The 72,089-nt window shown below is 38.2% G+C and overlaps 4 protein-coding genes across 4 annotated transcripts in view; 3 read left to right on the top strand and 1 right to left on the bottom strand.

Annotated features, from left to right (window-relative positions):
- Positions 1 to 609, top strand: part of LOC131951486 (uncharacterized) — an 8,757-nt gene extending 8,148 nt beyond the window's left edge. Inside the window, exons 4-5 of the mRNA XM_059313903.1 lie at positions 160 to 361; positions 484 to 609. Coding sequence (XP_059169886.1) covers positions 160 to 361; positions 484 to 609 — 328 coding nt within the window. The remainder of the gene's footprint in view (positions 1 to 159; positions 362 to 483) is intronic.
- A 13,932-nt stretch (positions 610 to 14,541) lies between these two features.
- On the top strand, positions 14,542 to 27,277 carry LOC131951392 (uncharacterized). The gene is made up of 9 exons (XM_059313829.1): positions 14,542 to 14,579; positions 15,227 to 15,386; positions 17,083 to 17,174; positions 17,754 to 17,955; positions 18,081 to 18,194; positions 24,005 to 24,016; positions 24,432 to 24,508; positions 25,800 to 26,016; positions 27,042 to 27,277. Exons 2-9 carry the CDS (start codon positions 15,246 to 15,248, stop codon positions 27,162 to 27,164), a joined length of 978 nt encoding a protein of 325 aa, XP_059169812.1. The 5' UTR covers positions 14,542 to 14,579; positions 15,227 to 15,245; the 3' UTR covers positions 27,165 to 27,277.
- A 5,920-nt stretch (positions 27,278 to 33,197) lies between these two features.
- On the top strand, positions 33,198 to 45,575 carry LOC131952366 (uncharacterized). The gene is made up of 4 exons (XM_059315020.1): positions 33,198 to 34,029; positions 36,311 to 36,370; positions 41,401 to 41,423; positions 44,399 to 45,575. Exons 1-4 carry the CDS (start codon positions 33,735 to 33,737, stop codon positions 44,474 to 44,476), a joined length of 456 nt encoding a protein of 151 aa, XP_059171003.1. The 5' UTR covers positions 33,198 to 33,734; the 3' UTR covers positions 44,477 to 45,575.
- Positions 45,576 to 51,279: 5,704 nt separating this feature from the next.
- On the bottom strand, positions 51,280 to 58,151 carry LOC131952574 (diencephalon/mesencephalon homeobox protein 1-A). The gene is made up of 6 exons (XM_059315343.1): positions 58,076 to 58,151; positions 55,245 to 55,363; positions 53,790 to 53,965; positions 53,040 to 53,385; positions 52,570 to 52,704; positions 51,280 to 51,885 (listed from the first exon to the last, which is right to left on the bottom strand). The coding sequence occupies exons 2-6, from the start codon at positions 55,360 to 55,362 to the stop codon at positions 51,362 to 51,364; spliced, it is 1,299 nt and encodes a 432-aa protein (XP_059171326.1). The 5' UTR covers position 55,363; positions 58,076 to 58,151; the 3' UTR covers positions 51,280 to 51,361.
- Positions 58,152 to 72,089: the final 13,938 nt, after the last annotated feature.

The raw sequence follows: 72,089 nt of genomic DNA, 5'->3' as shown, positions 1-72,089 counted from the left end.
ATTTTTACTTTATGTTATATGGCGCAGAATGTGTAACTAAGACAGTGAAATTAGAATTAAAAACCTGGGCGTAGGCCCATTTTATATTCATTCGGTTTAACGTACGTTCTATGAGATTCAGAAAACAAGCAATACATTGTAATAATATAATTGACATAGGTTCATAGTTGAGTTGTGTCCGAGAGCCGACTGCAAAACTGACAAACAAATGCAAATTGCTGTTTGGAAGAACAGCGGAAACATTCGAATTAGTTCTAAAAGAAACTACATATGGGGACAGGAGTTCCAGTTTAATTCAACTACAGTTAAGAACCGATCTGAGGTTAAGATAAAACTCATAATACATGACTCCAAGATTAAGGTAATTGTTTCATAACTCATTTTTAAATTAATACAGATTTTAAAATTATTCTCAATAGCGTTTTCAAACGATTACTGTTAGTTGAACTGGCTTAAGTCTAGTGATAATTTTGTTTTCCCCAGATTTACGTAAACGACGATTTCCTTACAGACTTGAGTCTACGAGGTGTAACCAAAGAAACAATTAAATACGTATCAGTGCGAGAGGGTATTTTTGTGGAATGGATACTATACAGTGTATGTATCTAGTGCAGTTTAAAATTAAACTTTAATATTGAATTCGATATTTAAAGTTAAAAAAATTTAAAATTCGAAATTTATAAATTCACACGTATGCAGTTGCCGAGAACGCAGCTTAGTTCGGTATAATCGTCGATTGTTATGTCGCTATTGTAGGATGCTCTTTAAAACAGAAGTAGGCGCCACAACTGCTAACAGGGGAGACAGCGGTGCTGCAGTCACACGATCGCCGAGTCGCTGGTGGACGCGCCTGATTTGATTTAGTTAGCGATTATAGTAGCCCATTGTATCCGGCTCCCGGTCAAAAACCTCCTGGACATAAACCCCTGGACAAAACCCCCCCGCGACATAACCCCCCCCCCCCCGCCCCGCGACATAAACCCCCTGGATAATAACCCCGACTGAGGTTTATATAAGGAAATAATAACGATAATGAGAACCAAAAAACAAAATTAAATTAAATTAATGTAATTTTGAACGACTAACGATTCTGGTCCCGAGTCAAAAGTAGGATGTTTTTGTTTGGAAGTAAAGACAACGTTAGGTTTTTGGAGGTTAATCAGCACTGCTTTATGGGTGGTACATTCAAAACAGCTCCTGCATTGTTTCACAATTGTACACAGTCCATACATTGGTCAATGGGCGGACTGTTCCATGTGTTTATGCTTTACTTTAATACAAAATACAGGAAACATACACAGCGCTCTTAGACCAACTAACGGTCATGAATACAAACCTGCAACCAATTTCTATTATGATTGGCTTTGAAACGATTGTGATAAAAAGTGTTGAAAGGGTATTTCCAGACTGTGAGATAAAAGGATGCTTTTTCCATCTTAGCCAAAACATATTCAGAAAAATACAGATCTCTGGTCTTCAACAGAAGACCATATGGCAAAATCAAACAACTCATTTGAAGTTGGCCATTATAGAGTATTTGCGAGGCATTGCTCAAAATCTCTCTTTTTAAAGTTATAAATAAACACTATTTTCCTAATGTTTGTTTTGTTTTATAATTATTAATTTTGGTTCTCATCAACTATGGTTTTTCGTTATTTAAACATCATGGGGGGGGGGGGGGGGGGGGTTATCCAGGGGTTTTTTTTGTCCAGGGTTTTTATGTCGGGGGGTTTTTGTCCAGGGGTTTTTGTCCAGGGGGTTTATGTCCGGACACCATTGTATCCGTAGTGTATCAGACTCTTAAATCGAACTTAGGGTCCGTTGTGCCAATGTTGGAGCTTGGGGCAGCAAATCTAACGAAATTCAACTGTATTCCTTAACGTACTACTAATCATTATTTTAAGAATGGTAGTCCCATCCCACATTTTGTGTCAGAATTTTTTTATTGATAAATTGAAGCAGCCAAATTAATATTTTTTACATGGTTAATTCCTTGATTATTCAAAATTGAAAGAAAAAAAATTCTATTCACCAATAATTTAATCCGTCATCAACATACAAAGATACCTCATATAACCTTTATAGTATATATCTATATTCTACTTAAAAATAGAAAAAATGATAATTGAAAAATAAAGAAAAAAATAAAATACTAAGTAAAAAAAAGTCAGTCAATCTGGCACAAACCTTGAGCTAATATTAGATTTAATCATTCCTTTTGTTTTTGTTGCAGATAGCCTCACCTGTAAGTACACTACAGTTGACTGCGAATGAAATATTTGTTTTAATTAATACTGCTACTACACACACACACACACACACACACATATATATATATATATATATATATATATATATATATATATATATATATATATATATATATATATATATATATATAGGTTAGGGCCCTGAAAGCCAAAAACATTTCTGAAGGGGTGGAGGGTGCTGTTTTTCTAGTCCCGTCATGGCAGAATCCCTTTTAAATTGTGATTATGGCGATGACTGACCGGAGTTGGGTTGTATTTTTAAAATTCTGCAATGGCCTAATACATTCATTTGTTTCAAATTAAAAGCTTTTAATTCTTTCCCATTATGAGGGTCGCGTACTTCCTGTTAAAAGATGGCCAGTTGGAGAAAAGATAATCATTAGAGGAACACCAACAAGCACCCCTTTGTAAGTGTTATAACTACTTTGTACATGTAAATTAATGTGCACTTGAATATTTACAGCAGTTAACAGTTTATTTTTGTTACTATCACTTTGTAAAAAGTGAAAAGGGGAAGCAGGCCATTAAGGGGCAAATTAAAAGGAATCCCTTCTCTTAAATATTATTATAATAAGGCGCATTAAAAAATGACATCTATATTACGGAATTAGTTTCAAACTAAATATTATAAAAACGAAAAAATATAAGAATAAAACGAACACGAAAAAGCATTTCAGGTATCAAACTTCCGTGTTTCGTATACCATTGACCGATATGAAGTTACACTTTTCGTAATTTTCCACGGGCATAAATGCGATCAATACGTTATTATTTATTATTTCAGGTCAGAAATATTGCAATGAAATATGTTTATGTACTAAATTAGGCAATTTTAAAATTTAGTCTACTAACGTATATATATATATATATATATATATATATATATATATATATATATATATATATATATATATATATATAGGGTAAAGGTGGGTAAGTAATACCATTCTTGCGAATTTGTTTTTGTTAAGTAAATGACGTCTTAAAGTGGGCTTAAAAACTCCAAACAAACTTGCACATTCATTAAATCCACAAACCCCTTCTCTGTAAATCTGAATAGCTTTTTTCAGGTCTGCTTCAGTCCATGTCGGATCACGTTTTCAAAAAAAAAAAATGCAAAAACCTTTCAATAATGTAAAGTAAGAAGTAACTTCCTTAACAAGATTTGTGAATCAAACTTACAACCCATTGACCAGGTATACTATTAGTTAGCAGCTGTAAAATGTACACAGGTAGGTTAACTAGTACCACCAGTACCCATTAGCCGCCCTAGCTTTGTACGACTGAGCCGACCTCCACTGTAAATAGATTTTTGCTTCCGAGTTTTAATAGGCAAACAAAATCAAGAAATAATGAAGCATAAAGGATTTGTCGGCACCTTAGAACAGAAAAAAACTAGTTACACGTTTCCCTGCTTCATGGTACAGCTAGATAGACATTCTCGATATTACATCGAAGAGTGACAAAACACATAAACTAACTTTGCGTTTCAACTGTACGGTCGTCTCCGCGATTTTTTTTTCTGAGAACACAGATTGCATCATGTAAGATGTATTCAATGTGTTCCCGCGATTTTCTATCGGTCAGGTCAAGCAATGTGGGAGAGGTACGAGTTGCCACCTTTACCATATATAAATTATATATATATATATATATATATATATATATATATATATATATATATATATATATATATATATATATATATATATATATATATATATATATATATATATATATATATATATATATATATATATATATATATATATATATATATATATATATAGGGAAATTAGAGCGGTCGGGCCTAGTGCTGACCCTTCATATAGTTATCGTTGTTATTGTTGTCCGGTGTTGATGCAAGTTAATTATACCACTTCAGTGATCAAAAGACGTGAAAAGTTAAAAAAGAAGTAATTGGGTTAACTGAATCATTCAGTAAAAATATGTTTTTGTTGCTATAAGCTTAAATGGCGGGCTAAATCAACATAAATACTGCTTTCTTTGGAAGCTCCGTACGAATGAGTAGACTGCGATCTTGATATTAACATTGTCAAACGATATCTACGGTGTGATCTTGTTCATTGTTTGACTTCTCTTGAAAGTAATTTCTTCTTGTATTATTTCCGTGTAGCAGTCATTTTCTTCCGTAGGGTCTGTCTCCACCACCAAGGGATGGTATTAAACATACACAAGTCGTGTGGGTTGGTTTTATGATCCTTTCATGTCTAGATGTACAATTCTCTTTTTTTAGTTTTGTCAATCCTTTCATATATGTAATATACACATTTTATCAAATGTATACACGCAAGCTCCGGTGTGTTTTTTGTAGATATGTTTAGAATGTTATACTTAGGTTGAAGCTTAATTATTTCTGATTTAATTTAGGTTTACGGTCGACCTGGCATGTACTGGGGGAGGAAAATCTGATCTTGCAGCGCTCTTTAGAGTTATATTTAATGATGGTAGCCTCAAGAATTATAGAAGTGATGTATTAGAAAGTATCTATGGGAAGTTAGCAACTGTGTATGATTTCCCCTTTCGAATCAATGTTCCTTTCACGATTGTGTGGGTGCTACACCGACCTTTCTTGCAGGTAAGTTTTGACATCGTGTGATTATTTATTTGTTTGTTTATTGTGATATCCAACTGTACAACTGAGATAAATTATGCTGCTTCAGATGACTAACATATACTCAAACGAAATTTGTGTGCTGGTAATCAAGATTTACGCTAATTACTTAAAAGTTGTACAAATGTACTAAGTAGTCTCATCGGCTTTTTACTTTCTCGTATATATGAAGTATAGAGAAAGTCTTGTAATCGTGCACAAAAATCACATTAAATTTGGACAGTTTTCACCGTTTTACTCCTCAGTCCTTCATCACATCCGGGATGTAGAGGACTTATTTTAATGGGACAAAAACTATAAATCCAGATATATCAAAATTTTGGCGTTTTATGCGTAATGGAGTCGGAAAAACTGGATTATCCAATTATGTCCGTATGTCTGTGTGTAAAGACGATAACTTGAGTACCGTTACAGCTAGGTTGATGAAATTTCATATATAAGTATTTTATCAAAATCGTAGATCCGTATCAACTTTTGAGAGATTTCCGATCACCGCAAGTGGCACTTTTTCTACTTTGAATTTTCCAAAAGCCTATAACTTGAGTACTATTTCAGATGGATAAATGAAATTTCACACGTACGTAAAAGATCTAATTCTCTGCCTTCTGTCAAATTTTGAGTAATTTCCGTTGACCGGAAGTAATGATTTTCGCTATTTCCGATTTCTTAAAAAATGCATGTGAATTTATAAAGTACTAATAATATCCCGCACTATTTTGCACATTTTATATTACGCTCACTTGGTGTGCAATTCTTTTTTCTACGAGATTTTATTCTATTTTAAAAAGTTTAAGTATTTAAAATGGATTAAAAGTCATGCCTATATCCCGAGTTGCCATTCCCTGTTGTTTCATGTAAGTATATTCGAGAAAGTTTAGGGGAGATCACTCCCGGTTTATTTCTTTATACGACAGAGTCAACAAAACTTAGAATCAACTATACTTGTAGTCGGCGATACTTAAAATCGACAATATTTAGAATTGATGATTCTTATAATCTAAAATACTTAGACTCGGTGACCTTAAATATTGACGATACTCACAGTTGACTTTACTTAGAATCGACGATACTTAGAGTAGCGATAATCATCACTGGAGAGGAAAAAAATGAATCATGTTTCCAGAGTTTCTTCCAGGCATCTCTTCGGGGGGGGGGGGGGGGGGGGGGAGACGGGGTGTCTGCTACCCCCCCCCCCCCCCCCCCCCACGAAGTAAGTCTACCGCCCCACCCCCAACGAGATGGAATTTATATAGAAAACATATACTTTTACCAGTGTCCGCTCCCCCCAAGAAAATGGTATCCGCCCTGCATTTTTCCAACTTCGACAGTATTTCCACCAAAAACATGTGTAGCTACTATATTTGTATCAACTAATTTTGGGAAAATAAGATGTTGATATTTTCTATTAAGATAACTACTTTAACATTTTTTCAGATTACAGTTACTACAGCTAAGGGTTATAGCAGTGCAGATTACTCCATTTATAACTTTAGTTCATGCTATAACCGAATAGAGCTTCGGGGAAACTTGACAATATCTCAGGTTCATATGACTTAAACATCTATTTCCTCCTGTCAACAAATGAGTTTTCATAGGTGAAATGAAACTATTGCTGTTGCTTCATTTTTTTCTTTCTCGTATATACGAAGTATAGAGAAAGTCTTGTAATCGTGCAAAAAGATTTTAGATATTTACAAATCTCCACGTTTTACACCTCACTGATACGGAAAAAACATAATTTTGCAATCTTGTCCTTATGTCTGTGTGTCGGTCTGTCTGTGTGTGTGTGTGTGTGTGTGTCTTTCTGTCTGTGTGTAAACACGATAATTTGAGTACCGTTAAAGCTAGGTTGATGAAATTTCATATATAAGTATTTTATCAAAATCGTAGATCCGTATCAACTATTGAGCGATTTCCGATAACCGGAAGTGGTGCTTTTTCTACTTTGAATTTTCCAAAAGCCTATAGCTTGAGTACTATTTCAGATAGATAAATGAAATTTCACATGTAAGTAAAAGATCTAATTCTCTACCTTCTTCTAAATTTTGAGTAATTTCCGTTGACCGCAAGTAGTAATTTACGCTATTTCCGATTTCTCAAAAAACGCATGTAAATTTATAAAGTACTAATAATATTGCGCACTATTATGCACATTTCATTTGGCGTTCATCTGGTGTGCAATTCTTTTTTCTACGAGATTTAATTCTATTTTAAAAACTTTAAGTATTTAAAATGAAGTTCCCATCCCCTGTTGTTTTATATAGGAATATCCGAGAAAGTTTAGGGGATATCACTCCCGGTTTATTTTAAGTTTAAATTCATGAATAAAACAAAACAAATCAGGTCGATGCAGTAAGGTCGTAATACCAGAAAGCAATATTTTTTGACAATATCTCTGCTTCTTATTTCTTAAACATCTATTTCTTCATGTGAGCACATGAATTTGCATAAGGGAAAAGAAACAAATGCTGTTGCTTCATTTTTACTTTCTCGTATATACGAAGTATAAAGAAAGTCTTGTAATCGTGCACAAAAATCACACGAAATTTTGACAGTTTTTATCGCTTTACACCTCAGTCCTTCATCACATCCGGAGTATAGAGGCCTTTTTTTAATCCGGAAAAAATTATAAATCCAGATATATAAAAATTTTGGCGTTTTATGCGTAATCGAGTCTGAAAAACTGGGCTTTGTAATTCTGTCCGTATGTCTGTGTGTGAGTGTGTAAACACGATAACTTGAGTACCGTTACAGCTATGTTGATGACATTTCATATATAAGTATTTTATCAAAATCGTAGATCCATATCAACTTTTGAGAGATTTCCGATAATCGGAAGTGGTACTTTTACGGGATGACCCGTATGTTGGGGTAGCGATATCACGCTCATCCAACAACCTGGCGGTGGTCATATGTTGACCAGTGCTGGCCGTAGAAATCTTTGGGTCGTGACGGCCACACCGCTGATTGGATTCCACGCGGTGCATACCTCGTGTCTCTTTAGCTGAGAAAGCCGTCCTGATCGGACGGGACCGAGTGGACGGTCATGTCCGGATCTGCCCTGGGGTCAGGCTCTATTAACAAGGTTTCCACGCTTGTCGGAGAGAGGGGGGGGGGAGCGATTTCAGAATATTAGGAGGGTGAGTAGTTAGGCCAGGCAGTAGGGGCAAATCAGCTCACCAGTTAGGACGTGTAGTTGTACATAGTTTAGATTAGACTAGGTGGCAGGATTTTCGTGTTGTATTTTGGTGGCGGTTACTTGTATTTTTTCGTGTTGTATTTTTGGTGGCGGTTACTTTTAAATGTTGTATCTCTGTTGTAAGAATTAAACTTTAGCTATTATTGACTGGTGTTCATTAGTTTTAATGTGTGTTCTTGTCTACCTCCTCTCCTAGATCGAAAGGTCTAGGTAGATCGGGTCGTAACACATGCTATTAACTAGCCTCAACATTCGCGGTTGAGTCCATTTTTAATGCCAACCTCATGTCATTCTCAAAATTTAAGTAATTTCTTTGTTGTTTTTTTTTTACTGAAGAAGTGTTGAGAATCTATTTTGGCAAAAATATGTAGACACAAGATAAACTAAAACTCGAACGGCTTGTAATTCATTGGGAATGCTGGCAACATCAAGGGAAGCAGAGAATAGGTTACGTGTCAATGCAGATTCTTCTTCTTTCAACTTCGTTTTCAAAAGATTTAAGGTGCCCAGATTCCTCTTCAAATTTGTATTTATCTCACAATCTCACTGCAGAGTTTCTCAAAAAAGGGCAATATTTCCAAGATTTTTTTTTCTTCGCCAGTTTTGCAGCTTTGGCAAAAATGGCCCGCTATTATCAGGAAAAGAAATATTATTCGCTCATTTTCCATGAAGCTTCACATTAAAGTTATGTTGATGTTCGAATATATCTGCCAGGTATGATACTCTCTCTAACTACTCTTTGTCGTTAAAGTATATCAAAAGGTCTTTTTTCGTTTGTACTTCCACGAACTTGATTTCATATTTTCAATTAAAAAACAAGATTCACATTTTCTTTTTACAGTCAACGTGGTGTAGAAAAGCAGAACCTAGTGATCTGTATTCACGTCTTTTCACAGTTCTTTAAACAGACGGGTGTTTTACTACTTTTATTAGCAATGGAGTTTGAAATCTTGCTGGCGAGGGCATACGGTTGAATCTTGCAATAAATAGCCGTTGGTTATGGAGCTAAATCTTTTACATTTTTATGAAAGCCCGAATTTGATCCAAACATATATGGCGCACCATCCGTATAAACCCCACGGCCGTTTTCCCACTTAAATCATCCAGTAAAAAAACTATTTATTTTCTCCATGATATCTACACAAAATCAACTCTTCTTTGCTATCATCTTAATGAATAAATTTTACAAAGACAAGCAACTGCGAGCACAAAAATCACGTCTGTTATTTAATCAGCTTGAAAAGCAAAGAATGGTGAAAGCTTGATTTCATTAAAAATTTGTTCTACACCGCTGAATAGTATAATTAGACAGATATATTTGTTGCATCTTTACTGGACTGGAAACCCCAAGCATTAATTTCACTATCTTCAGCATGCAAGGTTTAAAGAGATTTTCTTCTATTGAGAGGTTATTTGCTTGGCAATTTCTAATGCGACTTCATATGATGCTTGCACTAATGTTGCGTTTCCTTGATGAAAACTTCCTGTTCGATCAAGTCTCTGGCGTTTGCTTCTAGCTTCATGCCGACAAAAGCTCCATATTTTTCTGCTGTGTTACGAACGACTCGTCCCAAAATGATTATAGTTTTGAAGGTTTTATAAACTCATGACTAAGAACAACTTTGCACAGTATGCATTGTTTCCCCTCTGTTCCATTTCCAGTTAATTCAGTAAAACCGAATTTCAGACACTCTTCTAAATATTTAGTTTTTTTTTTTCATTGCCAAGGTTTATTCTAATTAGCGACCAGCTGGCGACACCCCCCCCCCTCCAATGGCAGCCACGACCCACAGTTTGGGGACCCATGTCATAGGGCCTACTGACCACTATTATGTATTTTATCATGAAAAAAAAACCGTTCTAACTTTCAATGCTTTACTCAAGTTGTGTTCACAAGCTTGTAGCACGACCTAACCACTTGTTTTACCAGCTTGTAGCACCACCAAACAACTTGTGTAAAACGTTTATAGCACCACCAAACAACGTGTGTTACAAGCTTGTAGCACCACCAAACAACGTATTTTACCAGCTTGTAGCACCACCAAACTACTTGTGTTACAAGCTAGTAGCACCACCAAACAACGTGTGTTACAAGCTCATAGCACCACCAAACTACTTGTGTTACAAGCTTGTAGCACCACCAAACAACGTGTGTTACAAGCTTGTAGCACCACCAAACCACTTGTGTTACAAGCTTGTAGCACCACCAAACAACGTGTGTTACCAGCTTGTAGCACCACCAAACAACTTGTGTAAAACGTTTATAGCACCACCAAACTACTTGTGTTACAAGCTTGTAGCACCACCCAACAACGTATTTTACCAGCTTGTAGCACCACCAAACTACTTGTGTTACAAGCTTGTAGCACCACCAAACAACGTGTGTTACAAGCGTGTAGCACCACCAAACAACGTATTTTACCAGCTTGTAGCACCACCAAACTACTTGTGTTACAAGCTAGTAGCACCACCAAACTACTTGTGTTACAAGCTTGTAGCACCACCAAACTACTTGTGTTACAAGCTTGTAGCACCACCAAACAACGTGTGTTACAAGCTTATAGCACCACCAAACTACTTGTGTTACAAGCTTGTAGCACCACCAAACAACGTGTGTTACAAGCTTGTAGCACCACCAAACCACTTGTGTTACAAGCTTGTAGCACCACCAAACAACGTGTGTTACAAGCTTGTAGCACCACCAAACAACTTGTGTTACAAGCTAGTAGCACCACCAAACAACTTGTGTTACAAGCTAGTAGCACCATCAAACGACGTGTGTTACAAGCTTGTAGCACCACCAAACCACTTGTGTTCTCAAGCTTGTAGCACCACCAAACCACTTGTGTTCACAAGCTTGTAGCACCACCAAACAACTTGTGTTACAAGCTAGTAGCACCACCACACAACTTGTGTTACAAGCTTGTAGCACCACCAAACAACGTGTATTACAAGCTTGTAGCACCACCAAACCACTTGTGTTACAAGCTAGTAGCACCACCAAACAACGTGTATTACAAGCTTGTAGCACCACCAAACCACTTGTGTTACAAGCTTGTAGCACCACCAAACTACTTGTGTTACAAGCTAGTAGCACCATTAAACTACTTGTGTTACAAGCTTGTAGCACCACCAAACCACTTGTGTTCACAAGCTTGTAGCACCACCAAACAACGTGTGTTACAAGCTTGTAGCACCACCAAACCAAAACACTTGTGTTACAAGCTTGTAGCACCACCAAACAACGTGTGTTACAAGCTAGTAGCACCACCAAACAACTTGTGTTCAAAAACTTGTAGCACCACCAAACTACTTGTGTTACAAGCTTGTAGCACCACCAAACAACGTGTGTTACAAGCTAGTAGCACCACCAAACTATTTGTGTTACAAGCTTGTAGCACCACCAAACCACTTGTGTTACAAGCTTGTAGCACCACCAAACAACGTGTGTTACAAGCTAGTAGCACCACCAAACAACTTGTGTTCAAAAACTTGTAGCACCACCAAACTACTTGTGTTACAAGCTTGTAGCACCACCAAACAACGTGTGTTACAAGCTAGTAGCACCACCAAACTATTTGTGTTACAAGCTTGTAGCACCACCAAACCACTTGTGTTACAAGCTTGTAGCACCATTAAACAACGTGTGTTACAAGCTAGTAGCACCACCAAACTATTTGTGTTACATGCTTGTAGCACCACCAAACCACTTGTGTTACAAGCTTGTAGCACCATTAAACAACGTGTGTTACAAGCTAGTAGCACCACCAAACTACTTGTGTTACAAGCTAGTAGCACCACCAAACAACGTGTGTAACAAGCTTGTAGCACCGCCAAACCAGTTTACACCACCACCAAACCAGTTGTGTTCATATGTTTGTAGCAATACCAAACCACTTGTGTTGACACTTTGTACCAAACCTGCTGTGCAAACAGCTACATGAGACGACGTCGTCTAGAAAAGGAACCAGAGAGCACAGGTTCGGTACCAGGTCTGGTCTCGATAACTTAGACCGCCTAGCATCCGAACTTCCAATAAAAACAAGAAATGCCTACACTCGGGGAGATGGGGGATTTTGGTGGATACATCTAGCGTTTGACAACTAAGGTTAGAAAATAAAAGACGCTTAGATAATAGTTTAGTGTAAACAGGTACAGATACTAGATATACAAAATCTGTATATTTATAAGTATCGGTATGTAAAAATAAAAGTGTACTTATATGACTAACATTCTATTTTCTAGAAGTTTCTTACTATTTACTAGCTAGGTCATTGCATAATTAGACTTGAAAAGACTCACTTATCATCTTATTATTATTATTGAACTTGATAGATTATAAATGCTGAGGTTAAAGCAAACACCTGCCGAGTAGATAGTTTAAATCAATTTTTAGAAATTACCTACTGGTTTTTACAAGGCTCAACTTGTAAATTAGATTTTAAATTTACACAGTAAATTGTGTGGACTGTTACTTAAAGATAATAACACGTTGATTTATAGATGAAAAAATCCAAGGTCAAACTAACATAATACCGACACCGAAAATGTGAAAATCTACGGCACAGCATAGGTCAATCTATCATAACAAGATGAGGCGATCCTTAAGAACATAAATTAAAAGCTACCACTGTATAATTCACCTGAAACATACAAAATGAAGGAATCTCTTCTACTAAAAATAATTCTGTTACTAAACTTGTATAGTATGTGATTTTTATTACACTTGATTTAGCCCCAATTCTAATGTTGATTCATACAATAGTATGTGATTTGATTGTAAGACAAATCTCAGGACAAATGATCACAGGACAAATGATCTCAGGACAAATGATCTCAGACACAACATCTCAGACAAAATACACGGCAAAAAATGTATAGTATTTGAGATGATTTTAGTCAAATTCAACAGTAAAAAGTTTTTTTTTTAATTATCTTAAGGATTTTACTTAACTTTTTACACAAAATAATTGTGAGAAAAAGTTTGTAGTATAGGTTTGTCATTAAATATATTTAAATTGCGATTAGAAATATATTATTCGTAGATTCAAACTATTTCGATAGACAGTGTATGTGAGCTTACCTATCATGAGACTTTGCTACCAAATTTTGTGGACAAAACTAGATCGAGGATTGCTCGTCTATTGGTGGACTGGTTATGAAAATATGCCTAAGCAGCAAGGTGGCCACTCGCTTTTTTGGTGGAGAACAAATTCGCTCACCTAGGACAATAAAATTATGATCCATAGTCCATAGTAACGATATATTTCGGACACAACTTGCTGATCATGTGACTCATACTTACATTAAAGACAGCAGTTACTGCGGTGCTAAGTTATTCATAGTGTGCAGGCAAACTAAGCACTACTTGTGCTGATGACTCCAGAAGGGTATCTACACTTTTAAGAAGTTAGATTTACGTTGGACAACAACCAGCATTGACGATTTAATAGAAACATCTATTTCACATTACGAACTTGTAGACTCAAACTTCCTTTTTGAAAACTATTTCACATGTTTTAAAGTTTAATGTGGTAAAGACTATCATCATTTTATTGTTTTCTGCATTTTTATGTCTAATACTTTCATTTAAAATGATAATTGAAAAATAAAATTGGCCAAGTCTTTTGAGGGTTTGTTTATATAGTTTAATTTATTCATGTAGTATATATCACTATAATTATGTGTTAAAAAAAATAAAACCAAATGACATTCAATTTAAAAATGTTAAATTCGACTTACATATCTTAAATACTATACATTTGTTACGGTGAGATGTTTAGTCAGAGATATTTTGTCTGAGATACTTTGTCCATGATATCTTTTGTCAGTGAGATAATTTTTCCTTGTGATCATTTTTTATGAGATCATTTTCCGTGAAATATTTTATCTGGGATATTTAGTCTGGATCATTTGTCATGAGATGAATTGTCCTGTCACTTGCATTACCCCCAATACTAATGTAGCACATTCACAAAAATATAATCTTGCCTGTTCTACCTCCAGTCCTAATGCCCCATACAATAAAACATAAATCTCCCCTTGTCTGAACAAGTTTATCTTGCTCTACCTCCAGTCCTAATGTCGCCCCTTACAATAAAACATAAGTCTCCCCTTGTCTGGATAAGTTTATCTTGCTCTACCTTCAGTCCTAATGTCGCCCCATACAATAAAACATAAATCTCCCTTTCTCTGAACAAGTTTATCTTGCTCTACCTCCAGTCCTAATGTCGATCCATACAATAAAACATAAATCTCCCCTTGTCTGAACAAGTTTATTACTCCACTCATGTCCACAACAGAAGCCGACACTACAACAATCTGTAAGTAGCACATGTTGTTGACGTGGTTCTGATGACCGGATATAGTTGTCTTTGGTTTAATTTCCTTCTGCCATCTTTGGTCTACGTGTTAAAGAAAAGTGAGTAGAAACACAGTTTAAAAAGCTGTTTTCTGGTTTTTACTAGTGCACTAGGTAAGTTCCCCTGTATATTTTACTAGTTTTATTTAAACTTTAATCCTTCATTAAAGTGCAATACAGAGTTTTTAATATTCAAGTTGCACATACTTTACCTAACAGTGGCATCAGTTGACAGGTTTTTTTTTTTAAAAAAGCACTTTAGTAGAGACGCATTCAAGATTTGTGTCTATGTTATGTAATCAAAGTGGTAATTAAAATATAAAATTACTTAATAAATAGGGTAGGCGTTGTCGAGTCGGTAAAGCTCATGGTTGCTAAACCGAAAAGTCTCGAGTTCGAACCCTTGGGCAGATGAGGCTGGGGACAGCCACTTTTCTAGGAGAGACAACTCCAAAATTAAACAACTGCTGCCTTGTAGTTTGTTCTTGGTTGGATAAAGGCTATGGAAGCAAATCCAAAAAGAAAAACAGGCTGAAATCTGAGTCAATGGCCTCAATGGCGCATAACCAGTTGACACGTAACGCTTAATTGTGATGGAGGCGTGGTCGAGTCGGCAAAAAGTTCATGGTTGATAAATTAAATTCGGACACTGGCAGATAAAACTCGATCACCTTCAACACTAATAATTAAGAACGAAGAAGAAGAAGAAGACTTAATAAATTTCCATGTTAATTAATTAAAAACTCAATCTATGTTTATAGACGTCTGACCTCCATCGCCATGATGATGCTTCAGCTTACGGTCTTTGTATTTCTGTCAAATATACTTTCCTTTGGTTGTGTGGACATTTATCCGATCCAGACCTTCGACAACAGCACATTTAACCACACCAAACGGTCGTTTGCTGATGGTAGAACAAATGTAAGTGTACATCGATCTGGCTTTGTTTATGACTTGGTTATTGTTTAAAGCATTTGGTCAAAATTTTATAGAGCTGAAACTTTTTCCACTTTAAGAGTAAAAATGTAGCTCCAGACAAAAATATAAACTTTATCGGTTTAGGCCACACCAAATTCTACATTTTATAAAACGAATTCGCTTGGAAACGACATAAGACAAAATGAAATGAAAAATCAATATCGAAACAAAAAGAATGACAACAACAGTAGGCATATATATATATATATATATATATATATATATATATATATATATATATATATATATATATATATATATATTTATATATATATATATATATATATATATATATATGTGTGTGTGTGTGTATGTATATATATATACATGTATATATAATACATATTAAATTACACATATTACATACTAGCCGTCCCGGCCAGGCCCTGCTCTGGCTTCTGTGAAAAACCTTTCTGTTAAAGACCATTACCTGTGTGTTTAGTAATCATCATAAACCCGGCATTGCCCACCCAAACCACAACCAACCAAAACAACAAAACGCAAACATAACGCTAACACAATTACAAATACAAACGAAAACAAAAACCTAACAACAAACCCAACCACAACCACAAACACCAATACAAACACAAAGAAAAAACAAACAAAAAAGCAAACGAAAACAAAAACCTAACAACAAACCCAATCACAAACACCAATACCAACAAAAAAAAAACAAAAAAAACGAAAAAGCAAACGAAAACAAACCAAATCCAAACGCAAAACCAACCAAAAACACAAATACAAACACAAACAAAAAAACACAAACAAAAACAAAAAAAGAAAGAACAAAAACGAACCAAATCAAAACGCAACCACTAACGCAAACCCTAAACACAAAGAAAACACTAACGCGAACATAAACGCCCGGGGCGGAATCACCTGTTTTAGCTTAATGAACGACTATAGTACCCCAACTTATTCATAGTCTTTTGCACTCACTTAAACGAACGCGCCTGTTTCAATTTAATGAACAATTTTAATACCCCAAGCTTATCCGTAAAATACCTACAACATTTGCACTTGATCAATCCCCGCTAATTATGTAATTATTTTTTTTTCCCAACACCAAAACAAAGTAATAAAAAGTAAATTCTTTTCCACTAAATGCAGTGGTTTTATAAAGGGAAGTAATTGTGTTTTCCTAATTTATCAAAGGGAAGTAAGTGCTATAGGGTCTAGGACTAAATAAAGACATACTTAGAATTTTTGTAAAAGATGATATTTTTTTAAAACTTGTGTTTAATGAACATGCCGACAATTGTTATTATAATTTGAAAAATGAAAATTATTTCCCAACACTTTCAATAGTAATGTTTTAACTCATAAATTTAGACAAATGCGCACGATAATTGTCTAACACTTAAATCCATCCAAGACCAACGACAAACATATGCGTTACATACAGAACTGAGCTTTATATATTAGATTATATCTTACATATTGTTAATTTGATCAGATAAATAGTTTGTTAACGAAACTATTACACAAAATATCTGTCATATTTTTATGATCACGTTTTGTTTTATAACACTACCAAAAAATATTCTGAGCTTTGATACAACAACAATTTGTCACGACGAACACAGTTGTCTTAAAAATTGTGTTGTGACTTCTAATCTGATCGTAATCTACGCAGTACCCAATCCCTTACACTGGGGAAATTCGTTTTCCAATGTACGACGGAAAAGAGGTTATCATTGAAGGAGTGAGAACGTCTTCATCGAACAGGTGACTGCATCTTATTTTATTTATTGAAGATGAAAATTTCCTATTCCTACAGTTTAGGCAGTGTGTTTTAGATTATGTTAGGTTTATACTTAATGTAATGGACCCAACGTTTTTCATGAAATGTTGTCCGTCCATTATTGTTATCATGTATAATAATCGTGTTTTTGTCAATCAGTTTTGCCTTTATAGCAACCATTCAAAAAAACCTAAAGCCTGAAAGAATATACCAAATTAGTAATCGTTTAAGAATCTATGTTGTAAAATTTATGCAGAGAATTTAGAAACTGTTTGATACCGTCTAATGATTAGTTTTAATTTATTTTGAAGTTATTTTGAAGTTATTTAAAACGTATTACAAAAATAGTGTTTTATCTTGCACACGTTCTGGGAAGCAAGTTGAATAACGGTTGGCCTTTATTAATTTTTACATTATGTTATATGGTGCAGAATGTGAGACTAAGACGGTGAAATTAGAATTAAAAACATGGGCGTAGACCCGTTTTGTATTCATACAGTTTAACGTACGTTATATGAGATTCAGAATACATGCATTACATTGTAATAATATAATTGTTCTAGGTTTATAGTTGCGCTGTGCGAGAGTGCTAACTGCAACGCTGACCAACAAATGCATATGAGTGTTCGGAAGAACACCGGAAAAATTCACATTAGTTCTAAAAGAAACAACATGTGGGGACCGGAGTACACGTTTGAAGCCGCGTCACTAATGACTGGAACTGAAATTAGGATAAAACTTATAATACATGACATCAAGATTAAGGTAACTCATTTTTAAATGATTACACAAGGTTGAAGATTTTAAGATTATTTTAATTAGCGTTTTTAAACGATTACTTTTAGTTGAACAGGCTTAAGTCTAGTGATAATTTATTTTGTATTCACCAGATTTACTTTAAAGACGTTTTCCTTACAGACTTAAGTCTACGAGGTGTAAACAAACAAACAATTAAATACGTATCAGTGCGTGAGAGTATTTTTGTGGAATGGATACTGTACAGTGTATGTATCTAATGCAGTATATTTATACGGTTTAAAATTCAAAATTCAAAATTCAAAATTCAAAATTCAAAATTCAAAATTCAAAATTCAAAATTCAAAATTCAAAATTCAAAATTCAAAATTCAAAATTCAAAATTCAAAATTCAAAATTCAAAATTCAAAATTCAAAATTCAAAATTCAAAATTCAAAATTCAAAATTCAAAATTCAAAATTCAAAATTCAAAATTCAAAATTCAAAATTCAAAATTCAAAATTCAAAATTCAAAATTCAAAATTCAAAATTCAAAATTCAAAATTCAAAATTCAAAATTCAAAATTCAAAATTAAAAACTCAAAATTCAAAATTCAAAATTCAAAATTAAAAACTCAAAACTCAAAACTCAAAACTCAAAACTCAAAGCTCAAAGCTCAAAACTCAAAACTCAAAACTCAAAACTTAAAACTAAAAACTCAAAACTCAAAACTCAAAACTCAAAACTCAAAACTCAAAACTCAAAACTCAAAACTCAAAACTCAAAACTCAAAACTCAAAATTCAAAATTCAAAATTCAAAATTCAAAATTCAAAATTCAAAATACAAAATACAAAATACAAAATACAAAATTCAAAATTCAAAATTCAAAATTCAAAATTCAAAATTCAAAATTCAAAATTCAAAATTCAAAATTCTAAATTCAAAATTCAAAATTCAAAACTCAAAACTCAAAACTCAAAACTCAAAACTCAAAACTCAAAACTCAAAACTCAAAACTCAAAACTCAAAACTCAAAACTCAAAACTCAAAACTCAAAATTCAAAATTCAAAATTCAAAATTCAAAATTCAAAATTCAAAATTCAAAATTCAAAATTCAAAATTCAAAATTCAAAATTCAAAATTCAAAATTCAAAATTCAAAATTCAAAATTCAAAATTCAAAACTCAAAATTCAAAATTCAAAATTCAAAACTCAAAACTCAAAACTCAAAACTCAAAATTCAAAATTCAAAATTCAAAATTCAAAATTCAAAATTCAAAATTCAAAATTCAAAATTCAAAATTCAAAATTCAAAATTCAAAATTCAAAATTCAAAATTCAAAATTCAAAATTCAAAATTCAAAATTCAAAATTCAAAATTCAAAATTCAAAATTCAAAATTCAAAATTCAAAATTCAAAATTCAAAACTCAAAATTCAAAATTCAAAATTCAAAATTCAAAATTCAAAATTCAAAATTCAAAATTCAAAACTCAAAACTCAAAATTCAAAATTCAAAATTCAAAATTCAAAATTCAAAATTCAAAATTCAAAATTCAAAATTCAAAATTCAAAATTCAAAATTCAAAATTCAAAATTCAAAATTCAAATCTCAAAACTCAAAATTCAAAATTCAAAATTCAAAATTCAAAATTCAAAATTCAAAATTCAAAACTCAAAACTCAAAATTCAAAATTCAAAATTCAAAATTCAAAATTCAAAATTCAAAATTCAAAATTCAAAATTCAAAATTCAAAATTCAAAATTCAAAATTCAAAATTCAAAATTCAAAATTCAAAATTCAAAATTCAAAATTCAAAATTCAAAATTCAAAATTCAAAATTCAAAATTTAAAATTCAAAATTCAAAATTCAAAATTCAAAATTTAAAATTCAAAATTCAAAATTCAAAATTCAAAATTCAAAATCACTCTCCGTAATAGTGAACACACAACGCAACCTCCCAGGTATTAGGGACATAGTAGGGACCGCTGGGGACTCTCGATTACACTTCCCCAGGGGTACCGCATACGGCCTCTGGCTTGATTTAATCAATATGGTAGGGGGTCAGGGGTACTACTTAATTTAACGGTAAAACTACACCAGATGCATAAGCCGGAGTCATTAGCACTGCGGGCTCCTCCGTGAGCAATATGGCGCATACGTTCGATTTAAAGAGTGCAATTAACTAATAAGTCCATGCGTTATTATTCGTGCGGCGTCAATTCGGCCAATGACGAAACGGCCCCGTCAAAACGACCCCGACAAAACGACCCCGTCAAAACGACCCCGTCAAATCGGCCCCGTCAAAAGGGCCAGCGACATATGGACCCCGTCATATAGGCTCCCGACAAATAGGCTCCCGTCATTTAGGCTACCGACAAATAGGCTCCCGTTAAATAGGCTCCCGAAAAAAGGGCTCCAGTCAATAAGGCTCCTGACAAATAGGCTCCCGTCATTTTGGCTCCCGACATATAGTCTCCCGTCATTTAGTTTTTCCACAAAACGGCACCCGTCATTACGACTCCCGACAAATAGGCTCCCGCCATTTAGTTTCTCCACAAAACGGCCCCCGTCATTACGACTCCCGACAAATAGGCTAGCGTCATTTTGGCTCCCGACAAAAAGGCTCCTGTCAATTTGGCTCCAGACAAAAGGACCACTGACATAGTGGCGTAGCTGCCGTAAAGCTAGCGTAAGCAAGGCATGGGGGCCCAAGGCACATAGGGGCGCTTTTCCCTCATAAAAAATTAAAACTTTTACAATGGAATTTTAATATTTGTTACATTTAAATAATTTTAAAAAAGAAAAAGGTTAAAAATTCCAAAAAGCCCCCCCCCCCCACCGTTTCGGCAGTGGGATTCAGTGTTTGTGGGTCAAACAGAGCCCAATCGTTATAATAACACTACAGGCTATATCACTTTGTCGTGCAAGACATTGAGAGAATCAGCCTATAAATAAACTTTTTAGCAGTAGTAGGCAAGCATAATAATATAGTATAAATACAAAATCAGGACATATAAAATACAAAATGTTGCCTTCAGAATATTTATATATTAAAAAATATCCATCGTAAGTAGAAGTTGATATCTTCGTTTAACTCCTCTGTAGCCTAACGCAGAGGCGTAGCGAAGGCGAGGCGGGGGGTGCGGACCGCAACGGGTGACACCATTTAGGGGGGGTGACACCAAACGCAAAAAATTGTAAAATTTATAGAATGAAATGCCATTTTCCAGATCCATTAGTTAAAGTTAAATAGTCTTCTAAGTACAAATCGAAAATTATATCAAGAGGGGGGTGGGGGGTGTGACACCACGACGTAAACGTAAACTATAAAGAAAACAATGCTACATCCAACTGTATTATAAACAGACTGTAGATAAACATCGTTACTATTAAGTCAGCAGTGATTAAAGCTTAAACACGTACGTGTACCAGTATGTAGCATATATATAAATTTTAGGCCTATGTAGGCCGACACACACACACACACACACACACACACACACACACACACACACACACACACATATATATATATATATATATATATATATATATATATATATATATATATATATGTATATATGCTTTGTTTCCTGAGAGGGGGTGACAAAACGAAGTGCCGCACCGGGTGAGACCCGACCTAGCGACGCCACTGGCCTAACGGCTGACGAAGGGGCCCACTGATAATTTTTGCATAGGTGCCCAAAAATCCTAGCTACGCCACTGCACTGACAATACCGTTTCTGTAGAGACTAAGTCTCCCGGCAAAGCGGTCTCATTGAATATGACATCTGCCAGTGGGACCCCTTCATCAATATTCTTTAGAGTTAGCTTATCCAACACTCTTATGTAATACAACGTATGCATCTCTTGTTCGGTATTTTTATATTAGTTTATCTATTATAAAATATAGTATGTTTTAATTTAAAGGTCATCTATCTATGACATCCATAATTGAGTCGGTTATAGGCTGTTCCAACTCATTGTGTGGGGAGAAGGGTCCACGCTGTACCTTCCTAACTGCAATATGCTTGTACAGGGGCGTAGCGAGGGGGGGGGGGCGGGGGGTGCGGACCGCACCGGGTGACACCATTTAAGGGGGTGACACCAAGGCAAAAAATAGCAAAATATATAGAGAAAAAGTTGAGGGGGTGGGGGTGCAAATCGAAAGTTTGGGGGGGGGGTGCAAATCGAAAACTTGAAAGTTTGTCCCCGGGAAGGGTCGCAACGCCTCTGGGGGGGGGTGACACCATTAAGTGCCGCACCGGGTGACACCCGACCTTATGTTAACATCATGTATATCATACATTTACACTTCTGTGCTCGCCAATAGTGGTCATATCATTCATTTTTCTGGAGCCAATATGTCGGGAGTCATTTTGTCAAAAGCCAATATGTCGGGAGCCCAATTGCCGGGAGCCAATATGTCGGGAGCCCATTTGTCGGTAGCCAAAATGTCGTGAGCCCATTTGCCGGGAGCCCATTTGTCTTGAGCCCTTATGTCGGGAGCCAATATGACGGGAGCCGCTTTGTCGGGAGCCAATATGTCCTGAGCCTATTTGTCAGGGGTTAATATGTCGGGAGTCCATTTGTCGGGAGCCTAAATATCGGGAGCCCATTTGTCGGGAGCCTATATGTCGCAAGTCAATATGACGGGAGCCCATTTGACGGGAGCCAATAAGTCGGGGCCCTTTTGACGGGGCTATTTTGACGGGGTCGGTTTGTCGGGAGTCGATTTGACGGGGTCGTATTAACGGGGCCGTTTTGACGGGGCCGATTTGTCCCGGGCCGTTTTGACAGGGCGCCGTTATTATTAGGGGTAAACTGGTTGAGTAGAAGATTTTTAAGGGACGCCGGGTTAGATTTTTCATTGCGCATTTCCCCCCCCCCCCCACCCCCCTCATCAAAGCCTGAATTTACGCATCATGACCGGGGATTTTTATCGTGTGCGTCCGTCGGAGATCGGATGACCCGGAGCACCATGGGATACTTATGATCGCTATGGAGCCACGTTAGTTTAAATAGCACTAGTCAACACTGCGGTACTTTAACTGGCTTATTTGGATAGAGCACCAACGACGATCCTGATACTTGGGCGGTCGCCATGGTGTGCTCTACCTTACTATTATGGAGGGTAAATAACGTATACTTAAGGCGTTAACAAAGGACGTCCTGGGGGGGGGGGGGGGGTCTGGGCGAGAGTGTGAGCAAATCCGCTCTCAAACAACTAAGATCCAATATAGCACAAGCGCGGTTAACACTTGAATAACTCAGTTTCAGAAAAACAAAGTCTAAAATTACAACATTGGTAACGCATTGATGAAAATCCTCTTAAAATATTGTGTCAGCTTGCAGCAACCCACGCGACGGGTACGCTAGCCTTAAAATATTGTGTCAGCTTGCAGCAACCCACGCGACGGGTACGCTAGCATCCTATTTAATAAGTGGCTTATTTCGTCCGGGCGCTCTCGGAAACCACCGTTTACACTACTGCAGTCGCTGAGTACGCACCTTAGTTTGGTAAAATCGTCGAATGTTGTGTCCCTATTGTTAGATGCTCTTTAAAACAGAAGTAGGCGCCAATAATGCTAACAGGGGAGATGGCGGAGCTGCAGTCCCCCGATCGCGTCAGTGGTCAGCTGACCGTCCCACATGAGCGTGCAGCTCCTGTATTTTCATTGGTCTCTCTAACCAACAAGCTATAGCCTGTTTGTATTAACTTTTTCTACTTGACCTATCCAACCTAAACTAGCGTCAACACAGTAGTCCCATTCCAGTTTTTGTGACAAAAAAATTTTTATGAGTAAATTGAAGCAGCTAAATTAATATTTTTTTCATGGCTAATTACTTGATTATTCAAAATTCAAAGAAAAAATTCTATTAACAAATAATTCCATCCGTCATCAACATACAAAGTATGTATATATCTATATTCTACTTAAAAAAATAGAAAACAAATAATTGAAAATTAAACACAAAAATAAAGTATTAAGTAAGAAACAAGTAAGTTAAGCTGGCACAAACTTTGAGCTAATATTAGATTTAATTATTTCTTATGTTTTTGTTTCAGATAACCTTTCCTGTAAGTAAATTAAGGTTGACTACGAATGAAATATTTGTTTTAATTAATACTGCTATATTATTTTGCTATGTAGTCCCGTCACGGTAGAATATCTATTAAATTATGATTATGTTGACCTTTTAATTGCCTTGGCGATGACTGTTTGTGAAGTGGATTGAGATCTTATAATTCTAGACAGATAATACAACAGACGAGGAAGCCATTTTATGTACGCCTTGTTTATTCTGTATCGGAAACGGAAACATTACATGCAAGGGACATCACTCAAACATTATAAGACTAATACAAGAAGAATGAGTTCTCCCCCAAAATAAAGCTTAATATATTACAGTTTGGTTATATTTTAAAATTCTGCACTGGCCTAATTCATTAATTTGTCTCAAATTATAAGCTTTTAATTCTATCCCATTATGAGGGTTCCACACTTCCTGTTAAAAGATGGCCGGCTGGAGAAAAGATAATCATTAGAGGAACACCAACAAGGAACACTCTGTAAGTGTTATAATTAATTTGCACATGTAAATTAATGAACAATTGAATATTCACAGCAGTTAACAGTATAGATTTGTTACTACAGTAACAAGACTAGACTGCTGCGTCCAAAAATAAAAATTACGTTAGCTGTTGAGTGAAAGTTAGGCAGAACTTCTAACCACTTCATCGACTTATTGCTCTTGTTTAAATATTCTAATAGGGGTTTCCATCAAGCTCATTTAAGTAGTTTTGTATAAGGAAATTAAAAGAAATAACTTCTCTTAATTGTTTTTAAAATAAGGCAAATTAAAAAATGACTTAGTTATAAAACGTAATTAGTTTCAAACTAAATATTATAAAAATGTCATAAAAAAACGTTTTAATAACAAGCTTTTATGTAATAATGCACTAAATAAGTGAGTCAAATAAAAGCTTGTAAAAAAGCGAAACAGCATAAGAATAAAACAAACGCAAAAAGAAATTTCAAATATCAAACTTCAGTTTATCATAAACTCTTGACCGATTTTCCACGGGCATAAATGGGATCAATACGTTTTTATTTATTATTTCAGGCCATAAATTAGTTGGGCCTATTTCTGTGTGTCTTTTTAGTCTCATACTAGATATACTTTGCAATGAAATATGTTTAAGTACAAAGTTAGGAAGTTGTTAAATTTAAAATTTAGTCTACTAAGATATATATATATATATATATATATATATATATATATATATATATATATATATATATATAAATGATATATATATATATATATAAATTATATATATATATATATATATATATATATATATATATATATAAATTATATATATATATATATATAAATTATATATATATATATATATATATATATATATATATATATATATATATATATATATATATATAGAGAGAGAGAGAGAGAGAGAGAGAGAGAGAGAGAGAGAGAGGGAAATTCATATCGTTTTCGTCGTTGCCCTAGCCCTAGCCCTAGCCCTAGCCCTAGCTCTAGCCCTAGCCCTAGCCCTAACCCTAGCCCTAACCCTAGACCTAGCCCAAACTCAAACTCAAACTCTAGCTTTAACCCCTAGCTGAACCTTAAGCAATAACACGGGGTGGGGGGGGGGGGGGTAATGTCATACTGGGCGGGGTAATTGACAGGGGGTAATTACTCAGGGGGGGTGGGCGGGGTTAATGACGGGGGGAATGTCCGTGGGGTAATTGACGGGGGGGGGGGGCGTAAATGCCCTGTTCCTGTTTAGAATGTTATACTTAGGTTGAAAATTAATTAGTTCTGATTTAATTTAGGTTTTCGGTCGACTTGGCATGTATTGGGGGAGGAAAATCTGATCTTGCAGTGCTCTTTAGAGTTGGATTTGTCGATGGTATCAACGTGAACACTGTATTTATAAATCACCGATTTAACGGTGAATACGGGGCGTTAGCAAGTATAAAAACAGACTTCCCCTTTCAAGTCAATGTTCCTTTCACGATGGTGTGGGTGCTACGACCACCTCTCTTGCAGGTAATCTTTGACATCGTGTGATTATTTATTAGTTTTTACTTTCTCGTATATACGAAGTATAGAGAAAGTCTTGTAATCGTGCAAAAACAAAATCGCGATTTTTACAAATCTCGACGTTTTACACCTCACTGATACGGAAAAACATATTTTTGCAATCTTGTCCGTATGTCTGTGTGCCTGTCTGTGTGTGTGTGTGTGTAAACACGATAACTTGAGTACCGTTACAGCTAGGTAGATGAAATTTTATATATAAGTATTTTATCAAAATCGTAGATCCGTAACAACTTTTGAGCGATTTCCGACAACCGGAAGTGGTATTTTTTGTACTTTGAATTTTTCAAAAGCCTATAACTTAAGTACTCTTTCAGATACATAGATCAAATTTCACATGTAAGTAAATTATCTACTAATTTTCTACCATCTCTCAAATTTTGAGTAATTTCCGTTGACCAGAAGTACTAATTTACGCTATTTTCGATTTCTCAAAAAACGCATGTAAATTTATAAAGTACTAATAATATTGCGCACTATTATGCATATTTTATTTGGCGTTCACTTGGTGTGCAATTCTTTTTTCTACGAGATTTTATTCTATTTTAAAAAGTTTAAGTATTTAAAATGGAGTTCCAATCCCCTGTTGTTTGATATAATAATATTCGAGAAAGTTTAGGGGAGATCACTCCCGGTTTATTCTTTATACGACAGAGTCAACAATACTTAGAATCAACTATACTTGTAGTCGGCGATATTTAGAATCGACAATGTCTAGAATTGATGATTCTTATGATCGAAAATACTTAGAGTCGGTGACATTAAATATTGACGATACACAGAGTTGACTTTACTTAGAATCGATTATACTTAGAGTCGGTGATACTCATCACTGGAGAGGAAAAAAATAAACATGTTTTCAATTTTTACAGTATTTCCGCCAAAATGTGTACCTACTATATTTTTATCAGCTAACTTTGGAAAATAATATGTTGATATTTTCTATAGAAATAACTACTTTAACATTTTTTCAGATTACAGTTACTAAAGCTGGGAGTTCTGGCACAAAAGATTATTCCAAGACCAACCTAAATTCATGCTATAACCAGATAGAACATTGGGGGAGAGTGACAATGTCTCAGTTTCATATGACTTAAACATATTTTTCTTCTTGTCAACAAATGAGTTTGCATAAAGGAAATGAAACTAATGCTGTTGCTTCATTTTTTTGAAGTTTAAATTTATAAATAGAACGAAACAAAAAAGTCCATGCATTAAAGTAATAACAACACAATTTGGTTGTAATGGTTTCAAATTTTTGTTCATAGAAATCATCTCTTTCAACCAAAATTGAATTTTTTTAACGTCCTAAAATATAAAAGCCCATAAGCGCACGTCTCTCTCTCTCTCTCTTCCTCTCTCTCTCTCTCTCTCTCTCTCTCTCTGTCCGCAATATATTTTGGCAACGTGATCAGTATGTTCAACAATATATGGAGCTTAAAGATATGGACTTTTGTTGAAAATAATACGGTGGATGTTATAAATGTATTAACTAAATTTTACTTAAAGAAGTAAAATAAAAATAAAGGCATATTCAAATGTAGAAACATTTCTTACTGAAGTGTTTATTATCGTGACTAGAACGCAATAAACAATGACGTCACATGCCACAAGTTTAAACTAACGAAAGGACACAAAATTAATGGTGTCATCTTCCAATTTTAGAATATAAAGAATTAAACTATTTCATTCAATTTGATTTAGATCTACTTATCAAGACGTACACTATGAAATGTTTACAATTTTATGGGCCTAAACTATTAAACTTATAAAATTCACTTTATCTATTTAGATTTTAGATCAAGATCTAGAGCTACGGAAAAACTAGACTTAAGAAATTTGTCGATTCTAGATATAGACTCTAGCTCTATCTAGATCTAGATCTAGAATGTATGCCAATAATGAGTTTCTTTAGTAAACTATTTTAGGCCTTAATTATTTCATATAAATCTTTGTTTAGATGTGGAATTGGCTAATTTGGGATACAATTTCATTTGAAATAATAGAACCTATTCGCGTAACTCAGGTTTTTTACGCTGACTCTAAATCTAAATTAAGTACCCCACTTATTCTGCGCCTCAGATGAAGTGCATAAATAGCTGAGATTATAGTGTAGTAGTTACCATATTTTTTAAGATGTGAATTACAAAGCTGCTTATCGGGACTTGGCGGGACACGGGGCAGGTGGAGTAGAGTTCACCTGTTTCTGTCTTCCCAGCATATGAAGGGATAGTGTGGTCAGACCCATGCTCAACTGAAATATGGGTTTTTAAAAGACAAAAACAACATAACTACAATTGAACAGCCGGGTTTTTAGCAAGGCATAAGGGCTCAAGGCAAATAGGGGCCCTTTTCCCTCTTTAAAAAATTAAAACATTTTCATTGGCATTTTAAATATTTCTTTTATATAAATAATTTTAAAAATAAAATGGAAATGCTGTTTCTTTTCTACTCTAGAAATAATTAAAAGTTTCCAAAAGGCCCCCAGTCCTTTCTTACTGTACAGGCATTGGCATTCAGTGGAAGGGGGGGGGGTGTCGAATAGGGCCCATCTGTCTTAAAAAACATTACAGGCGTTGTTGCATTGTAGGGGCAAGCCATTGAGATATTTAGGCTATAAATAAACATGAAGTTTGACTCTTTTGTGAGATTGGCATCCGGCACCCGTAAATTAACGTGTATCGCTACAGACATCAACTTACTAGGAAATTACCAACACCTCTCTCCTGTCTGCTCTCCCTGAAATTCCATCCTTCTATACATCCATGATAAAAATTGAGCCATTTTTAAAAATTACAACCATGGACAGTGTTTTCACAACAACATAACTCCAACACATGCCAATGTTTTTCTACAAATTTTTTCCTTAATTTAATTTCATTTGTTGATCTTTAATCAATATGGCGCTACTAATACTCTAAGTTTTTGTTTTTCATCCAATCGCCAAGAAACTTTAGGAAGTTGTTGAGAATACTCAGGCAGTTGTTTTTTCTTCTTCTGAAAAGTGGCTTGAAAGAAACTCTGACATTTGGGATGGTTTCTGGCATTATTTAAAAAAAAAATTATTTCGGGAAGCGACGCCCGGGAAGTAAGACGGTGCGGTATTGCACCCAGAGTTTCCCAGCGGCTATCGTTGCACCTGGAGCCCTTTGATTGGGTGTCCGGCGCAGCTGGCTAGCGTTACTACTTAGTTAGTTCAGCTGTCAAATTGCACAGGCACATAAGTCGGCGCCCCGGCGGTCGTGTATTCTGGTGCGCCCCGGGCTCCCCGTGAGCAATACAGCGCCTATGTTCGTTTTAATGTGCGGCATTCACTGAGGATACGGAGGGCTACTAAAATCGATTACTAAATCAAATAAGGGGTGTCCTCCAGCGCATCAGCAGAAGTCAAGGTTGGGCGCCCGAGATAGCAAGCGGCTACCTGATTGCAAGCGTGTTTTTGTGGGTGCTTGTGTGTGTGTGTGTGCTTGTGTGTGCGTGTATGTGTATATGCATGTGTTGTGTGTACACCTTGACTGTTGTATTGTGAGACAGTATCAAGTCTGGGTTTATTGATGAGTACAAATGAGTGTTACAAGTAAAAGCGACTGGTCAAGTGACTGTGGATGTGCTGTGTGCAAGAGAAAGGAAGAGGTGTGTCGAATTGGATGTAGCCGTCAGTCAAGGGTTCTGATTGGAATAAGGAAGAAGTGTTCTATTGAATTTGTCACTGAAAAGAAGTTGATATAAAACCATTTGAATCAACGGTGTCTACTCCTTACAAACCCCTGATATACGCCCCCCCCCCCCACATATTTGGTGGATCGGCGGATTTTCCTCAATTGGGAAAAGAGGAGCTGTGTGATTCTGTTCGACCAGTCGTCGAGTAGATGTGACCAAAGGGAAAAAAAATATAAGTATCACTTCACATTTTCGGGGTAGAGAATTAAATAAAAGCCAAAAACCAAGAACACGAAATTAAAAGAGAAAGAATGGACTTCGGATATGCATGCATGGAGTAGGAAAGGCTGAAAGCCTCACCGGATCAAGCCAAAAATAGCCGCAACATGTTGACAAATGTGTCAAAATTGGATGAAAACAGGGAGAACATCCTCGCGGACTTGAAGAGAATTGAGCCAGTTGTGAGAACATATGCACACATAGTGGGGGAATAATAGTAGGGGACACAACCACTTGTCCTCATAGGAAGCAAATCCTTGGATGCATTGCAAGATCTAGACCCAAACCAGATGAAAGAAACAAAGCATTAAAAGATACATTGCTAGCGTTTTAATGAGAGTTGCTATAGAAAAAAAATTCCACAACTTCTTCTTCTTCTTCTTCTTTCTAAAAAGATTTTTCAAAAACTATTTATTAAACATGAAAACGACTTACATGAAATGGTCAGAAACAACGAAAGTCTATATGAAAATTGAAAGCATATTTGAATTCATCGACAAATTGCTAACCTCAGTAGGCAAACAATTGCTTAGCTATTTACAAAAAAGGAAATCTATCACTTGAAACAAAGCTACAGGACAGATTTTCAAGTACATTATAGCGAACCCAGGCAGACCAATCTCTAATAAGAAACCAGAGAACGACTACATCTCCTTCCCCAAGACGTCGGGTGGAATAGCAGAACACTTTGGAAAAATGCCAATACAGTAATAATCGACGTTTATGCAGTAGGAATTTGGAACACAAACCAAATTTGGGAGATGTTTCCACTGTCATAAGCATGACCACATAATTTGGAAATGCCACAATAGAGATTCAAAATTTGGTATAAACCTTTAGGAGAACCTCCAAGAAACCGAGGTCCTAAGGTACAGCTTGTTTATCTATACATAAATCCGGCACTGGGTAATGGCGTGGTCGGGTGGCAGAGTGCACAGTTGCTAACCTGTGAGTCACGAGTTCGGAAACGAGGCTTACGAAGCTCCTAAATTATAGAAAGCAAGCCATCATAGAAAAAAAATTTCCTAAATGAAAGAAATATTTACTGGTGTTTTGCAGATGTATTGTGACGATTTAATGCCTTGTAAGCACACCCAGAAAGACAGACAGGCTACTGTCAAGAGGTCAGAGATTACAAAGAAGTACGAAGAAGAAGAAAAAAAAACATGATTTCCTGTGCCCTTTTAACACAGTCAGAAATGAGAGTAGGTTCAATATCAAAACATTTGACTAGTTCAGCACAAATCCATTCCCCACCCTCACCCTACCAAGCCGGTATTCCTATGGGGGTCAATGACCGAGAAAATAAAACTTTCCCACTCCTCAGGTTTCTCATACACCCAAACATTCTGAGCGTTGACCCAGTGGCGGAACTAGAAAAAAAGGGCCACCCCGCAAAAAAATTTTTAGGCCCCCCCCATATATATATATATATATATATATATATATATATATATATATATATATATATATATATATATATATATATATATATATATATATATATATATATACATACATATAAATACGAACTTATGATACTCATTACTGGCCTGTTCGGGTTTTGAGACAAAAAATTATTTCAATTAAAACAAATTACAACATCATGTCATGTGTGTAAGTGCGTTAGTTATTGTGTTTTGTGAAAATTAGTTTTATTTTAACTCTTCTATAAGACCTCACTTTAGTCGGTATAAAGAATATAAAACATGAAATCTTTGTAAAAGTAATGGTGTCTCGTGTTATGTTTATTTTTTTTTTTTGTATTTATATTATTAATTTTAAATTCATTTCCTTTTTGTACAATATCATTCTTTAGTCAATACTTTATGATAAATAATAATTAAGAGAAGTAATTCCTTTTTAGTTTGTTTAGTACAAATCTATTAAAAGGAGCTTATGAGCACCCCTATTTGACTCTTTAAAAAAGGGAAGTAACTCATGGAAGTGGTTTGAATGTTTGCTAATCTTTGATACGTTTGATTGTAGGAGAAAGAGGACTCGGCTTTCACTGTGGTTTAAAAACAAAGGGAAAAAGAATATACATGAGCCTGGGGTGGTATAGAATAAATATAATTCAACCGCAGCTACGGTAATCTTTTTGCAAAACAACCATCGTCAAAAATGAAAGAAAATTAATTTTTTTAACTATAAAAAAAAATATTATGGTTGGCTGTGGGCCCTAAATGGCGTGCCCCCCCCCCCCCCCCGCATTGCGGGGTCTGGCGGTACTGTAGTTCCGCCCCTGCGTTGACCTTGTCCTCCCGACCGTTACTTCAATCTCCTAACTAGGTCGGGTATTACCTAGTGCCGTAGCTCCCCCCCCCCCCCCCCACCTTCCCCTCCCTGTCCTCGATTACCCAATAGAATTATAATCTTAATTATTCCCAACGCCCATTTAAAAATCGAACTTCAAAAGATAACATCGCTTCCTGTTTTTTTTTTCGTGAATAGACTTTAAAACATTATTTTTTTAATGTTACTGTTTCGTGTTACCTTTAACACCCCCCCCCCCCCCCCCAAACTCACAGCAAGCAGAAACATGGGTAAAACGTAGCTGTTACATTTGCTTGATAACCGATCTTGGAATTTTTGTATGAGTGTGGAAGGGTGGGGGGGGGGGATTTCCAAGAAATATTATACGTAATATGGAGTTGTCCCATGGCTGGATTTAGACTTGAATAGGCCCTAAGCTCTGTGATATATCGCGCCCCACCATGAGCCCATATGTTATCTGTTGCCGAAGTTCTTCTAACCTCTACAGAGTTTTCAATGGGGCAAATAATGGGGCAATCTTTTTAAGTAGATATTATGACAAGAGGTCATTAAAAAAAAGTGGAGGAACTTAGTTAGGTTGTTTAGCTATTCGAGGGGGGGGGGCAACAAAGTGGGGGCACTAAGTCATAGCTTGCTTTACTTATGGGGGGGGGACAAAGTGGGGGACATCAATTTATAGCTTGTCAAGCTTATACGTAAATCCGGTACTGAGTTGGTCGAACGAAATGTTTTTAACGTGTATTGGGTGTTGTGTAGGTAAACATTGGTCTATTTTTGTCGTGTGTGATATGCGATTCCCCTGGTCCTCACATTAAATTGCTTTAGTTCCAGATTTCACCAGGGACTTCCCCTTTTTGCGGGTTTTCTGAGTTCTAGCCTGTCAACGACATAAAAGGTGTCGTGCGTGTAGCAGTTGGGCCTACCTGGGGGAGAGAGGGCAGACAGGCAGTCCAGTGCTTTAGGCAATCAAGATGTAACAAGTTAATTCAATACAAGTTTATTGTGTGTGTGATAGCGTCTTCAGAGTGATTCAGAATGATATATTTACTACGCTTGTGTGGATTATGTATTAAAATTAATAAGTGTACTAAAAAGTGTTTGTAATTCACTTATACTTATTTCTACGATATGAGACATTTTTTACGAGACCACAATCAATTTTGAGTTCTGTATTTAAATGTTTTTATGACGTTCTAAAGCAATTAGTAATAAGATTTGATAATGATATTATTAGTTTAAAATATGTTTTAACGGATATAAAAGGCAAGTACCTAACGTCTTAAACAAGATTAATGCAGAAACAAACAAATACAAAAGTTGCCAGTTTAATTACAATAAAAAGTGACCAGATTTTCGTTTCATCTTGGAACCAAATACCCGTCAACTGATGTCAATGAAATAAAAACTTGATTGTGACTGAGATTTTCGTTTCTACTGATACACCTCGTGCTATGGCTACCAACGGAGACGACGATGAAGTGAAGACCAGACACGCCTCGTGTCAGGAGTGCCTGGTGCTCCTCACGGTCAGGAACCACGTCCACGACAGCATCAAGTCCATCGAACTGGCCCTGGTCGAGCTGAAGAACGCCCGGGACAAAGGCGTGTGCACGGCCAACTCTAGCCGGACCATGAACGTGGACGAGCTGGTCAAGCTACAGGGCAAGCTCGAGAAGAAAGTCCCGCGGATGTTTCAGTGGTTGATGGAGCACGTCAAGACTCACCCGCCCTGTTCTAGAACTCAAGGTAAGGATATGAGATCTCACCTAGTTAGTTCTAGAACTAAAGGTAAGGATATGATGTCACACCTAGTTAGTTCTAGAACGCAAGGATAAGACGTCACACCAACCCTGTTCTAGAACTCAAGGTAAGGATATGATGTCACACCTAGTTAGTTCTAGAACGCAAGGATAAGACGTCACACCAACCCTGTTCTAGAACTAGAGGTTAGGATATGACGTCACAACCACCCTGTTCTAGAACTCAAGGTAAGGATATGACGTCACATCCAACGTGTACCAGTCCTCAAGGTAAGACCATGACGTCTCACCTAATTAATTCTAGAACTCAAGGTAAGACCACAACGATTACTTTGCTTTATAACTCACGGTAAGAAGTCTTAAAATTTTAAAAAATCTTATGACAATGTGTCAATGCATGTATTTACACTACCAGCATTGAAGAGAATTGAAACAAAATGGACAGTCAAGATTACTCCTGTTTGAGACAACAGCCATTTTAAGAGTAAAGGGTTCGATCTGTCTGCATGTTACCTACCCGCCTTACCCCCGCCCCCCCCCCCACCCCTAAGAATTATACTAAGATATAAAAATAGTTTGCAATAAAATTAACACGGAATTTTCCGGATTTGCCCGAACGAGTGTGTTTCTGTTGGGGAATTCCCTTGTGTTAACGAGGAAGTAACACACTATGACGTTCTACACACACACAATTCTATTTTTGCCTGCGTCTTTTATTTACGTCCATTTACTACATCCATTACCTTTATCCATTAAGTACTCTCTCTTTAACTACATCAATTAACTACATTTATTAACTAATCAATTAGCCACGTATTTTAACTACACTCTTTAACTACATCAATTAACTACATTTATTAACTAATCAATATTTAACTACATCAATTAACTACATTTATTAACTAATCAATCTTCAACTACATCAATTAACTACATTGATTAACTAATCAATTAGCCACATATATTAACTACACTCTTTAACTACATCAATTAACTACATTTATTAACTAATCAATCTTTAACTACATCAATTAACTACATTTAGGCACATAAATTAACTACACTGTTTAACTAGATCAATTAAATGCATTTATTAACAAATCAATTAGCAACATCAATTAACTCCATTTATTAACTAATCAATATTTAACTACATCAATCAACTACATTTATTAACTAATCAATCTTTAACTACATCAATTAACTACATTTAGCCACATAAATTAACTACACTGTTTAACTAGATCAATTAAATGCATTTATTAACCAATCAATTAGCAACATCAATTAACTCCATTTATTAACTAATCAATCTTTAACTACATCAATTAACTACATTTAGCCACATAAATTAACTACACTGTTTAACTAGATCAATTAAATGCATTTATTAACCAATCAATTAGCAACATCAATTAACTCCATTTATTAACTAATCAATATTTAACTACATCAATCAACTACATTTATTAACTAACCAATATTTAAGTACATCAATTAACTACTTTTATTAACTAATCAACCACACATATTTACTACAGCCTTTAACTACACAATATAATAAACGGAACATATAACTACAATCATTAAATCGTTTTACAATTTGCAAATTTTTATCTGAGTATTTATACAACCAGGAGTACAAAGGTAATTAGTAACAAGATAAAAATACATACAGAAAACTAAAGTGAAAATATTTTTGGTATTTTAAACAACAGCGGCCGTGCATTTAAAACATTAGAACTTCTAAGTTAGCATTAAAAAATAAAGTTCATTGATTGGGTGGAAATGTTAGGTCACGTGTGAGTGGAAGCTCCACCTACTAGCTCACCTCTGGTTTAGAACCACTCTTTGAAGTTTGCTCTAAAGATGGGCAGCACCATTTGTTTAGAACCACTCTTTCGGGTTTGGTCTAAAGATGGGCAGCACCATTTATTTAGACCAATCTTTGGGGTTTGGTCTAGGCAGTGTTTCTTCCAGACTTTTTTCTCCGGGGGGGCACTTGAAATTTTCGGGGCGGCGGTAAACTTTCTTCGGGGGGCGGACACTGTTAAAAGTAAATATTTTCTATATAAATTATATAAATTTCATTTCGTTCGGGGGGGGGGGGGGCGATAAAAAAATTTGGGGGGGGGGGGGGGGGGGGGCTTCGCCCCCCCCCCCCCAAGAGATGCTTGGAAGAAACTCTGGGTCTAGGGATGGGCTGCCCCATTAGTTTAGATTAGTTTAGAACCATGAATAAACCTTTTTTTTTAATTTCCCAACAGCTGACAGCGGGTACTGTAACTCTGTGGAGGCGAGTCAGCTAACGGAGGCGATGGGCAAGCGTAAGTTTGGTTTCTGTGTGTTGGGTGTGGGGGTTTTGTGTTGGGGTGTGGGAGTTTTGTGTTGGGTGTGGGGGGTTTTGTGTTGGGTGTGGGAGTTTTGTGTTTGGTGTGGGGAGTTTTGTGTTGGGTGTGGGAGTGAGTTTTTTGTTGAGTGTGGGAGTGAGTTTTGTGTTGATTGTGGGAGTGAGTTTTGTGTTGATTGTGGGAGTGAGTTTTGTGTTGGGTGTGGGAGTTTTGTGTTGGATGTGGGAGTTTTGTGTTGATTGTGGGAGTGAGTTTTGTGTTGATTGTGGGAGTGAGTTTTGTGTTGGGTGTGGGGAGTTTTGTGTTGGATGTGGGAGTTTTGTGTTGGGTGTGGGAGTTTTGTGTTGGGTGTGGGAGTTTTGTGTTGGGTGTGGGGGTTTTGTGTTGGGTGTGGGAGAGAGTTTTGTGTTGGATGTGGGAGTTTTGTGTTGGGGTGTGGGGGTTTTGTGTTGGGGTGTGGAGTTTTGTGTTGATTGTGGGAGTGAGTTTTGTGTTGATTGTGGGAGTGAGTTTTGTGTTGGGTGTGGGAGTTTTGTGTTGGATGTGGGGGTTTTGTGTGGTTGTGGGGGTTTTGTGTTGGGGTGTGGGGGTTTTGTGTTGGGTATGGGGGTTTGTGTGGGATGTGGGAGGTTTTGTGTTGGGTGTGGGAGTTTTGTGTTGGGTGTGGGAGTTTTGTGGTTGGGGTGTGGGGAGTTTTGTGTGGGTGTGGGGGTTTTGTGTTGTGTGTTGGAGTTTTGTGTTGGGTGTGAGAGTGAGTTTTGTGTTGGGTGTTGGGTGTGGGGTGTGTGGGTAATTTTTGTGTGTGGGTGTGGGTGAGTTTTGTGTTGGGTGTGGGGAGTGAATTTTGTGTGAGTGTGGTTGAGTTTTGTGTTGGGTGTGGGGGTTTTGTGTTGGGGTGTGGGGGTTTTGTGTTGGGTGTGGGGGTTTTGTGTTGGGTGTGGGAGAGAGTTTTGTGTTGGGTGTGGGAGTTTTATGTTGGGTGTGGGAATTTTGTGTTGGGTGTGGGGGTTTTGTGTTGGGTGTGGGGGTTTTGTGTTGGGTGTGGGTTTTGTGTTGTTGGGTGTGGGAGAGAGTTTTGTGTTGGGTGTGGGGGTTTTGTGTTGGGTGTGGGCGTTTTGTGTTGATTGTGGGAGTGAGTTTTGTGTTGGGTGTGGGAGTTTTGTGTTGGGTGTGGGGGTTTTGTGTTGATTGTGGGAGTGAGTTTTGTGTTGGGTGTGGGAGTTTTGTGTTGGGTGTGGGAGTTTTGTGTTGGGTGTGGGAGTTTTGTGTTGGGTGTGGGGGTTTTGTGTTGGGTGTGGGAGTTTTGTGTTGGGTGTGGGGGTTTTGTGTTGTGTGTTGGAGTTTTGTGTTTGGTGTGGGGGTTTTGTGTTGGGTGTGGGGGTTTTGTGTTGGTTGTGTGAGTTTTGTGTTGGGTGTGGGAGTTTTGTGTTGGGTGTGGGAGTTTTGTGTTGGGTGTGGGGGTTTTGTGTTGGGTGTGGGGGTTTTGTGTTGGGTGTGGGAGTTTTGTGTTGGGTGTGGGGGTTTTGTGTTGGGTGTGGGAGTTTTGTGTTGGGTGTGGGGGTTTTGTGTTGGGTGTGGGAGTTTTGTGTTGGGTGTGGGAGAGAGTTTTGTGTTGGGTGTGGGAGTTTTGTGTTGGGTGTGGGAGTTTTGTGTTGGGTGTGGGAGTTTTGTGTTGGGTGTGGGGGTTTTGTGTTGGGTGTGGGAGTTTTGTGTTGGGTGTGGGAGTTTTGTGTTGGGTGTGGGGTTTTGTGTTGGGTGTGGGCGTTTTGTGTTGGGTGTGGGGGTTTTGTGTTGGGTGTGGGAGTTTTGTGTTTGGTGTGGGAGTTATGTGTTGGGTGTGGAGTGGGTTTATTGTTGATCTGTGGGAGTGAGTTTTGTGTTGATTGTGGGAGTGAGTTTTGTGTTGATTGTGGGAGTGAGTATTGTGTTGGGTGTGGGAGTTTTGTGTTGGATGTGGGAGTTTTGTGTTGATTGTGGGAGTGAGTTTTGTGTTGATTGTGGGAGTGAGTTTTGTGTTGGGTGTGGGAGTTTTGTGTTGGATGTGGGAGTTTTGTGTTGGGTGTGGGAGTTTTGTGTTGGGTGTGGGAGTTTTGTGTAGGGTGTGGGGGTTTTGTGTTGGGTGTGGGGAGAGAGGTTTTGTGTTGGATGTGGGAGTTTTGTGTTGGGTGTGGGGGTTTTGTGTTGGGTGTGGGAGTTTTGTGTTGATTGTGGGAGTGAGTTTTGTGTTGATTGTGGGAGTGAGTTTTGTGTTGGGTGTGGGAGTTTTGTGTTGGCTGTGGGGGTTTTGTGTTGGTTGTGGGGGTTTTGTGTTGGGTGTGGGGGTTTTGTGTTGGGTATGGGGGTTTTGTGTTGGATGTGGGAGTTTTGTGTTGGGTGTGGGAGTTTTGTGTTGGGTGTGGGAGTTTTGTGTTGGGTGTGGGAGTTTTGTGTTGGGTGTGGGGGTTTTGTGTTGTGTGTTGGAGTTTTGTGTTGGGTGTGAGAGTGAGTTTTGTGTTGGGTGTTTGGTGTTGGGTGTGTGGGTAATTTTTGTGTGTGGGTGTGGGTGAGTTTTGTGTTGGGTGTGGGAGTGAATTTTGTGTTGAGTGTGGTTGAGTTTTGTGTTGGGTGTGGGGGTTTTGTGTTGGGTGTGGGGGTTTTGTGTTGGGTGTGGGGGTTTTGTGTTGGGTGTGGAGAGAGTTTTGTGTTGGGTGTGGGAGTTTTATGTTGGGTGTGGGAATTTTGTGTTGGGTGTGGGGGTTTTGTGTTGGGTGTGGGGGTTTTGTGTTGGGTGTGGGGGTTTTGTGTTGTTGGGTGTGGGAGAGAGTTTTGTGTTGGGTGTGGGGGTTTTGTGTTGGGTGTGGGCGTTTTGTGTTGATTGTGGGAGTGAGTTTTGTGTTGGGTGTGGGAGTTTTGTGTTGGGTGTGGGGGTTTTGTGTTGATTGTGGGAGTGAGTTTTGTGTTGGGTGTGGGAGTTTTGTGTTGGTGTGGGAGTTTTGTGTTGGGTGTGGGAGTTTTGTGTGGGTGTGGGGGTTTGTGTTGGGTGTGGGAGTTTTGTGTTGGGTGTGGGGGTTTTGTGTTGTGTGTTGGAGTTTTGTGTTTGGTGTGGGGGTTTTGTGTTGGGTGTGGGGGTTTTGTGTTGGTTGTGTGAGTTTTGTGTTGGGTGTGGGAGTTTTGTGTTGGGTGTGGGAGTTTTGTGTTGGGTGTGGGGGTTTTGTGTTGGGTGTGGGGGTTTTGTGTTGGGTGTGGGAGTTTTGTGTTGGTGTGGGGGTTTTGTGTTGGGTGTGGGAGTTTTGTGTTGGGTGTGGGGGTTTTGTGTTGGGTGTGGGAGTTTTGTGTTGGGTGTGGGAGAGAGTTTTGTGTTGGGTGTGGGAGTTTTGTGTTGGGTGTGGGAGTTTTGTGTTGGGTGTGGGAGTTTTGTGTTGGGTGTGGGGGTTTTGTGTTGGGTGTGGGAGTTTTGTGTTGGGTGTGGGAGTTTTGTGTTGGGTGTGGGGGTTTTGTGTTGGGTGTGGGAGTTTTGTGTTGGGTGTGGGGGTTTTGTGTTGGGTGTGGGAGTTTTGTGTTGGGTGTGGGAGAGAGTTTTGTGTTGGGTGTGGGAGTTTTGTGTTGGGTGTGGGAGTTTTGTGTTGGGTGTGGGAGTTTGTGTTGGGTGTGGGAGTTTTGTGTTGGGTGTGGGAGAGAGTTTTGTGTTGGGTGTGGGGGTTTTGTGTTGGGTGTGGGAGAGAGTTTTGTGTTGGATGTGGGAGTTTTGTGTTGGGTGTGGGAGAGAGTTTTGTGTTGGGTGTGGGGGTTTTGTGTTGGGTGTGGGAGTTTTGTGTTGGGTGTGGGAGAAAGTTTTGTGTTGGGTGTGGGGGTTTTGTGTTGGGTGTGGGAATTTTGTGTTGGGTGTGGGAGTGAGTTTTGTGTTGGGTGTGGGAGTTTTGTGTTGGGTGTGGGCGTTTTGTGTTGATTGTGGGAGTGAGTTTTGTGTTGGGTGTGGGAGTTTTGTGTTGGGTGTGGGGGTTTTGTGTTGGGTGTGGGGGTTTTGTGTTGGGTGTAGGAGTTTTGTGTTGATTGTGGGAGTGAGTTTTGTGTTGGGTGTGGGAGTTTTGTGTTGGATGTTGGGTGTTGAGTGTGGGAGTGAGTTTTGTGTTGGGTGTGGGAGTGAGTTTTGTTTTGGTTGTGTGAGTGAGTTTTGTGTTGGGTGTGTGAGTTTTGTGTTGGGTGTGGGAGTGAGTATTTGTTGGCTATTGTCTGTGTCTGTTGTAAGACTGATTGTCTTTGTTGTTAACCTGTGTGTTTGTTCTATAGTAATTTGGCATTCATAAGTTTGTTTATTATGTTTTTATTATTTACTTCTATGTGTTTTCTGTATGTTTTTTATACGCGTAGTTTTAGCATTTATTGATTAGATATAGCGCTTAGTTAACTTGTGATAGCAAGGTTATAAACGTTGCTAACTCTATCTTTCAAGATTGATAAAAAACTAAAAAAAAAAAAATAACAATTTATTGAGTATTTTTTGTCTGCTCAAAGTTTTAAGATCGCACGCAAATGATTTCACCTTTTTGGCCGATTGTTACCCATAAGCCCTCCCTCATTCTCTTGACACAAAAACAAAAACAGATCCCTACTTTTATGACGTAACACCCCACCCCACGCACACACACTCGAGCAATCCGTACGATAAAGATTGGCTTGAACTGCCGTTTTAAATAACTTCCTCCCTCCCCCCCCCCCCCTCTAGTGACTCGAGTTTGAACACCTAAGAGGCCATTTGTAAATTACGTCATATTTGGAAAGGGGATTTTGGACTATGACACGCTGGAAAAGGGTTAACAAGAAAGAAAGAACTTTTTAAAAAGTAATTCTTTTAATGAATTCAAATGATTATTTCGCAGTTTTAGATTTTTGGTACAGTAAATTGTAATAAAAAAGCGATCGATATACCTTATTTTGACCGAGCTTTAGTTATATTATTGGTTGAAAGATTACTATGCAAATACTATTTTAAAAAAAATAATTGAAATATTGTTTTTGATTATTTTCAGTTGGTGTTTCCGAATTACAACAGGTCAGTTGCTAATTTTTTTACATACTATATTTAAAGACCACCTTTACTCCTGATTCTTTTGCGGCAACCATTGTTTTACGTAATCTTTAGTAGCAACACATTTTTTATTCTTTATCCTAATGATGGTAGGGCAAACATTGTAGATTACATTCACGACTTCAGCCGAATTCAGATGCATCAAAATGTAATTCCCATCTTACCCACCAAGTTCAAAGATTTTACAAGACCACATGAGACCAGTGTTTCTTTCAGGCATCTCTTCGGAGGTGCCCATTCCCCCATGAAGTAGAATTTATATTGTAAACATATACTTTTACCAGTGTCCGCCTTCCCCTACCGGAGAATTTAGTCCGCCTCCACCCCCACTAGGAAATTTTTAAGTCCCCCCCCCCCCCCATCACCGCAGGAAAAGAAACACTGCAAAAGACAGATCACAAAGGTTAAAAAACATGTGTACGTTAAGATTTTAATTGCGCCATCTAAAAAAGTCTTCTCACAAAAAAAAAAACAATATAGAATACGTTTGGTGTACCATCAACTGTAACATCAGCATCATCTTCACAACAGCTTCACACCAACTTCACACCAACTTCACAACAGCTTCACAACATCGCTACAACAGATTCCCACCAACTTCACAACAGCTTCACAACATCTCCACACCAATAGATCAATTTACCTATTGGGTCAGGCTTGTTTTTTTTGAAAAAAAAAAGTAATGTGATAGGGGGAAGTGGATTGGAAAGCCAACATATACAATATAGAGTTTAATATGTCGCTTTGTGTTATCCTTTCTGCTATCTGCTAGATAACTTATTTATATTAATAAATATAAACTTTTGAACGTCTATATTCCACTGATGGTTTAAGATACAAATCAGTGATGTTATATGAAATAGAATTTTTAAAAACTGAAATGCAGTCATGAAACAATCCCCATTAAACATGAAGCTAAGAAATAAAATAAAAGCTGACATCAACCGTGACCAGTGTAAATTTCATTTAACTTCCCTCATGTTTTTATTAACGATTTGCGTGTCACTATATATATATATATATATATATATATATATATATATATATATATATATATATATATATATATATATATATATATATATATATATATACATACGTGTGTGCGTGCGTATTCCATTTGGTTTTATCTCTTCCTGTTTATGAAATGGCAAACACGTTAACTGCGCATTATAATATAAACATATCTTTGTTTCTGTAGTATATAATCTTTTTCATATATATATATATATATATATATATATATATATATATATATATATATATATATATATATATATATATTCCATCAGTTATTTCTTCCTGTTTATGAAATAGCGAACAGATAAATTGCTTTTTAATTGCGCATATTTTTTTGTTCCTGCTGTATAAAATCTAGCGATAAGCTCGGGTTACATGGCAGTAAAATTATCAAGGGAAGTAACACTCTAGAAGACTTGGAAAATATTTCTTTTCTATTTTGCTTACTTGGCTTTTATTCACGGCCTAATTGTTTCATGGAATTTTTTTACTATTATTTAAGTATACCTTGGGTAGAAGGGAGTTGATGTTTGTTCCAATGTAAAGTAAATTGTTATGGTATAGCTTTTATACGCACAGAACTATTTTAGTAACTTATTTAAACATTAAAAATTCTAGAATGAATTTACAATTTGCCTTTTCCGACAAATACAGCCCGTTTACCAGTACCTTCTTTATTTCACTCCCTAATGAAAAGAGAGGCATCTGACACTGATACATAGATATTGACGGTTAGGCTAAATTTCAATCTTAGGCTAGTGTAATATGTAAACCGGTGAAAATAGGCCGACAACTTCCGTTACGCTTGAGTGACTTCAGCTGGTAAAAACAAGCTCTGACGTCAAACGCCTGAATTTTTAAAAATTAACCAATCCCAGGTGTAGGGCAGAGAGGAAGGGAATTCTATTAATAGATCAGAGTGTAATATACAAGACTTATATACGCAATAAAAACACACGGGTGACCTTCATGTATCGTCGGCTTCAAGCCAAGCTGATTCAACAAACGGATAAAGCCCATTGGCTTACATTCTGTTGGTTGGTTGTTATTGTACCCGGCTGTCCCGGAAACTTTATCCGGATGACTAGACAGGTGAACACTTCCACAGTACCACCAGGTCAGCGGTTGATGGGGCAGGTGAAACAGAGTTCACGAGCTTCTGTGTCAACGTCACCTCACATTGTAAACTTATGTAACCAGCAGAGAGGTATAACAGGCCGACGCCAACATCATCCCTGACCACACCCACGCTACCCACATCTCCATCACACTGTACACCCACCACCCATCCCACCCCATCCTCTCCAATCCACGCCACGCACACATTTACCCAGTAGCGTAGCGGGGGGGGGGGGACATATGTCCCCGGGCGCCGACCTTAGGGGGCGCAAAAATGGGTTGGAAAAATAAACTGAAAGGTTGAGGGGGGTGCAAATCGAAAGTATGAAGGAGGGTGCAAATCAAAATCTTGAGGGGGGGGGGGTGCAAATCGAAAAGTTTGTCCCCGGGCGCCGGAATGGGTCGCTACGCCTCTGCATTTACCCCCCCCCCCCCCCCCCGCCCATAAAAAATCTGTGTATTATAATACTGTTACATCTTTGTCTTTCAGTTTACTTACCCTATCTAAGTCTAAAAAATTTTATAAAACGAAACAATAGTATAGTGAGGTCATTTTAAAATGATGGTGTGGTATGGTATGGTGAGATCACTTTGAAAATGATGGTGTGGTAAGGTATGGCGAGGACACTTTAAAAATGATGGTGTGGTAAGGTATGATGAGGTCACTTTAAGAATCATGTTTATGGTATGAGGTCACTTTAAAAACGATGGTGTGGTATGGTGAGGTCACAGGGCGGTTTACTATGCTATATATTATTCTTTATTCGTGTTATCTATGAAAATGTATTTCTCTATTTCAGCTTCCTGGCGAGTCAATACCCGAACACCAGGGGCTGATTATCATACACGATCAGCGGACTCCTGACGCCGAGTGCTAGCACTTATGACTCCTAAAGTGGCTGACTCGATGATGACTCCTAAAGTTGCGGACACAATGTTGACTCCTAAAGAGGCTGACTTGATGACTCATAAAGAGGGTAAACTAGCTGGTGTCTAGTAAACTGCCGACTGGCTAATGTCTGGCACACGAGAAATTCCCGAAGCATAAGTTACAAAACCTGGCACCAAATGAAGCAAACCACGGATTAGCTGGCAAATTTTTTAAAATCTGACTACAAAAGTAGTCAGCAACTTGGGCGTAGTGAGGTTTGAACCTAACCGCCAGCACAATGATCACAGCGACTATCCAGCTCACACTGACCATGTATGATTCTTAAAAGAATTAAATGATGAGAGAGACTTGAAAAGGAAATGGTATTATTCACACGTTATAGTAGTCTTAAAACAAAAGCAAATCGTGTATCACTCCGTGTTTTAACTCTGAACCCCACCAATAGTGTCATAGTTTCCATAACTACTGTTTGGTGTATTTCGCAGGGGTCCCTATAAAATGGGCGATTTCTTGTAATGTGAGGACCACTATGCAATCCCTTTCTTTGACTGATATTTTTAATCTGCACTTGATCATTTTTTCAACTTAAATCAATCATTAATACATTCATTCATAATTTTAGTAAATTATGCTATTTTAGCTTTTGTGTCACTCCTGAAAGTGTCACCCCAATACTGTGTCACTCTCTAAATGGTGTCACCCGCTTAGATCTTTAGAAAATCACGGATATTTTTGTTACAACAAGGGACGTAACAAGACAAATACTCAAATCATCAAGGATCACGTGCTTATCTCCCTTTTTGTCAAGCCCGAATAGTGCACAACCTCGATGCTACTCTCAATTTCCTTTAAAGTTTAAACCGTTATGGTTCGCAGATTCGATAACCCAATAGTGATACTCTGTTCTACACTCATTGCAATACAAGTAAAAATTGTGTTGTTGCAAGTAGCAAAAAGCATTTTTTGTATGACTGGGTTCATGGCGCAAACTAAAGGCAAATACGAACCACATTATTGGTGATTTTACAGTCTTTTATTGATATCAGATAATATAGCAGCTACACTACTAGAACCACGACTTCAGTTTCGTCATCTCCTCGCGCTCTCTCTACCTCTCTCTGCTTCCTTTCCTTAGCGCATGCGCACACCCATCCTATATTTTATATTCATATCGCCTTTTTAAGATACACACTCAAAACATACATTCATCTACATTTAACTGTTACAATTTATATATAGGAGCCTCAAAACTCATTACTGATTAATTATAACATATAAAGAACATAAAAGAACATAAGTAATGATGTTCTTAATATTACGATGTGTGCACATACCTAGCTCACATGCATGTTAATTTTTGGCAAGCAGTGTACGATCTGGTGTATGTACATACCTTAATATACTCGTAAAAAATTTAAGTAGATGTAAAAATTAAACCAGGAGTGATCTCCCCTAAACGTTCTCAAATATTCTTATATATCACTACGGGGGATGGGAACTCGGGATATAGACATGATTTTTTATATATTTTTAATTACTTAAACTTTTTACAAATAGAATAGAATCTCGTAGGAAAAATATTGCGCACCAAATGAACGCCAAACAATATGTGTATAATAGTGCGGAATATTATTAGTCAAATCTTTAAAGTGAAATCTGTATGTATGTGACCAAAGATTACAAAATAAGAAAAAAAAAGACTTCTGTGTCGTCATAGTGTTGTGCGTCAAAGTGATTATCGTCTAAATTAATGATTTAAAAAATTAACATTGAAGGTGTTGTAATACAATTTTTCATTTTTCAAACTTATTATGATAATTGCCGGCATGTCCATTAAACAACATTTTTTAAAAATGTATCGACATTCAAAAAAATTCTAATTGTGTCTGAAAATTATTTACATTTAGTTCTTTAGCACACCTTACGTCCCTTGATAAATTAGGTAAACACAAGTACTCTCCTTTATAAAACATTACATCAGGGGGAGGGGGAAATGAACTTTTTATTATTTTGTTTTGGTGTTGGGAATTAAATAATTACATAATTAGCGTAGGTTGATCAAGTGCAATGTTGTAGGTATTTTAAATACTGCCTTATATTTATTGTATACACTGAACGTACTATTTACTAATATATTTTTTAAAATCAATAACAGTTAAGAAGCCATCTCCTAAACGTCCATTATGTTTACTTATTTTAGTTTGTGATAAGCTTGGAGTATTATAACTGTTCACTAAATTGAAAATGGCGCGTCCGCAGGCGCCCAGGCACGGTTCGATTTGGCACACTGGGCTATCATGTGAACGCTATGGTTCATAATTTCGTTTTAAACAGTGCGATAGACTATGGAAAGGTAACCCAACACCCCGACAAGGGGGTTTTGGCGCCCTGGGTCTTCCCGTGTTCGCAAATGACTATGAATAAGTTGGGGTACTAAATTCGTTTACTAAGCTGAAACAGGCGGTTCCGCCGGCGCCCTAGCATGTTGCGATTCGGCGCCTCGGGCTAGACTATGAGCACTTTGCGTTTATGTTTGCGTTTGTATTTTCTTTGTGTTTGGGTTGGGTTTGCGTTTGGTTTGTTTTTGTTTGCTTTTTTCTTTGCGTTTGCGTTTGTGTTTTCTTTGTGTTTGCGTTTGTGGTTGTGTTTTTCTTTACGTTTGTGTTTGTGTTTGCGTTTGCGTTTTTTGTGTTTTGGTTGGTTGTGGTTAGGATGGGCAATGCCGGGTATATGTTGATTAATAAACACACATGGCATGGTCCTTTACAGATAGTTTTTTCAGACGGCTAGTACTTTATAAATTCACATGAGTTTTTTGAGAAATTGGAAATAGCGTAAATTAATACTTCCGGTCAAATGGAAATTACTCAATATTCGACCGTTGGTAGAGAATTAGATCTTTTACTTACTTGTGAAATTTCATTACCTGAAACTACTCAAGTTATAGACTTTTGAAAACTTTGAAAGTAGAATAAGTTCACTTCCGGTTACCGGAAATCACTGAAAAGGTTGACACAGAACTACAAATTTGATATTATACTTATATATGAAATTTCATCAACCTAGATTTGACGGTACTCACTTTGTCGTGTTCACAGACATACATACACACACACGCATATATATATATATATATATATATATATATATATATATATATATATATATATATATATATATATATATATATATATATATATATATATACAGACATACGGACAAAATTGCAAAACTATGTTGTTTTTCAGACTCAGTGATGAGTTAAACGTCGAGATTTGTAAAAAAAATACCCTTTTTTATTAAAATGTCTTTTTAACGATTACAATACTTCCTCTATACTTCGTATACGAGAAAGTAAAAAGTTTTCTAATTAAAAGGAGACAGCTGGAATAACTAATGGGTTTTCTCTCGTTCGATTTGAATAATTATCTCCCTTTAGTATTAGCTCATTTTATATTTCTTTTACCTTAACATTTGTGAATGTTGTAGTATTAAAACTTCTTTCAATGAAAATGATTTGTAAATATTTAAATAATTGTAAATAAAATAAACTATATACTACTTATAGTGAGAAGTTAGTATATATATTTATTTAATTTTTGTTTTGTTTTTCTGTACAGTTAGATGTGAGCATTTCAACTATGTATAGAACTGTAAAATACGTATTTATGTAGATAATAATAATGTTTTTTTTCCCAAACTGTTAAACACAAATTTATTTAAGCAAGTTAATTAATTTATTGATACATTCAATGGTAGAAACGCCACTTAAATTATAAAAGTTCAGAACAATAGTGACTTCACTTGATTCATTTACTTATTTTCACAACTAACATGGCGGCTTCCATGAAAGATCATGTTGCGCATTATAAAGCTAAATTTTCTGTCGTTATAGCTTTTAATTTTTTTTTATTCCAAATCTATTAAAAATGTTCAATCAGATACGCTGGGCAGTTATTCTAATTTGAGTCTACAATAAATGTATCTAGATATTGTAGAATCTATATTTATCAATAGGCCAATCCAAAATTAATTAGTTATAAACAAATAAGGTAAAAAAACACAATAAATAATTTATTTATTTGTTAAACTATTTTAGTCCTTAAATATTTTATATGAATCTTTGCTTTTTAGTTTCACAAATCATCTAATTCGGGGTTACAAGGAATTTAACTAGAGCTACGAACAATGTTCCCTCTAAGGGGAAAAATATCGTGTGCAACGTGCATTTTGTGTGCGCGGTGTTCTGATAGTCTTATGTAAGGATACATGAATTTTACAAAATGACTGCACGGTAGTTAAAAACTTAATGGGAATATATGCTACAGATAAAGTAGAGTCAGACTTAGATTCTAGATCTAGGGTAGATCTGGATTTCTAGATATAGATTAGATTCTAGCTCTATCTAGATTTCTATACCAAACTATTTCAGGCCTTAGTTATTTTACATAAATCATTGTTTGTATAGAGATGGAGTTGTCTAAATTAGGATATAATTAAATATTAAATAATATTCGCGTAATTTAACTTTATTATACGCTGACTCTATGTAAAGTAAGCTACTAGAGATGATAGTATAATAGTTACCTTGCGGGTGGTACCGGTTCGAGACACATCATGGAAGTGTTGTGTTTTTTTGTTTTGTTTTTTATTTTTAATACACAGTGAAAGATCACAACACATTCGATTGGTTCTAGTTCATAATTATTACTTTGTCGTTAGTTTTAATTATTTATTCATTTATTATTCGATTTTACATCAAGGGTAGGCATTACGTTTACATGAATCAAGAGACTTGAAGCTTAACACCAATACTGACACATGAAGCTACACATCAATACTACACATGAATCTACACAACAATACTGACACACGAAGCTATCCACCAATACTGACACATGAATCTACACAACAATACTGACACACGAAGCTATCCACCAATACTGACACATGAATCTACACAACAATACTGACACACGAAGCTATCCACCAATACTGACACATGAATCTACACAACAATACTGACACACGAAGCTATCCACCAATACTGACACGTGAATCTACACACCGATACTGACACATGAAGCTACACGTTACTATTGACACATGAAGCTACACATACTGACACATGAAGCTACACGTCAGTTCTGACACATGAAGCTACACACCAATGAGACAAGTTAATCTATACACAAATTGACAATCGAAAATACACGCAAATAAGATACATGAATCTACACACCAATACTGACACATGAATCTACACACCGATACTGACACAAGAAGCTACTTAGAGTTAAGCCAAGGTTATCAACGAAATTTTATGTTTGAAAATAACTAGACTGTTGGTAATGAAAATGTTTTAAACATTCTCTCTATTAAGTGCTTTTATAAATTTTATTTCTATAATCTCTTAATCTAAAATTTCAGTAAAATTAATGCGAAAGAGATGAAACTGACAGAAGGTTATTGTTGTTAAATATCATCCATAACAACACATTACCCCAATACACTGGCTGTTATAATTGGACGAAGTTTGATGTTTTCCTCCATTCTTCGACGTTGTTTGTGTCGTTAATCTCTAGCTTTTATAAAGTCTTTTGTCCCTTTCACGTAGCTTCCGTTTTAGAATTGTTGTTTTATAAATTTCCATTTGAAATCCTTGGGTTTTATTCTGTGAAGTTTTAAAAAATAGTAGCCGAGTTGTGGTCAAAGTTTGACAGTTGAACACGTGACCTCTTCAAACCACGCCGTTGGCTGAAGATTTTGTTTTGTTCCTGTCAGTGTGAATTGTGGGTCAACCTGATAACGATGGGGGATTGTGGGTAATTGTGATAACGAAAGTTGGAAGTAAACAAAGACTGATCGCTTGTGGAAGTTTGAGCAACTTAAGGGAGCGAGGAGCTGTGTTTGGGGCGGGGGAGGTGTGGGGCGGGGGAGCTGTGTTTTTGGCTGGGGAGCTGTGTTTGGGGCGGGGGAGCTGTGTTTGGGGCGGGGGAGCTGTGTTTTGGGGCGGGGAGCTGTGTTTGTGGCGGGGGAGGTGTGTTTGGGGCGGGGGAGGTGTGTTTTTGGCTGGGGAGCTGTGTTTGGGGCGGGGGAGCTGTGCTTTGGGGCGGGGGAGCTGTGTTTGGGGCGGGGGAGCTGTGTTTGGGGCGGGGGAGCTGTTTGGGGTGAGTGAGCTGTTGGACGGGGTAGCAATGTTTGGGGTGGGGGGGGCTGTGTTTGCTCCAGCGCCGTGTGTTATGCCGGGGGTGATTAATTAGTCACTTGCCTCTTGTTTGATACGCTACACAGACGCCGATAGCGGTTCAAAAGTTAAATATATTACAGTGTTTGTGTGTTCTAGTGTAAAAATAACTCGGTTGCCTGATAAAAGCTTTTTTGAGTGAAGCCAAACTTTGAAAATCTTCCATGAATCGGTTTTCATTTATCCCACACAGGTTTCCATTTACGCACGCACGCACGCACGCACACACACACACACACACACACACCCAAACACACATTTATATACACTTCATTTTTAAAAGCTATCGTCTTAATATGGCCCATATTGTCTCCCGACCCTTTCCCATAGAAATACTAGATATAATTATATAAGCTGTTCTGTTTGTTTGGTTTTTTTATTACCATTTGCGACGAAAGTATATCACAATTAAATAAAGTGAGAAAAAAAAACAACATATAAAAGCAAATAACCAAGTGTTAAGTAATCAACATGAATTTTATCCTTCAAACCGCATACGACAATATTTACAAATCATTTTTAAATAGATATATCACTGAAAACCCAATGAAAGACAACAACGATTAGTGTTAATTAAAAGTTTAAGTTCGTCAATAACGTTCATCTGAATGTGCAGAAGAGGGTTCAATTTCTGGAGACACCGCCGTCAAAGAGTCCCATGCACGCAGCGTGGTGCCTGGCTCGCAGACGTAGATTCTCGATGCTTGAGTTGAGTATGGCTTCCTTCCCCGTGCCCACGGGGGCGGACAGGCGTGGGTCCTGCCTGAGGGGGTACCTCATTAGAATGTCATGGAGCTGGGAGGCGGAGTAATACGTCGACCACGTGGCGAATGGCGGCATGTGCGCCGGAAGTGCGCCGGCCAGGATCGAGCTCGAGGTCGGCACCGACATGGCGGACGACAGCGATGACGTCATCGGGATCTGTGGTGACGTCAGAGAAGGCGGGCTCAAGCTGCTGATGTGTGGGGGGAGGCTGGGGGAGGGGAGGTTGGGGGAGATGGAACAAGGGAGACGGTTGGGTGACTCCCTCTGTTTGTGGGGTCCCGGGCCTAGGTCTTGGTGCCCGAGAAACCTGAGGGGCTGGGACAGACCGGAAGTCACGTGGTACGGGTGGTAGGCGTCGGCTAACGAGAACCGGAACTCGGGAGCTGGAATAACAAATTAAACATGGCGTTAATTCAATGTCAAAAGTAAAAAGAAAAATCAAAGTAAAGCAAAATGATGTAGTCAAGTGGTGTGTGATAATAACGGTGTTTTATATTGTTAAAGTAAATAACAATATTGTCATCCCCTTCCATATACGAGAAGTGAAGAGACCCACTTTACCCACGCCAATGATGTGAAGTAGATCTAGTATTAATGAAAACACTTCTTTGCGAAAATGGCGAAATAATTCAGTTAGGATATTCGCGGGGGGGGGGGGGGGGGTAATGCTGCAGATGAGCGCAGAATTATTTTTTGAAGTGTAAATTTACTATTACATAGGCCTAATTGTTTTTTTTTTTATAAATAAAATTTACATTACTACATGAAAAATATTTCCTCTAAAAAGAATCGTATGTGTAAGATTTATTTGATGCGCGCGTGTTCTGATAAGGCTCATGCAAGGTTATGTTTATATTAGAAAAACCCATCGACTTAGACTTGAAACTACTCGGGCTCTAGGCCAGAAAGCTTAAAGGGAAGATTGTACGTGACTGTGATAAGTGACAGCAGGTGAAAGATTGTGTAACCGTAGGTGAAAGATTGTATGTGACTGTTAAGTGACCGTAGGTGAAAGATTGTGTGTGACTGTGTTAAGTGACCGCAGGTGAAAGAATGTATTGACGCACCTGTAACGTGAGTACTGAACTGTGGCTTGCTATCTGGGAGCTGGCTCAGCTTGCTGGCACCGGAAGTGTTGATTGGTTTACTCTCCGCCTCTGTGACCCTGACCTTAACGTCGTCACTACTCACACTTCGTACACCTGCTCAACAAAATTAAATCATCACTAATCAAGTAATTACAGTGTAATCATCGTTAATTAGATATGTACTGTTATTGGTCACACGACATTTACAAATAGAACTATGTATTAAGTAAGTCAGCTACTGTTCGCAACGATGAGTACATTTAACTTTAACTAAGATTAGTACAATAGGGCTGGTAAGTAAGTCACCAACCAGTTATACAGCTCAATAAAAACTGCATTAGCCATCTAACTGATTGGTGACCTACTTACCAGCCCTATTGTGTCGTTAAAATAAAGTAATATATTATCTATTGTTAAAGTAGTTTTATCGCCTTTGTTCTCCGCCTTACCTGAATCTGTGGGTCGAGCAGGCTGTCTTTCATCGACCGTCCCACGACCGTCATCTTTATCCCTGATGGTCGCCGCGTGACCGTCGTCACTGAGTGACGTCACATCCGGACACTCGTCGTCCACGTCGGGACATTCCGTGTCGATGTCGTCATCATCGTCGCTGTGGGAGTGTGAGCTGCCGCGGCACGAGTCGTCGACGCTGACGTCATCCGACACACAGATCTCTCCGGACTGGCCGTCTGGCTGGGCGCCGGACGTGGTGCCGGTTGTGACGTCATCTTGAGATTTGGGTCTGACGCCACGTTGCTTCTTGCGGTATTTGGCGCGTCGGTTTTTGAACCAAACCTGAGATAGATAAATGTTCACATTACAAGAAATAGAGCAAATGCGTAATACAAAGGCTAACTTGTTAACACATTGTTCTCGCTAGCAAAAAAAAAAGCATTATTTCGAATAATTTTCTTCAGCCATATTTAATCCGAAGGTGGTTGAGGGGGAAGGGGACGGGAAGGAAGGGGTGGGGAGAAATACAAATAACATGTTTATAGGATAAAAGGCTCCTGGTAGTAGCCAAGTTAGCTCTAAGGGAGGGGGTAGGGGGTGGGGAGCGAACACTGCCAAAAGTATATAATTTCCAACCATCCCAACCCTCTTTGATGCCCCCCCCCCCCCCCCCCCCCCCACGAATCAAGTAAATGAAAGCTGGCTAGTCAAAAATTTGAAAGCTACAGATCATAAACTGCACCAACCTGTATTCTGGCCTCTGGTAGGTTGGTGATCATGGCCAGCCTCTCGCGCATGACAACATCCGGGTAGTGGGTCTTGGAGAAAGTTTTCTCCAGCGCCCCCAGCTGCTGGTTGGTGAAAGCTGTACGGCTGCGGCGCTGTTTGCGGTGAGAGCCGTAACGGGCATCAAACAGCAGCTCTAGAGAGCAGGAAAGTTATATGGAATTTAATTTTCTAACACCTTAGTGCATAACAATTGTATAGATCAAAGAACAGCTCTAGGATAGAAATGTTGCATAGAATTTAATTCACTAACATTTTGTTCACTTGCAGCTGTCCTGATTAAAAATTGACTCTACAGGTCAAAAGATTGTTATTTAATTCAATACAGGAATGTATTTTTATAAAACAGTTGTTAATGTAACTTCAAACATTTAAACTTTATAAGAGAATATTATTTTAAAAGACTTTTGTATAATCACTAAGTTAGTAAATTACTTTATTCTTTTAATTAAAAATATTGTTAATGCAATGCTCAATATAGTTTAAAATCCAACATCAATATTTAGCTGTGTAGCATAAATGCTACATTATGAAATGCCGTGTCTAAAATAAAATGTTTTAGTTAGAGAACGGTGTCAGAGTACAGTGAGTAAATCTGAGTAGATAGGTTGACCAGGAGAGGTGAGACTTAGGTCAGGGGAGGTGAGACTCGGGTCAGGAGAGGTGACACGGGTCAGGAGAGGTGAGACTTAGGGCAGGAGAGGTGAGACTTAGGGCAGGAGAGGTGAGACTTAGGGCAGGAGAGGTGAGACTTAGGTCAGGAGAGGTGAGACAGGTCAGGAGAGGTGAGACTTAGGTCAGGAGAGGTGACACGGGTCAGGAGATGTGAGACTCATGTCAGGAGAGGTGAGACTAAGGTCAGGAGAGGTGAGACTAAGGTCAGGAGAGGTGAGACAGGTCAGGAGAGGTGAGACTCATGTCAGGAGAGGTGAGACTAAGGTCAGGAGAGGTGAGACTAAGGTCAGGAGAGGTGAGACAGGTCAGGAGAGGTGAGACTCATGTCAGGAGAGGTGACACGGGTCAGGAGAGGTGAGACTCATGTCAGGAGAGGTGAGACTAAGGTCAGGAGAGGTGAGACTAAGGTCAGGAGAGGTGACACGGGTCAGGAGAGGTGAGACTTAGGGCAGGAGAGGTGAGACAGGTCAGGAGAGGTGAGACTTAGGTCAGGAGAGGTGAGACAGGTCAGGAGAGGTGAGACTCATGTCAGGAGAGGTGACACGGGTCAGGAGAGGTGAGACTCATGTCAGGAGACGTGAGACTAAGGTCAGGAGAGGTGAGACTAAGGTCAGGAGAGGTGAGACCGGTCAGGAGAGGTGAGACTCATGTCAGGAGAGGTGAGACATGTCAGGAGAGGTGAGACAGGTCAGGAGAGGTGAGACAGGTCAGGAGAGGTGAGACAGGTCAGGACAACCTACCTGGGTACTGTCCGAAGAAAAATGGCGATGCCAGGTGAAGAGGGTGTGTTGGGGGAGGGAGTCCAAAAAATGGATTGGGTGGCTGGAACTGTAGTCCGAAGGTGCCAAAACTCTGCATTCTGGGGAGACAGAAGTCAACATTTGGTTTAGTTAGGGAGATGGAAGTCAACATTTGGGTTTAGTTGGGGAGACAGAAGTCAACATTTGGGTTTAGTTGGGGGGATGGTAGTCAATATTTGGGTTTAGTTGGGGGGGGGGATGGAAGTCAACATTTGGGCTTAGTTGGGGAGATAGAAGTCAACATTTGGGTTTAGTTGGGGAGATGGAAGTCATCATTTGGGTTTAGTTGGGGAGATGGAAGTCAACATTTGGGTTTAGTTGGGGAGATGGAAGTCAACATTTGGGTTAAGTGGGGAGATGGAAGTCAACATTTGGGTTTAGTTGGGGAGATGGAAGTCAACATTTGGGTTTAGTTGGGGAGATAGAAGTTAACATTTGGGTTTAGTTGGGGAGATGGAAGTCAACATTTGGGTTAAGGGAAGTTCCTGATGGAAATGTCAACTTTCAAGTTGAATGTAATGCAATAAATGTAATTAGTCCTATGAAACCCCTTTTCAAATCTTACACTCCAGGAGGCAGGTGAAATAACGTTCACCTGTTTTGGTGACCTCGGCAAATGAAAATGGGTGGTCAGCACTATGCCTAGATGCCTTTACTTTCCCTAACGTGAGTCAGGTACTCAACAGAGCTGGGTAGACTCAGGGACGTCCCTCGAACTACTGCTCGGGACTTGTTGGGTTAGCAGTCGAATGCTCTACCATTTGCTGTATACATTCATCACTTAATTTTTTTTAAAATCATTTTTTATTTTTATTTTTGCTCAATTTTCTTAAAACTGGGAATTAATCATTTTGACATTTATAACCTTTACTATAAAGCAATTGCTTTCGTGTTGATTAATCATTAAAAAAAAAACTTTTTTTTCCAAAAAAATACTTTGAAAATATCTCTATACATTCAATGTCTTAGTATCATTGGGAGCAGTGGCGTAGCGAGATCGGGTGTCACCCGGTGCGGCACTTAATTTTCCATATAAAATCGAATATTTTATTTCAACAGTTTCCATATCTTTCCCTAGGATAAATCGGATATTTTTTGGAATAAGTAAGAAAAACCCTACACTTTACATAACAGAGTACAATTCTCTAAAAAAATTACCCATTGTTTAATTACAGTAAAACGAATTTACTTAGCGAATTTCATGAAAAAAAAATATCCTCATTGCATATAATTTCCAACATATCTTATGGGTATAGTTCATAAAATTGAATACAAAAATTATAATAATTATTCAGCGACAAGTTTGCGTTGTTAGTATGTTAAATTTATCCAATAGGTTGATTGAAGTGAAAATTAAATTTAAAATATGCAAATAATTTTTGTGTGGTGAATTCTGAATCCATCAATTCAGGGAGACCACACATCTCAAAGTGGAGTTAGAGACTATTTAAAAACATAACGACTACATCACTATATTCTTAATTTATAGATTTATGTTAATTACAACTAATTAATTGCTATTAATAATTACTTAAATTCAAAATTAATTAGAATATTTCTGCTTGAAATTATAAACATATGGAGGTATAATTTTAGGAAATAATTAGCCAATTATTTAGCAGGTGACGTTGGTGCTGTATTTAGATTTTAGATTGTGGTGGGGGTGCTGATGTTTGTTGTGGTTTGGCTAAACTCAAGTTGTAGTTGTGCTGATGTTTGATCTTGTGTGGTGGTGCTGATGTTTGTTGTGGTGTTGTGGTGCTGATGTACGTGGTGGTGTGGCTGAACTTAAGTTGTAGTTGTGCTGATGTTTGTTGTGGTGTTGGGGTGCTGATGTTTGAACTGGTGTGGTGGTGCTGATGTTTGTTGTGGTGTGATGGTGCTGGTGTATGTGGTGGTGTTGTGGTGCTGATGTATGTGGTGGTGTGGCTGGACATAAGTTGTAGTTGTGCTGATGTTTGATCTGGTGTTGTGGTGCTGATGTTTGTTGTGCTGTTGTGCTGTTGTGAAACTAAAGCTGTACTGGGATTGATGTGTGACAAAATGGTGTATGCTATAATAAAACTCGTGCAAGCTTTGATAGGTTCTTGTGTGTCTTTGAGGGCCTGGTGTCCTTTGTAAATCTGAAGTGTGTTTTGTAGATATATATTATTATAGCTAAATCGATTTAACTTATTTCAGAACTCAAGAAATGTTAGACACACTTTACAAAGATGCTCATAAACTTAGAACCGTCAATTGGGGTATGAGACTCGACAGTTCAGTTGAACCCAGCAACCATTGAAACATCAATGTTGAAAACACTGATGATGCAAACATCAGCCCTACGGCACTGATTTAGGTTAAATCCCTTCATTATAGCGGTATCATTGCTACAATCGTCATAACAACCATACATTCTTAGATAACACGAAATTCGAATAGGCAAATCACATTTAGAATGAGATCTAGGGTGAATTTTAGGTATAACATTAACATAATACTACAACAACGCAACAATAATGGAATCTTTTGTTTAAAAAAAAAATTCTTTGGTCATTTCAAGTAAATACGAAAATATAACTTGCTAATGTCAACACTAATCTTAACCTAAACCCTAACTAAAGATGTACCATAGTCCATAGCCCTAACCCTAATTTCTGGACTTCGCTTGTATCACACTAGATCTACTACTGACAATCTTACACATTTCTTTTCCTGAAGGGCCAAAGATCAGCCCCTAGTAGCAACAACGTTTTAAGATCCTTATCATAGAATATAAATAAACTCACCTAATGGTGTATACTACAGGTATCGGTCGATGACGTAATCAGTCTCTCTGTGAACAGACACCGCTTCTATCCTCACACTACAGCTACCTTAGAATAATTGGTCCCTTACGGCTCTGCCCGCTAGCTTTTATCTGCAGTGGTACCTAACGTAGTGTCGGGTCACGTGGCGGCCGGTCGACCAATGGGAGAGGAGCTTTGGGCTCGAGCACTTGTCACAGGGACTTCAATAATCTTTAGTCGGCCCGTTAGCTCCGCCCCTAACTGCCACTCAGAGAGATGATCCGCGGGTCAGTAATGGACCCCACTCCTCTACCCCCCCCCCCCTACACTAAGATCATTCACAGGGTCCGAGAATAATCACGGTCGCACTTGATGACGGTCTCTGGTTTTAACTTTTGAAGAAAACCATCGCCATTGAACCCAATGTGTAACTGTTACACAGTCTAACATTTTACAGCCGAAGATAAATTTTACGGTTCCCAGAAAGATGCACAGTCGGAAAACTGCGCAAGGGAAAACTGCGTAAACAGAAAATTATGCTAATACAATTAATTATACTAATACGGTTTTATTTTGTCTTATTTCGAGGAAATTTGTTTTATTATGCTATGATGTACATTTAGTCACTCTGTGGATATCTGTTGATGCTCGTTGCCTATATTTACGGTCAGCAAATTTTACAGAGGTTTTTTTAAAACTTCTACTTCTAATTGGTCCGACCGAATGCTGGCATTATTTGAAGCAATTATACTTTTGTTTAAATTTTGTTTAAATCCATGTCATATTGCAAAATTGGCTGTGATGCTTTAAGCCAAGTGCAGACCGTTATTTAAATTCGTTAAACTGTCGGCATCTGCTCCTAGCAGAACCAAAAAAAAAGAAAGCTAAAAATGATGGTTTGTTAGTTGAATTCGATTTTGTTATAAACGGTGTGAGCTTTGTAAGGTAGTATTATATTGAATCAGGTACTGTTAGCCTAGTGTCTAGATAGTTTAGACTCATCCAATTCCTAACCACCGTAGTTTTGATTCAGCTGTCTCACATACAACTAACATGTTTGTTTTACTATAGGAATTAGCTGGCTTACGATAACCGAAACTGTAATTTTAAAGTAGTATAGCTCTCTGTTTTGTTCCCATGACTTTTTTTTTTCCTTTCACCATCTACTTATACTCATTTAAACTCTAACTTAATGTTGGGTTAGTTGCCTTACACTAATCAAAACATCTGAGACGGTATAGGTCTAAACCGCCGAGATAATCCAAACCCTAACAACATTCGTTTTAGATTAACCAGCTTACTAACCGGCTAATCGGTATAATAGTCCTAAACATAACAATAGCCTTTACCTTGACCTTAATCTAGCCCTAACTGTAACAATCGCTCCTGACTGACCTACTGAATAAAAGACGTGTCCGATAGTATTACATCTGGAATCAATATGGCGTCATTATCGTACTGGAGCTGCTTGAAATTCTTCGAAAATTGCAAGAGTTGGGGGTGGGTGGGGTCCAATGCGCTTTCATTCCGCCCCTGATGATCAGCATTGTCGTGTAAAACTTATAGCCTATCTTCACATTATAACAATCGACACGATACTTTTATGAGACAAGAAAAGGTTTGATGTTCCAGGATATTGTAGAATTACAGCTAATAATGACATAAAACAATCACCGATAACTAGGACTTAAGCTTGTCAAAACCGAAAAAAAAAACATGTATATGGGCTGTATTCATCCTTTATCTCACAGAAATTCTTATCTTGCATGTTAACCTCATCCAGTGGCGTGCAGAGGGGGGGGGGGGGGCGGACGGGGCCCAGGCCCCGGGCATCCACCACGGGGGGGCATCCAGCGGAGTAAAAAAAATTTTTTTTAAGTAATTTAAAAACTGTTGTGATACGTCGTGTCATGGTGTCATCGTAACTTTCCATATGTTTTGCGATCTCACTCAAAAAATTGTAACACTCAATCGTCTGTCAGCCGTTTTAACATTACACTGTCCGTATGGCAAAACTTATATAGAAACAGCGGGCATCAGTGAAGGGTAGTCCTACGGAAGTCAATGATATTCCATTAATAAATGTGTGTCATATTTATTTAGTATAGTGTAGGGGCATCGTTTAGAGTACTTGTGACCAAGTTATTCCCATGCACTGTATTAGGGCATCTTTAAAGTAATATGCGCGTATTCGTTATACTCATTTTCAAGGACATCCGTCGAGTAATTAAATCATATTTATTTTTATACACTATAGGGGCATCTTTAAAGTAATTATTCGTATATTCATTATAATATATTTTATGAGCATTTACTAATATGCCCACTTCACTTTATAATACATTTTAAAGGCATCCATACAGTAAGTATGCCCATCTTCATTTTATATATTGTAGGGGCATCTTGAAAGTAATTAAGCTTATATTCATGTATTACACTCGAAGGACATGCAACAGTAGTTACACCAAACATCGTTGTTAACATTGGGGGCATCTCTAAAGCTTTTTTTTAATGTACTTCTTCATTATTATCCATTTTAAGGGCATCCAAAGGGTAATTATGCCCATATTATTATTATAAATTTTTGGGGCATCTTTGGTGAAATATATGGCCATTTGCAGTGTAATAACTATTTTTTGTTAAATTGTATGGGCAGCATTCAGTGGCGTAGCTAGGATTTTCGGTCCCCTATGCAAAAATTAACAATGTTAATGTTAGTCGCCCGCCCTCCCCCACACTGAATGCCACTGCCTGTACACTAAGAAAGGACTTGGGGCCTTTTTTAAATTAAATTATTTCTACAGTAGAAAAAAAACTTGATTTCATTAATTTTTTACAAATTATTTATATAAAATAAATATCAAAATTCCAATGTAAAAGTTTTAACTTTTTAAAAGAAGGAAAATGGCCCCTATTTGCCTTGGGCCCCTATGCCTTGCTTACTCTAGCTTTACGGTAGCTAAGCCACTGACAGCCATTAGTATATTTTTTTTCATGCATTATATAAGCATACTTAAGAATAAGAATGCCCATATAATGTTTTTGATACACTGTAGCGACAATCTTAAGAATACGAATCAACATATTGTTTTCGATACATTGTAATGATATCATTCAGAATAATTGCGCCCATATTGATTTTCACAAATAGGAGGAGCATGCTTTAAGTAGTGTTAAAGTTAAAGTTTTTAACTCTGGGTTTTATTTCAGTTAATAGTAGAGCTATCTATAGAGTTATTGAGCCCATAATGATGTAATGAAATGTGGGGATGCGGTGTGGGTTTTTAGGCTATGGAAGCCGTTAGTGGATTATCCCCCACCTGAACTAGACAGACGTACTTGGGTGTTAAATTTGTGAAAACGCGTCCAAGCCCAGGGAGGGTCTGACATAGCATAGTCGAATTTTAAACACAGTCCGATTTAGAAATGTTTTTTTAAGCTGGCAGCTTTAGTGGTCATCCATTTATGACGTCCACACGGGGGGGGGGGGGGGGTCCGAAAAAAATTGACTTTTGTGGACGCGTGTGGACAGGGGGAGGGGGGGTTGGCCCAATGTGGACGTCCACACATTAAATCTAACATTATTTTTGGTAGTGTGAAAGAAAAATATTTCCTAGCGAAGCTAAAGTTCAACTATCCTATCTCTCTGGCCCTTTAACCACCCAGCTTGGGTCTATGCCCTGGCTTAACCTGGAATACAATAAGATATCCAATTACAAGTTTCCCACATTTGCATCCCAGGTCAAATACCAGGCGACCACTTCTTTAGGTAGGCTGGGTCATCCCAGTTCAGCTGTGAGACGGCAGAGGGGTGGAGGGGGGGGGGGGGGGTTAGCACGCTGTCCCTGTTCAGGTGTGGGACACGAAGGATAATAAAACACATTTGTACGAGTATTTGTAATACTATATACACTCAGAGTATATACACACTAAATGCAGTAGCTTGAGTAATAGTGGAAGAAGATTATGCAAAAACTTATAGTCAGTGTGGACGTCCACGGGATGGGGTGGGGGGGGGGGGGTCCGTCAAAAGTGGACGTTTGTGGACAGGGAAGAGGGGGGGGTCCAAAATCCCAAAAATGTGTGGGCGTCATAAATGGATGACCCCTTAGCCAACCAAGGTACACCTCTGTTATATTCAAGGTTCAGATAGTTTGAGAGTATCTAGCATCACTCATCTCTTTAAAGAGTTGACGTTTTGACCAAGTGGTTTAGAGAGAAAAATCTGAAACATCTCTAGTTCAATGCACACTCTCACCTGTATTAGTTACACTATAGGAATTCCTAAACAGGCCAAGAGAGAAACATCCCATTAATAAAGGCATATCTGACGCCCTAATTGCAGACACGGACAGCGTTTTTGTCCCTGCGGTCCCGGGTGGTAATACAATACCGGATGAGACTCTTTTGTAGTGCATCACGGCCCCCCCCTCCCCACCACGACCCGTCCCGCAATTGTCTCCCCCCCCCCTTCTCCCAAGTTCCAACCATTCATTCCATTTGGATTTAGCTGGCTGTAGTCAACGTTTTCATCTCAATTAAGATAAGTACATTTTTTAAAATAAATGATATATATATATATATATATATATATATATATATATATATATATATATATATATATATATATATATATATATATATATATATATATATATATATATATATATATATATATATATATATATATATATATATATATAAGTATTTATGGGGGCATCTTCCGCTTGATTTTGCCCCGGGCATCTACATAGGTCTGCACGCCACTGACCTCATCACATGTTATGTCTGAGCAACTCTGAGATGTGTATATGTATATGTGTATAAGTATGTGTGATTTTATGCACGTGTGTATTGTGTACGTTTGTGTGTGTAAATGTGTATTTGTGTATGCATTTTTCGGCGAGTGTGTTTGAGTGTATGTGTGTGATTATGTATTGCTTATCCACAATATCGCCCAGACGCGCCAGGGCGTGCTGTACGAGTTTGATTGCATGTTGAACATCCTCCTTAATAGTTATGTAGAACACCCATCACCGACCGCATATGTGTAAAGGGCGTCTCGGGGCACTCACATGAGCCACCTGCTACACTACCGTAGGGGCGCTGGGTGCGATCCCTGGTTCGCTTTAGTCATCAAATAAAGTGACCCGTGGTATCTGCTTAGTAGAGTGCTCGTTAAAACGAATGTAGGCGTCATAGAGTTTACCGAGGAGCACGGGGTGTTCCGGGTCACCCGACCACCGGGGACCTGGAAACCGTTTCGGTTGCAGTTTGATCGTTGAAAAAGTAGTACCCATGACTTCTTGTGCAGGGCGCCCAATAAGCGGACGCTCAAACGAACACTACTGCTGCACGACGCTCCTGGTTTGATTGAATTATCGATTATAATAGCCTAACGCGGCGATCGAAGCCCCGGTGCAGTATGACCGTTGAATCAAGCAGTACCCCTGCTAGACACCCACTCAACGGACACCAAAATCTAAGATAGACGCTGGGGAACTCTGGGTGCCAAACCACATCATACAGCAGGGACGCCGCCCCTGTGAAGTTTACTTTTTACACCAGAAATCTTGCTCGTGAAGGTCGGATGACTGGTGTAATAATGCATACAAGACCCGCACAACCATAGATATAAGTACATATTTTTTATATAAATATAGATAGCTTTTTTTAAATTGATAATCCTTTCTCGGTTGCATATAAGCAATATTTGAACGGATAAAAAGGGTTGTTTTTTTTTAATTCGGCTCCACCAACAAGACAGACCTACGATTTTATCGCTGTTGTGTACACAGTTTTTAATTTTTTAAATTATGAAATATGAAACAATAATGTTACTTTGGGGAGGATAGTTGTATTATCCACATAAATTGTGTGTTTAAATATGTATATTTATTTTAAAAAAATTAAAATCTTTTTATACAATATAATACAACGTTAGATACTTTATTCCAAAGTAAACGAGTGGTTTAAGTCCAACACAGAATTACTCGCTGAGTTTTTCTTGAGACCTATTTTACCATCGATTTTTTCCAATTGTTCTTGGTCCACATTTTAAATAAAATAACTTTAATAAAATTATGCAAATATTGTTTGGGACAGGAACACGAGCAGATGGCGCCTTTGCTGGCTCTCTACCTTGCTCAGGCGGGACTCAGCACAAATTTACCGCGTACAAATTCCGTGTACAAATGTACAGCGTACAAATTCCTGTATTAAACTATTCCTTGCAATCAATCCCTCGCGACATTTTTCCACCCAATTAAAGATGTATATCAACAAGATTTGTCGTGAAAGTTTAAATAAGCCTGTCTGGTTGTAGGTGTACAGAGGACACCTCGGTGCCGACAGACTGGCGGAGCTAGCCGGACAAACCCGATGTGACAACACGGAAATGTGAGGCGCCTCATTCAACTGACAGCTCAAACAGTATCATCTCCCCTTAGGTTTAGTATTCAATGTCTCACTTAACGTGGCATAATTGGCAAACGATACAGTAGCAGAAAGTTTGAGAAAAATCTGGCCCTTTCAAGACCTGGCCCCGGATGTAGGATTGACGTCACGGGTCACGATTGGCTAATAGTTTAAGGGGTGACGACGCGGTTAGGGTTTAGGCTATCGATACAATCGGGGTCGTGTTTGTGTTTGCCGAGAGTGATCCGAGGGCCGCAACCCGGGCTGATGTTGCGACATGCGTGTCCAGTTGTCTGCCCCTGGCTTGCGCACGGTCAAGGGGACTCACTGTTACCAAGTTGCGACAGAGGATTAAACCCGTTACCTTTCCCTGGCCGTGTGACTTAGTCGTGCCCTGGTGGAAAAAGTTACAACAGATTACGTACGACCTATCGCTAACGTTTGGGGAGAAAAAAAAAACTTGTCAAAGGGAAAGAACTTTAAAAAAAAATAAGCTCCCCTTGAATGAAAGGGGAAAAGTGGGAAATGAGGACTAAATATAATCTTAGTCCGTGGGTCAAGGTCATAGTGGTGAAAAATAATAATTTGTTCGATTTTAAAACATACACAAAAATTTATTATGACAAAAAAAATGTAAGATCTATCTATGGAACTGGGGTATGCACTTGAAGAAAATCTACAGGATCAAGAAAATCAACAAATTTTTCATTGAGGTCTCTCAGAAAGTAGCTTTAAGACCGATTAACCAGCCAGAGATTGAATAACAAATGTATCATAATCAATTAATCACTCATCTTATCTGCTCTCGCTAATCCCTCGGATAACCGGCGCATTTCGCGAGGCCGTCTGTTTGCAGACATTACCAGGTAGGTAGTCATAGTCCAATTTATAACCGTCCCACGAGACAGGGAGGGGGGGGGGGGGTGCTCGGGTGGGGTGGGGCGTCTGATCTGGCCTGGGTTGTCTGGGCTGGGACTCAGTTATCTGCGTGACGTAGGCGGCAGACGTGTCTGTGTAGGGGGGGGGGGTGGTGCTGTGTTAGGACACCTTCCTTACTGTGTCGTCTGCTGATAGAGTACCCGTAGTGTCAAGACACATTTAAACTTGTGTTGCTGTATTAAAACAGCTACCAAATTATGTCGTCTGCTGATAGAGTAGCCTTAGTGTCAAGACACATTTAAACTTGTGTGCTGTATTAAAACAGCTACCAAATTATGTCGTCTGCTGATAGAGTAGCATTAGTGTCAAGACACATTTAAACTTGTGTTGCTGTATTAAAACAGCTACCAGATGATGTCGTCTGCTGATAGTATACACGCAGTGTCAAGAGACCATTGACATTACGACGTCTGCTACTGTATGCTGTTAAGACATCTTTGACAGTGTGACTTCTGCTAGTGCATGCGCAATGTTAAGACACCTTTGACAATTTGACGTCTGCTAGTTTATGTTTAGTATTATGACACCTTAATTATGTCGTCTGCTGCTAGTGCCTACGCTGACTTTTTTTTCTTACTAATTAGTTGAACTCATAATCATCACAATGTATCGGGGATCTCCAAAACTTTTGCTTAGGGGTTAGGTTTGAAGGGGCAAGGGTTGCACTTATGTTTAAATACACACACACACACACACACACACACACACACACACATATATATATATATATATATATATATATATATATATATATATATATATATATATATATATATATATATTTAGAGAGAGAGTTAATTGTGGGATATAGCTATGGGGTTAGGGTGTGGTGACTCATTGGATAAGTTGTGTTAAAAGATGCGTCACCAGTTGTATTAACATTCTTGGTTAATATTTGATTTATAATTTTGGTTAGCATTTGGGTTAAAATTTGGGTTAATATTTGGGTTAACATTTTTGTTGGTATTTAGGTTAGCATTTGGATTAAAATATGGCTTATCACTTGGATCACCGCATGTGTGCACATGTTCATTAAAAACATGTGGTCAGTATCTAACCCCTCATTTACATTTGGATAACAAACAAAAAACAAATGTTTATAGCCTCCTTCAACAATTTTATGTAATCAAATTTAAATGGCCTCACTTAATGACAAAGATAATTTAATTTTAGTAAATTAGTGTCGTCTGCAAAAAAAAAAAAAAAAAGAAAACATTCGTCATTAAGTTGTTCAGCTTTGTCGAGTGGTAAATAACGCCAATAATTCTCCTGAAGACCCTGGAAAACACGACAAAATCAACACGTGATTAAATAAGGTTGTACAGAATCCAGTCCAGGTAGGGAGAGCTTAAACCCACACCGTGTGAATATGTCGTATAAATGTCCACAGAAACCTGACGACCAAAGACAAACAACTCCCGCCATTTTGCAGGCAGCTTTCCACCAGTTTGCGTGGATATTGCAGGGCCGGGAAACGTAAGCCCTGTTTAACAAGAACTAATTCAAGATTTACCTACTCTTTCTATTCACGACAAAACGGGCTCGCATCCCTGCCTTGATTTCTGTCAGGATTCGGAGCGCGCTTCCAGCAACAATTGGCGCGGATTAAGACCGGCCGTCTGTGTTGATAAACTAGGTGTGAATCCCCCGGGGGGGGGGGGGGGGGAGGGGGGGGGAGAAGGAAGGGGTGGGGCTTCTCAAGGGACGTGACCAGTTGTACTACTGACAGGATCAGGGGAGACTAATCGCCAGACAAAGTCAGATAATGAACCTGGAAACATCACCGGTCTTCAAAGTGACCTTGAGCCGGATCCGTGTAGCAGGTACTATTAGAGGCGATTACCGGCGAACCGGTTGCCGGTAACAGAAGTGCCGGCTCGATAGACGCGGAGTTATATGACGTAAAAGTAAATACTGTGACTAGAGATATTATGATTCAAACATAGGTGTATGTGAAACTATATGCTGTATGTTCTTGTAATGAACTATCAGGTCTCAGGTTGGTCAACATCTAATGAAATGGTAGACATCAGTGTGAGCTGTATTTGTTCACTAGAATAACAGCCAAGTTCATTTATGAAATCCGAGGAAATGTTGAATTGTAGGCTACCATTTAAACAACGTATACTGCCCACCAGGCTGAAGACACAACAATTGTTTTATTTGAAAAAATAAACCGGGAGTGATCTCCCCTAAACTTTCTCGAATATTCTTAAACGAGAAAAAATGGCCCGTTGAGGAAGGGTACAACGGGCGCTAGGCTGATAGTGCTGTCTCTTTTCTCTAAACTAAAACCAACCCACCCCCCCACACACCACCCCCCCACACACCACCCCAACCACCCCCACCCCCCCACCCCCACACACCACCCCCACCCCCCCCCCCCACACCGCCCCCCCCACCCCCCCCCCCAAAACATGTCTACCGTCCCATTCAACGAAATATAATTATATACTTTTTCCAGTGTCCGCCCCCTCCCCGAAAATTTCAAGTACCCCCACCCCTCTCCGGGGAGGAAAAAGTCTGAAAGAAACACTGAAACCAACCCACCCCCCCACACACCACCCCCCACCCCCCCCACACACCACCCCCCACCACCCCCCCCCCCCCACACACCACCCCCCCCACCCCTCCACCACCCCCCACCCCCCAAAAAAACATGTCTACTGTCCCATTCAACGAAATATAATTATATACTTTTTCCAGTGTCCGCCCCCTCCCAGAAAATTCTACCCCCCGCCCCCGAAAATTTCAAGTACCCCCACCCCTCTCCGGGGAGGAAAAAGTCTGAAAGAAACACTGAAACCAACCCACCCCCCCCCCCCACACACCACCCCCCCACCCCCACCCCCCCCACCCCCCCCCCCACCCCCACCCACACACACACCCCACCCCTCCACCCCCCCCCCCCCCCCCCAAAAAAAAAAACATGTCTACCGTCCCATTGCAAGAAAACCACTTTTTAGATTAGACACATTAATTAGGCGGTAATTTTATTATAGAGTATCGATGAGGAAATTTCTTTTGAGTTGGGGAGGGGGGGGGGGCTCAGACGTTCTTACGCGGGGGGTGGGGCTTCGCCCCTACCCGAAGAATTGTATGCAAGAAACTCTTCACGCAAACCATTTAGATTAGACAAAATTTCCTTTTTAATTCAATGTTTACGCGATAATCAATGACGTCATTATATTTCTACTCTGTGCTAAATGTGTCGACGTCATACTTCGTTTTTCGAAATACTATGCATGTTTTTAAATTGCTTGTGTTTTCTCTAGAGCGTTCTTGTCAGACAAAGCGTTCTTGTCAGACAGAGCGTTCTTGTCAGATAGACAGACAGACAGCGAAACTATTATATAGAATAAAACAACAGGGGATGGGAACTCGGGCTATAGACATGATTTTTAATCCATTTTAAATACTTAAAGTTTTAAAAATAGAATAAAGTCTCGTAGACAAAAGAGTTGCACTCCAAGTGAACGCTAAATAAAAAAGTGCATAATAGTGCGCAATATTATTAGTACTTTAAAAATTTACATTAGTTTTTTGAGAAATCGGAAGTAGCGTAAATTACTACTTCCGGTCAACGGAAATTACTCAAAATTTAACAGAAGGTAGAGAATTAGATCTTTTACTTACATGTGAAATTTCATTTATCTATCTGAAATAGTACTCAAGTTATAGGCTTTTGAAAAATTCAAAGTAGAAAAAGTACCACTTCCGGTTGTTGGAAATCGCTCAAAAGTTGATACGGATCTACGATTTTGATATAATACTTATATATGAAATTTCATCAACCTAGCTGTAACGGTACTCAAGTTATCGTGTTTACACACAGACAGACACACACACACACACACACACACACACACACACACACACACACACAGACATACGGACAAGATTGCAAAATTATGTTTTTCCGTATCAGTGAGGTGTAAAACGTCGAGATTTGTAAAAATCTCGTTTTTTTTTTATGCACGATTACAATACTTTCTCTATACTACGTATATACGAGAAAGTAAAAAATTATGTTATTGTATAAAGAACTTCAAGAGCTACCACTTTACGTCAGACGGCCATTCAGTGTTTTGGTTTAGATTTAAAGTCAAGGTTTACGGCTAGGATTGATTGGTGAGGTTAGGCTAATTGTAATTAATTTACACGACCTTGTACTTACCTAAAAACGTGTAATGTAAAAAACACCAGTTTTACAACTTCAACTTTGTCTAAAATTGAACGCCTGGTAAAAAAAAAATGTTCCTGCCATTGTTAAGCCTGGACAAACAATTTGTTTTTCCGGAGAATCCCCGGATTCTGTTAGCCAATGCACAATGAGTTTTAAGGATTAGAAGCCAAACAAGAGTCTGTGTCCACATACACCCGTCTCTGCTCCAGTGGCCGGGGCTAATCGCCTCAGCGCGTCCCCACCGTCACACGCTACACAAGAAGGCGGGTCTGGACGGACCCTCACAAAGCCTGGTGCGCCACTGGGAGCCCGGGCCGGAGATTTGCACCCAGCTCTCAAAAGGCCGGCTTACATGCTCGGCACACAGCCCCACCGGCCAACCGATACCGGGGCCCGGCCCAGGAGCATGCCGGGTGCGCGGGACCGGCGACTCACGCGGTTCTTAGGTAAACAGGTCCCATCCCGAATTAAAGAGCGGATTAGCGTAATCCGCTCTTTAAACTCACATATGGCTAGTGCGAGACAGACAGGCGATCGTGTTCTTCGCGGCTCGCGTTTCATGGTACACATTACATTCTAGTCTTTCTGCCCGATACCGTTGATCTGCCCGCTTCTGCCCGATACCGTTGATCTAGTTGGACATCTTTGATGTGGCATGAAGCCACGCCTAACCACCGAGCTCTGATTCATTCCAGGAAAACCCCAACACTATGTGGGTAAGGTTACCTGAGAGTTCTAGGATAAAAAGCCTTGAATTTACAGAAGGAGCTTTCAGTTTTTTTGATGTTTTGAAGTACCAGATTAAAGGTCAGAACTTGCAGATATTTGGGACAGGAGTGCCGTAGATTTAACTGAATAGTTAAATGACATCCAAACACATTAGTGTGTGTATAGATATAAACTATTACACCATCGCGAGGAGCATGTAGACAAGATGTGTGATACAAAGGAAAAACAGTTTAATGCTACATAATCATCCTTTCCCATTTATCCCCAAGGTACATGGATAAGATGAAGTAGAGTTCATCTGTTTCGATGACCTCAGTATACAGGGAGATAATGTGGTCTGCACTATGCCCAGCCGCTTTAATTTCCCTGACATGAGTCAGGTACCCCTAAGAGCTGGGGCGACTTAGGGAAGTCCTACAGACTTGAGTACGGGATCCCAACTCCAGACTTTCGAGTTAGAAGTCTAGCGCTCTGACGCTTGGCCACGCCGCACTATTATAAACGCGATACATAAAAAAAGCTTTGACAGTTTAAATTAATTATTCAATTTTGCAAATTGTTTGCTAAATTTTCTTAAAACTAGTCTTCTTCTTTTCTTCTTCTGCGTTCTTAATTTTGTTTATGGTACAACTTCGTGGATGAACTGGACTGTATATATATATATATATATATATATATATATATATATATATATATATATATATATATATATATATATATATATATATATATATATATATATATATATATATATATATATATATATATATATATATATATATATTCCCACCTGAAGGGATCATCGATGACCTGCAGTTTACAAACAACGAGTCGTTAAGTGCATGACGCTCGTCAACTCTCCCAGAGTTCTAAAGCCGTGTTTGTTCTGTATCCTGATCCCCACTCCACGTTTGGACGTCATGACTTACCTGTCCCTCCCAATCTTACCTGTCCCTCCCAATCTTACCTGCTCAATGAACACCGGTCCCTGCAGACAGCAGACGTTCAGATCTAGATTTGTACATATTGATCACGATAAGGGATATCGCCATGAATACAGTGGTGTCGGGATTTCTCCGCTTCGCGAGTGATTTTAGCGGATCAATGGCCGAACTGTTGGGGCGGGATCGAACAAGACTGGTGTCATGTTTACACCAAGACATAGGTCTAAATAATTAGACACGGGTTTAAAAATAGAATTAAATTAAGAGAGGTGTACCTAGTTTGTATAATAAGAAAGTATAATAAGAAAGAGTAAATACTGCATGCCAAGTCTATCAATGAGGCAGACAAGGCAGAGTCTCTCAGTTGAGAGCACAAGTCACGAGAAGAGATTAGTCAACCATTGTCATCCACATCAATCAGGTACACATTAGAGCTAGGTGGACTCTGGTACTTCCTACACACTCAGACGTGGGTTGTTACTCCCCTTTAGAATGTGATGTGCCTACTATAATGGTTGAGAAAATCATGACAACAAATTGTTACTAATGAAATCATGACAACAGAATGACACTAAGAAAATTCTACCAAAAAATGGACTTAGCACTACGAAACAACCCTCCGTAAAATCTTCGTGTTCTCCTACATGGTTTTTAATCGTAATGTTAGAAGGGATTTCCTCCAACACAATAAAGTATCGCGTGTCGTTGTATCATGCTCAATACTGTCTGATTTTAGCTTACTTTTCATTTTGGATTGAAATTACAAACTACAAGGCAGCATTTGTTAGAATTTGGTGTT

This window comes from Physella acuta, unplaced genomic scaffold, assembly GCF_028476545.2.
Source record: "Physella acuta isolate Inbredline_101_S28 unplaced genomic scaffold, ASM2847654v3 ptg000008l, whole genome shotgun sequence".
Lineage (NCBI taxonomy): Eukaryota > Metazoa > Mollusca > Gastropoda > Physidae > Physella > Physella acuta.
The sequence above is the reverse complement of the archived record's forward strand: the minus strand, read 5'-3'. Positions and strand labels throughout refer to the sequence as shown.

What these genes read in the sequence shown, in the direction of transcription:
- LOC131952366 (XM_059315020.1), top strand. Translation starts at nt 33,735, where the DNA reads ATGGCTACCAACGGAGACGACGATGAAGTGAAGACCAGACACGCCTCG. An exon ending in GCCCTGTTCTAGAACTCAAG is followed by an intron (nt 34,030 to 36,310) that starts GTAAGGATATGA and finishes ATTTCCCAACAG; the next exon opens with CTGACAGCGGGTACTGTAAC. An exon ending in AACGGAGGCGATGGGCAAGC is followed by an intron (nt 36,371 to 41,400) that starts GTAAGTTTGGTT and finishes GATTATTTTCAG; the next exon opens with TTGGTGTTTCCGAATTACAA.
- LOC131952574 (XM_059315343.1), bottom strand. Translation starts at nt 55,362, where the DNA reads ATGCAGAGTTTTGGCACCTTCGGACTACAGTTCCAGCCACCCAATCCA. An exon ending in TACCAGAGGCCAGAATACAG is followed by an intron (nt 53,386 to 53,789) that starts GTTGGTGCAGTT and finishes TATCTATCTCAG; the next exon opens with GTTTGGTTCAAAAACCGACG. An exon ending in TGCTCGACCCACAGATTCAG is followed by an intron (nt 52,705 to 53,039) that starts GTAAGGCGGAGA and finishes TTTGTTGAGCAG; the next exon opens with GTGTACGAAGTGTGAGTAGT.
- LOC131951392 (XM_059313829.1), top strand. Translation starts at nt 15,246, where the DNA reads ATGATGATGCTTCAGCTTACGGTCTTTGTATTTCTGTCAAATATACTT. An exon ending in TTGCTGATGGTAGAACAAAT is followed by an intron (nt 15,387 to 17,082) that starts GTAAGTGTACAT and finishes TAATCTACGCAG; the next exon opens with TACCCAATCCCTTACACTGG. An exon ending in AGAACGTCTTCATCGAACAG is followed by an intron (nt 17,175 to 17,753) that starts GTGACTGCATCT and finishes TAATTGTTCTAG; the next exon opens with GTTTATAGTTGCGCTGTGCG.